Raw genomic sequence first — 72,089 nt, forward strand, 5'->3', positions numbered from 1 at the left:
ATACTGGAGGTGAGAGATGAAATAAAGGGAAATTGACACTTAAGGAAAAACTAGACTTACGAGATGCGTTCCACTTCTCGGGGAATGGCAGGAACTCGGGAGGGATCAAGTCTTCAATTTTCACCCGAACAAAATGCCCCTGCTTGCCTCGATCTCGATCCGTGTCAATGCTAAAAAAAGGGTCCTTGCTGGCTCGGCGAACGATCTTGATTAGTCCTCCTCAGAAAATTCGAGGGCGGTACAGATGGAGTAAGTGGTTGAGGGTGAACCTAAGAGATTCGGTGTTGTTCACAAAGTGGCGTAAGAGGATCAGGATCCTCTACAGAGACAGGTGGATTTTTCCAAGGCACACTTCGTACCTCTTGCAAAAGGCCAAGATTACCGGGTCAACCAGGCCCAACGTAAAGAGATAAGTGTAAACACTTAAATACCCCTCCACATGGGTAGTAATATCTTATTCAGGTCCGGGGACAACCACGTCCTTGCATTCCCATCTATAGTCCTCTTGGACTATGGGAAGGGTATCTTCATTAATAGAGAATATATATCTTTATGATCCTTCGCCTCGGCCTTGTTTGATGGAGGTCTTCTCTACCTTGAAGTCATCCCCGAGTGAACAACCCCCGGGTATGAAGCTTTTCATTGGAAGCTCGGGGAGCGCCTTGGGAGCATCTACCTCGACATCTGCGGCCGGGTGAGAAGACGAAGGGGTTGCTTGTTGTGGTATCAATTTGGAGATTTTGTCCATCGTGAATCTGGAAATATAAGAAGGTTTGAAGAAGGCGTATGAAGATTTGAAGGTTAGAAGTGAAGATATGAATGTCTAGGTAAAAATTCCAAGAAAATATATGAAAGTTTGGAGGTTGAAGATGAAGATGTGAAGGTTCAAGAAGCGAGGTATGGAGATTTGAGAAAGCATAAAGCCTTTGTAGAGTTCGAAGGTAAGAGCTAGGATCAGAAAATAAGAAGTGAAGGGGGGAAAGCTTTTATAGGGGAAATAAGCAACATTTTTCATTCGAAGGTGACCAACCGATGAACGACACGTGTCCGAAGTCAGAACAATGCGACTGATGGGAAGTTTCGGCTTATCCGTCATCTTGGTTGTAACATGCAACGGAAGGAACCGAGGTTCATCTATCAGTTTCCATTATTTCGGCAAACCTACTCTCTAAAAAATGAGGGGACTATCTGTATACGGGTGAACCTGGGGGTAACATATACCCTAGTTTCCTGGAGGGTCAAACGAAGCAAGGACATGATTATACGAGATCAGAATCGAAGCTAGGAACTTCTTGTACTAAGGGATGAACAAAATGCTAGCCATCGGACTTGATAAAACAACGCATCCCGGACCCGGGAGGGGTTTTGAGACTTCGGGAAGCGCATGAATGGTTGCACACAACTAACGAAAGACCGTGATATCTGTGTCCGACTGGATATCAAGGCGCTGATCTCGCCCGATATCGGTAATGGATCCATGAATAACGAGAAAGGAAGATTTTTACCTTTTATAGACTTGTACGAGGGGTGAAACTCTCCTACTATATAAAGGGGAAGCTTTTATTTCAATGAGACTCATTGTAACACGCATACCAAGGAAATACGAAGTTATTTCTCTGCTTTCTAGCTACTGCAAAGTCTTTACTTTACTTTTATTCTTTGTTCTTGATTGGCTTCAAACCCAAGACCCAACCGAGGGAAGAAATCATTGCCCAATCCAAGTTCAAGCTAGGCCATTACGTCACGATTGGATTGATTGTTCATTGTGTCTTTAACTCATCTATCCAACATTTTTGGTCATTTATATTGAATCAATCCACATATCTTTAAAATTGCGTATAAATTCAATTATTATCTATTTTAAGAGTAAACAGTCTCGATTTGTACGTGATCTTCTTTGTATCGTTCCAAGTTAAATTATTTTTAATAATTAAAACAATTAAACGAATTTAAATTTGCAAGTGTTTTGGCTATTAGGTAATCATTTTAATAATTTGTAAGGTATAATAAATAGAGTATTGGAGCTTATTGTCACACCTCCTATTTCCGCACCCGCGGGGCGCTTAGGGAGTTTTCTCCAATTGAAGGACAGTCAAAACGGGATTTATTTAATTGTTTCAGAGTCGCCACCTGAGAATTTTAAGGCGTCCCAAGTCACCGGTTTTAATCCCTGAATCGAGGAGAATATGATTCTGTTTGTTATTCTGCGAACCAGAAATCCTGAGTAAGGAATTCTGTAAATCCGGAAGAAGGTGTTAGGCATTTCCGAATTCCGTGGTTCTAGCACGGTCGCTCAACTGTTTTTATTCTTGGCTTAATTATCTTGATTTTACTAAATACGTTTTTATTGCATGATTTTATTACCGCTTTTATTTAGATTGTTTACAATTATATAAACGAATTACGCGTACGTATACTCATATTATATACCTTTTATAATCATAAAGAATCATGTCACGCATACGTGTACATAAAAAAGTTGATAATATTTTTTTATATTTTTTATTATAAAAATCATACGTTCGAAGTTAGAAATAAATTAAGAACATCGTCGGAGAAACCCTTTTTTTTTAAAAAAAAATGTTTGCTCGAAGTTGCGCGAAAGCATAATTCGAATTGCTTTTAGAAATATAATCAGGTTACGCGAACGCATCCCTAATTACGCAAAATATTCGTAATGGTATTATGGATTTTCCACAAATTGTTTATTATATCTACACATTTTTATGTGAAAATCCTGAGAAATTCACATTTAAGGTGCCCTTAAATTCTTTGAAAAGAATTCACAATTTATTAAATTGTGACCGCTAATTATATTTTTTCGCGTATGAATTATATTCCTCTAGACTATTCAAATTTAAAGAAAAGAATAAACATATGATTAACACTATTTTGAGTAAATACAACATATGTATACTAAAATGTGAATAGCGTATGAAACTAAAAAAAAAAAAATCAATTCTTGGAAGGAAATGATATTTTTTGAAGAATTCTTATTATTCCATTTTTGCAACGAATGTTATTTTTACATTCTTAAACTTGTTACACATTATAAATCTAATCTCTTTCTACATTGCTTGTTCCTAATCTAATAGGCCTAATTATTTTGATTAATTGCTATTGATTGAATTCGAGATATACTTAATCAAACCAATTTTTATTCTCAATCTATGTGAATTATTGCTAAACAATAACTTTCGCATTGTATAAATTCCTAGGCCATTTGTTATTAAGAAAGAGAACAAGTCTACCTGTTGACTTAATAAAATGATATTGCATACAACATTATTCGCCATATTTTGACATTGTGAACATAGCGGATTTTACTAATGCATCTTTCAACTATTGATTATAAACATAACCATTGTTATGCCAAAATATAGCAAATTGCAACCAACATCATCTAGCTTTAAACAACAACTAACTAACTAACAAAATAAACTAATAACGTATTTTTCCTTGATATTTCCATATTATGCTATACCTAACTAACAATACCATAAAGTTTGAATAATGGCCAACTTTCTGCCATGTTCCCTATTTTTGACAATTCAAATATAACTAAACTAATGAGATTTCGAAATGGATAACATTATTACAAAGCTTTTATACGAATTTCAAAATAAGACAATTAACTTATAGCCATCGTGTCGAACTCACTACTAGTTAACCAACATGAAACAAAGCTGAAATTTAAACTAATGAACTTAAACGAATAGAAGACAGAATTACAATTCAAGCTTCATTTATTTGTCATGTTGAAGTTCTTCACAACATGAGTTTTAAAGATATGTACCTGGAAATGAAGGTAGAAGGAGTAAATTTCAGCAATAATATCAGCAACAAAACACCGACAGAATATACCAATAACACAGCAAGTCTGAACAAGACCCGTTAACCCAGATGAACAGTGACAGAAACTTGAGAAAAATTTCAGATTTAAACCGAACAATATCCACAAACAAACAACGGACAGATTCTAGAAAAATAACATTTCAGATTTCAGTTTCTTTCCTCTATCTGTTTCAGATTCCTATTTCTGATTTTTCTGTTTCTGCTTTTGTATCTGTTTCAGATTGTGTGTGTGTGTGTGTGAATGTTCTCTTTTCTATTTCTTTTTCTGTTTTCTTCCTCTCTTTCCTTTTCTTTTAAAAATCTGAATTCCTTTCTTTTCTTCAAATCTCTTTCTAAAACTGATCTTTTCTCTCTTAAAATCTCTCTCAAAATCTGTCCTCTAAAATCTGTCCTGCTTCCTGTATTTATACAGGTCTGCCCCTTTCTTTTTAAGTGCTGCCTGGACCCCCCTTTTGTTATCTAAGGCAGATTTTCCCTTAAAATTTGCCACTGAACTGCTTTTTCTTATTCAAACAGCACTAAGGATACCTTTACTTTATTTTCAGCTCCTCCACTTCCTTTGGTTTCCTATTATCCTATTAGATTAATAGCCACTAACATTCCACTTCCAGCACACTAGCACTAACACTATTTTTTACTGTTTCATTCCCATAAATGCCCTGAAATCCTACTGTTATTACTGTCTTTAAACTAAAAATCAGAATCTGATACCAAACAGATTTTAAAATCTGTTCAAGCAGCTATAACCAATCCTATGATTAACCTCCTAATACAATTGTATTCACCCAACCCTTGTAAACTTGAATTCAACTCAACATCTCAACAACATTATACTGAATTTCAACATAACAAATTATACTGAACTTCAACTTTGAACTAAAATCAAACAAACACAGGAGCATTGTCAATATATTGACAATGCCCTAAACTTAATGTTCAGACAATAACATATACACAACACTTATTTTGACAGATTCATATAAACCAGAATGATTTAACTGACGAGTATTAATTAAAATGATTATCTACAACATCTGTCAACAAACAGTCCATAAAAATAGAAACAGGTTGTTTCAATCAGTATTATCATAAACGAGAATTCATAATATAACTAATCGACGAACTTAATCGAGTCGATTACTCACATTGTAAATAATCATAACCAACAGAAACAATTTCATATTTTGATCATATAGACGAGTATGAGACAGTATAACAATAAAAGATGGAAAAATTACACAGACTAATGAAACAAACATAAAATACACGTAGAATAAACAAAAGAAATAGAAAAAATACCTCTGAATCTTCAAATTTATTCAGACACAGACTCAACTTGAATTTGGACATTTTTTAGGTTGAACAGACTTTATTCGAAGTATTCTTAGTTGAGAATACCTCGATTAAAGTCTCTTAGCCCTCAATCCTTCACTCGAATCGGAAAAATTCCAAGATTGGAATTTTTTTAGGGTTTCAGATTCTTGGATCTTAAATCCAAACACTTCTGGGCAGATTCGAAGGGAACCAAAGATGACACAAGGGTGAGGGAGGCCTAGGGGTCATTTGGTGTTAGTTTGAGGTAAGTTGGGATAGGGTCAGGTTTCACTCGAATCTTCAAATGAAGATTCGAGCAGTTCCAGTAGGATTCAAGCCATGCAACTAACAGATCCGTGATGAGGGTATCTAGGGGAAGCTGAGGTGTTATTTTGGAGGCCATCGGAGAAGATAAAGTTTTCAGGCCAACCTACGATTTAAGATTCGAAGAGTTGGGGCCTGATTTGAAGGAAACCAATGCCAGATCCGTAAAGAGGAAGTTGTGAGGAGTCTGAGGTGTTAAGGTGGTGACCGGCGGCGTTGTTGCCGCCGGGTTTCAGGCGGTGGGGAATGAGGGCGGCTAGGGTTAGGGGTTTGGTTCGGGGAAGATGATGAATAGTAAGGAAGGGGGGTGCTTAGTTAGGGGGCCGGGGTAGGGGTTTGGACTTTATATAGGGGAAGGGTGGATCAATCTTGACCGTTAGATCAGGCAGAATGAATGGCCAGGATCCGTTCATTAAACCAAACGATGTCGTTTGGTTTAATGCCAGGGTCGGGCTGAGTCGGGGCAGTGGGTCGGGTAAGGATCACGGGTTAGGGTGATGAGATCTCAGCCGTTGGATGGATTCGATCCAACAACCATTGATGAAATACGACCAAACGCTGTCGTTTTGGTTCGTTTAAATTGGACCGGACATGGGAGTGTTGGGATTGGGCTGTGGAGGGGATTAGTTTGGTTGGGCCTGATTTTGTTTAGAATTTTTTGGCCCAGATCCGTTTTATCCATTTAATTTCCACTCTTTTTTTTTTTAATTTCCAATTTATTTCTTCAATTTATTAAAATCCTAATTAAAATTATAAAAACAAAAATTATCATTATAAAAAATACTGATTACTTTTAACAATTATTAACACATAGACAAAACATTAATCACACAGTGAAACATTTAAAATAGAACCAATGCATATTTTTGTGATTTTATTTTTTAATCAATTATTAAATGCATAATTAAATCCTAGATTTGCATGAAACATATATTTTTATTTTTATTTTGTTTAATTATAACAAAGCCAACATTTACGGACAACACAAATAATTAACAAACACCACACAAATTCTAAAAATTGCACACTAAAAGAGATTTATTTTATTTATTTTTGATTTATTTTGGAGTTATTTTCGAGAGGCAAAAATCACGTGCTCACACTTATTGTCGCCCAAAATAAAATGTGCGAAACTAAACTATGCCACCTAGAGGTCATTTGATAGGATGTATAAGAATAGTACTAGTAATATTGGGATTAGTAATGCTGAGATTAGTTATGCTAGGATTTGTTATGCTGATATTATTTCTTATCCACTATTTGATTAGGTGTATTAAAAATAATATTCATTGCATAAGGGTGTATACATGCTTATCCATGTATTAAAAATAATATGCATTGCATAGGGGTGTATACATGCTTATCCATGTATTAAAAACCTTAGTATTACTAAAACCATAATTTGCTATGTCTTAATAATTATACATAGGATAATACCAAATAAGGTGTATAAGTAATACATGTATTACTTATACATACATTAAAGAAACACAACCAAACAAGGTATTCGGTAATACAAAGCTAATACATGTATTATTTTTCGCTGGCCCCTTAGTGCACAATATTTTAAGAAAATGTACATCCCATATATGCTTCTTCAAATATCCGAATAATACATTCTACTAGTTTTTATTACTAAGCTCAGCAACGTCTGCAAGATTTACCGTAAACAACGATTTTTGTAGTGTGTTTCACTACTTCGTGAATATTGCAGAGAGGATTATTATCATTAGATATAGTACATTAAATCATTTCTTTCACCTTTCTTGAAATTATTTTATTTTACAAAAAGTTTTTACTTTTGTAATTTGCGAGGTAACCTACAATTTTTACACTTTAGGCATTCTTAGATCCACTTGATTTTGGTTCTCTGTTTCCAGAATCTTGATCTGGAGCTGCTGCTGGAAAATTCAAGTCCAAATGTTCTTTTCCTTCTTTCATTTGAAGCTCAATCCTTGCTGCTGCATCAGCTTGCATTTCCTGTCTTGCAATTTCTTCAGCTTCTAAATTCTCCTTTTGTTCTGCCCCTTTTGTCACCTGTTATTATAGGCCCCAATTGTGTCAAAAAGGTAATTAAGAATAAAAAATGACACTGATATTGTAAATATATATATATATATATATATATATATATATCTTTATGTTGTTAGTGCAACAGATTGTACAGACCTTAGGTGACAGAGATATTTCTTGCATATCAATCTCCGCGTTTAGTGATTCGCGGATCTGCATTTCTCTCCATAGTTTGTTAAATAACATTTTAGAATTGCCATTAATTAATTCAAGACAATAAACAGAGATTTAATAAACTCGTGCTGTCCACTTACCCTTTATCATGCAGCATATGTACAGCAGCTTCATTCTTTTCACTTCTCTTAACTACTCAAAATTCCAAGAGAAACAAGGAGGACAGAACCTCTAAAAATTAATTGTACCTTTATATATATATGTACCAAAAGAATTCAGTACTGTCCATATATAGTTATACTATAAGTTATTAAAAACTTGCCTTTACTAGTGTTAGGGGTGCTGATGATGTCTTTACTCTGTCTGTACTTCTGAAAACAGCATGAACTCAAATATTAGTTAAGTGTTGAATTACTTCATCATAACAAAAAATGCAAGAGTACTTGAAACTTGTATAAACTTGTTGTTGAAGATATCATTAAGTAAATAAAAATGTGCTCTCACTAACAGCTTAAACTTTTAGATGAGATGATTACACACTTCAACAATATGGTATCAGAACAGGCAGAAGCCCTGGGTTCGAGTCTCCGAGTACCTGGAGATGGCTTTTGATATGGTCTGAAGTGATATCTTCATCATCCATGAGTTTCATTATATTCTTCGGAGTTGCTTCTGCTCATTCAAAAATTTTAAAACATGTATGTTTATTCCTATTGTAATATACATACCAAATATATTATGTTCATCGCGTAATATATATAGTAAGACAGACCAAATGGACCTCCTAATTCATTCACTGCTTCAACAAAGTGATCATGGACCTCCACTGTCCACCTAAACCTTGGTTTTCTGTTCAGATCATGACTTGGGACGACGGCTTTTTCAGATGTTTCTTCACTCTTTTGCTCCTTGCTGCTTCCCTCCATATTCTCCCGGTTGTGCGTAGTTGCAGTCAGAGGAGGATATATACTGATTCTACGAGTTCAACTGAAACTATTGCTTATGACTCGATTGATCCTATATACATGTATAAAAAGAATATTAATAAGTATCTAGAGACATTCTGAACCCATTAAAATTTGAGTTCACCTTTAGTTGCAATGTGGATAATTATATTCTATAAACAAAATCAACTAAAACCAGAAATTGTTAAAGAAAAATAAGAGATGTTTGAGCAATACAAACTGCATGCTAACCCTAATGCAGCTCGTTATATGGAGTGCTACTCCATAGAAATATCCTAGGTCACCAACCTGATCATCTCTTTGCTCTAGTTTTTCTATATATCCAAGCACTCTTCTTAATAGCAATTCTGGAATCAGATGACTCCCCATTTGTGGTCCTGCCGCTCCGTAAGTACCTGTTCTGCTGGCAACAACATACCCAGTATAATCCTACATAGTGGGTTTGGGGAAAATAGAGTGTGTACGTAGAGAGAGGTTGTTTTCAATAGAACCTTCGACTCAGGAAATGTAAAATAGTTGTTCTGCTGCTAATACTAATTGTGTTTAACTTCTATCTAGTATGGTCACCTTAAAGATAATTACGCTAAAGTCCAAGAAAAAGAGATTAGTAGCCTGAGAAACAAGACAATTATTACCAGCTGTTACACTAATAGTGTAATTAGTCAAATTCATACTTCTTTTGTTCCCGCCTAGTGTCCGGCAACTGCATTAGGGCCAAACTAATCCGGATTCACAGTGCATAGACCAACTAAGGGAGGAAGCGCTTGAATTTCTTTTTATTCCAAGAATTCGAACCCGAGACCTCTGTTAAGAATGAAAGGATCCTATACGGCTCACCAAAACCTTGGTTGGCAAGTCAAATCATACTAATTAAGCTTTTGAGTCGAGAAAATTATGATAAGCAGTGTAGTGTAGTTACTATACTTGGCACTAAAGTTCTCAAATTTCTATCTTATCTTTGCTACAAAAAGATGCGGGACTGCAAGTGCATGCAACCTGCCATTAAAAGAGATGGATATTCCCTCATTATTTTTGCTAGGTAACACAAAACAAAAGAATTATAGTACTGTTATCTTTGGATGATCTAATCAATGTTACCTTATCATTTGCGATATTTTTTTCGACGATCAGGATGTCAAATTCAGCCTATTATAATATAACACATCCAACCCGCCTAAGTTTGAGTGGATTTGGTTGTGCATATATTCCCTGCTACATAAAGAATTAGCCGTACACCCACTCCACTCTTTAAACTAAAAATAATTGGTTGGATATATAAGATATGTATAATTCATACATAATATATGGATAACCGTGTATAATCGGTATATAATCTATATATACCGGTTACGAAAAGTAAGTGTAAATACAATCAACTATATATATAGGCGATCTATTGATTGTATTTACCCTTAGTTTTCGTAACAGTATATATAGATTATATAAATTATATATATAATTAAAAAAAAATTGCGTGAGTTAGGTTAAAACATATTATTTAGTGCAAATTGACCCGCACTTCTAAATTCAAGTATACAGGTAATATATTAAAGACAAACCTCCCATACCATCATCATGCATTGAAACTCCTTTTATTTTCAGTTTTTATTAATTTCTTCCTTTTGCTGTTATTTTGACCAATAGAGCATACTTCATATGTCTGTAAGAACACATAATTACATTAATCATGATGTTATCTTTATTTGGATTCCTATATTTCTGCAAACAAATTTGCATTAATCTGCTCACATGATCCGTTAGGACCCGACCCACCCTTATTTCAAAATTATTTGATATATTATTTTTGTTTGATTGAGAAATTGTGTGATAATCATATTTATTTATTTATTTAAGTAATTTAATAAATGATTTTTTTTGGTTATACATCATTTCGGGAAGTAATCCTACTAAAAGTCGTAATTGATATTTATTTATAATTTTAATAATATAATATTCGAATTAGTTTGTGCTTTCTTCAATCATTTTACCCTCTATTTTTATTTTTCTCACAATCTATTTGTATTTTTCACCAATTCGTTTTTATTAATTAATTATTTTATAAATAAAAATACACATATTAAATCTTCTTGGCCTTGTCATTTTTTGAAATTAAGTGCTTGCTTTTGTAGGTCTATTTTAGGGATATTCGTTGTTGTTTCAACGCAAGATCTTTTCTTTCCTTTATAGCTAATTTCAATGCTTCCTAAAATAGGCACTTCCTCTATATATGTACACATATTTATTTCAGCAGCTTATTTTCCCATGTCATAAATCAAACCATCCAATCTGGTTATGTGCTCAAATCTGACCGTCTAATTTTGTAGTGAATTTTGACAAGAATGTACTGCTACTTAATTGGTTCTTTATCCTTTTTCCCTTAGGGAATCTGATGCAGTCATAAATACTAACCAATAAACTAGCACTACGTGACATATACTTTTGTGCTTAGGATGAGATGAGATTCTTACAAAATATCTGCTCTCTTTAATCCAGGTCGATATCTTCTAGTTCTACTATACTAAAGTACTCACATATATATATAACAGTGTTAGTTATAAATTAGTATTAGTACTCGCGCACGGACACAAATCATGTTCAGTGGCGAATCCATGATTTTAAAGTCGTGGGTGCTCACTGATAAAAATTGTAAAAGAAGAGAAAAAAAGAGTTTAATTATGGGTGCTTACTCAATATTTATCTAAATATTTTTATAATTACCTATACAAATTTACTAAATCTTGTCAAAGATAATGGGTGCTTGAGCACCCAAAAACAGCATGTAGATCCACCATTGATCATGTCAGATTATGATTTGGATTATTTGAATTATGTATAAATAACTTTAAAATATAAACCTTCCAGATAAAATTTATAGATAATCATTAGATATTAATTAAGAAGCAAGACATAAAACCATTTTGCAAATCTCTTAATAGATAAATAACAACTTTCTCACCTCAAATTTAAATAAGTTTTATCATTTTTCTTTATGATGAAAGTTTTGATTAATTTCTCTCTATTTATTCCTTATTTTTGCTATTTTATTATTCAATACATAATATTATTACATTGTTATGTGGCTTTCATTAGCTTGTTTAATTTAATATCTATTTCTACCACACTCATTTTATTATTAATCATAAAAGTTAATTTTTTATTTGTTTGAACACATTATATGTAATGGTAATATTTTCACTATCATTTTATTTCTCCATGTACTATTTCTAAAAATAATAAAATAATAAAATGAAAGAAAGCAGATCAAGTGGTTAGTTAATAATTATATTTGGAAAGCTATCAAAATTTATTTAGTATAAGAATGTGAGTCAATTTTAATTGATTTCTACCATAAATTAAATTTGATCAAATCTAAGTTGTTTTAATCCTTATTAAATTTGTCTAAAAATTTATTTAGATTATGTCTTAAAAATGCAAAGTAGAAATATTTCTATTTAGATTATTTCTCCGTACTATTTCTAGGTGACATTTTCTGAATATGCCACTTGGCTTAATGTCATGCATCACTACATTCATTTTAATATATATATAATATTTAAGTTTTTTCTTATCTTATAAATAACTTTATACTTTATGTAAGATCTTATTTTACTGCTTGAATTTTTTTAATTTTTGAAGTCAATAAATCTTTAATATCTTAAGTAAGTTTTATTTTATGTTTTAACTTACTTCAAAGTATAAATAGTCATAGGTTATCTCAATTTATGTCTTTCTATATTTTTTTATTTTTTTCCCATTTTAGTTTTTAATTAAATTTTTATCTCCATATTTCTAGCTAATTTAGAAGAAAATCTATGAGTGGATCAATAGAGAAATAGATATATTTAGATTATGTATAAGATTCATTAAATTACTTCCTTTAATATGTTTCCATTTATAATTTCTAATAATTAACGTTGTCATACAATTGCCAAGTGGCTTCATTTTAGCTTGCCACTTGGCTTAACCATAATGCATACTACTCTCCTTTTAATATAATGTAGATATAGATGTTCAGTTTAGAAACGAAAGGCAGCTAATTTCTAAGAATATCTAAACAATCACGTAAAGAGCAAATAAAGGCAAGATATTTGTCTACTTTTAAACATATTCCAAGTCCTCCCTATTTGTCATGTGCATATTTGGAGGTGCTACATCTGTCCAATTTGTTAGATATGATTTTAATAATGCAAATAATATATCTGTTTTATGTGTAGGAACTCATGGATAACATTCAAAGATCGAAGGAATCAATTAGAGAAAATCAAGGAATCAATGGATAGCTACAAGATGAAAGGAATCAATTAGGGAAATCAAGGAAAGCAATTCGAAATTAGAGAAATCAATCAAAGCCAAGACGGAATCAATCAAAGCCTAGACTTAAGGAATCAAATAAATCTAGCATATCCAAATCTAGAAGGAGCAAGATTTTGGGAAGCATATATGGAAAATCATTCAAGTCTCTCGTCAAGCATAGCCGTTGTTGTATAAGCTTATTCTTGGAAAGAATTAATTTCTTTCCAAGGATCAAATCTCTCCAGAAACGAAGCCTCTCTCAAAGTATTTAAACTTGTATCTGTACCCTAGAGCCATATTCTTTGATCGAACCAAATACCTTCTCTTTGTTCTACTGCAAACAAACATTGTAGCTTTACTAAATCTGCTGTGTAACAAGTTAGAGAAGAAAGAGAGAGCAACTTTGGTGAGGCATTGTATCAAAAGAAACAAGTGATATAGAAACTAAGCTATCAATGTAGATCACACCATTCTCTGTGTACTCGAAGAAACTCATTCACTGAAAGAGAACCCCCTTGCAACCCAAAGGGACTGGACTAGGATTCACATTGAATCCGAACCAGTATAAAAACTTCGATGTCTTTAATTCCTGCGTTTAATTTCTGCATTTTAAATTCTGTCCTTATTAGTATCAAGTTCTTACATCTAGTCGACTAATTGTAAAACTAGTCAACTAATAACTATTAAGTTTAAAAATAAATAATTCACCCCCTCTAGTACTTTCAATTGGTATCAGAGTGAGACTCGTACTTTTCTTTTGCTTAACAACTTGTGAGAAAAGATCATGGCAAATCAAGTTATCATAGCATCACTCTTTCAAGAAGGAACTTCCCAAGTAAGGCCACCATACTTCAATAGACAACATTTCTCCCACTGGAAAGCACGTATGGAAATATATGCAAAGGCGTATGATGTTAAAGTGTGGAGAGTTATCAAAAAGGGAAACTATCCTCTGCCGGCTGCTGCTCAACCTCTTACTAATCCTGAAGATATAAACTCATATACAGATGAGCAAATGGCGGTTGCGCAAGTCAACAACAAGGCAAGAAATTTGCTCTATAATGCTATAAGTGGTGAAGAATATGAAAAAATCTCCAGTTGTGATACAACCAAAGAAATGTGGGAAAAGCTTGAAGTCAAAAACGAAGGAACCGACAAAGTAAAGGAAACACATATCAACATGTTGGTTAACGATTATGAACTCTTCCAGATGGAAGAAAGAGAATCTATTGAGTAAATGCTTGCCAAATTCAGTAAAATCATTAGAGATCTAAAAGCTTTCGGCAAACCATACTCAAGTGGTGATCAAGTTAGAAAGATTCATAGAAGCTTACCAACCACTTAGCAAACTAAAGTAGTCATACTTGAATCATATGATCTGAATAAATTGTCTTATGATGAACTTCATGGAGACTCATAGCTTTCAAAAAGACATATCTTAAGAAAACAAACTAAGAAGAAAAGAAGAAAACAGTTGCATTCAAGGCCACAACTGAGATAGCTGAGAATGATATCGATGATGATCCTGAAGCTCTTCAGAAGAAATTGCTATGATGTCAAAAAACATGGATGGTTTAATGAGAAGATTCAGGAATACGAGAAGAGGAATGATCCCACCTAGGGGAACCAGGCAATACAACGAACAAGATAAGAATGATGGAAAATGCTATGAGGGTGGAATATTTAGACATATTCAAGCCGAGTGTCCAGATCTAAAAAGAAAAATCTCCAGAGGTTTCAACAAAAATAAATCATTTGGAAGTTGGAGTGATGAAGACAGTTCAGAACACGAATAAATAGCAAATATTTGCTTTATGACAATTCTTGAAAACGATATGAACAAACTTTTAGGATGCTGGACAGATGAGGATACTTCAGACGAAAAATGCAAAGATAACAATGAAAACTGTTTCATGACTCGAGGTGAAACAAGCAAGGTAAGGTCTTATAATTGTGAAAGATGTAATGAATTGTAGGATATTCTTGATCTCACTTTGAAAGAGTCTCAAAAAATAATGAATGAACTAAAGAGACTCAACAAAGAAGTAAAAGACTGGAAACTCAAACATGAAGTATGTGAAATCGAAAAAGAAGTACTTCAAGAAGAGTTTGAGGAATTGCAAATGCAACTCAATGGCATGCGCAAATCCATAAGTCATAGTTCAATTAGGTCAAACCAGGCGATTTTCAAGTCAGCTGGAAAAGGACCAGCCAGAACCGAGTCCGCTAGTACTAACACTAATGAAAGACCCAAAAATGGGTCAGGAATTACGTGTCACCACTGCAATAAAAATGGACATAAATATTCTTTTTGTCGATTTTGTAAGTCAAATATTTCAGGATGGATTTGGAAACCCAAAAATAATTCTGAACCTAGTAACACTAACTAACCAGGACCCAAGCAAGCTTAGGTACCTAAAAGAAAGTAAACACTATGTTTTGCAGGAACACCACAGAATAAGTCTCAAAGGAAAATAGTACTTAGACAGTGCGTGTTCCAGTCACATGACAGGTGATAAAAACCTGTTCAAGGAAGTTACAAAAATAGATGAAGGAAGCGTTAAGTTTGGTGATGACTCGAAAGGAAAAATAATTGGTACCGGAACAATTCCCTTCAATAACAACTATGATATCATTGAGGTTTATCTAGTTGATGGGATTAATTACAATCTTCAGAGCATAAGTCAGCTATGTGACTCAGGATATGAGGTAAAGTTTAAGAAAACAGGTTGTGGTATTGAAGATGAGACAGGTAAAACAATCCTCCTAGGTAAAAGGTATGGAAACGTTTACATTCTCGATGGTTTTGAAAATATAGATGGTCATATCTGTTTAACTTCCATATCTGATGATCCCTGGTTATGGCATAGGAAACTTGGTCATGCAAACATGCATTTGATAGAAAAACTTTCCAAGCATGTGTTAGTTATTGGCTTACCCAAACTGAATTTCTCTAGAAATCATATATGTGATGCTTGTCAAATTGGAAAACAAACTAGAAACTCTTTCAAAAATAAGGATATTGTATCTACTTCTAAATATCTGCAACCGCTTCATATGGATTTATTTGGGCCTACTAAAACTGCTAACATAGGAAGAAAACGATATGCTTTTGTTATTGTTGATGATTACTCGCATTTTACATGGGCGATTTTCTTATCTCATAAAAGAGGAAGCGTTAAAAAACTTTGAAGTTTTCTGTAAGAAGGTTGAAAGAGAAAAGGGGTACCTGATTACAACAATCCAAAGTGATCATGGAGGAGAATTTGAAAGCAGAGCATTCGAAGACTTTTGTAATGATCAAGGATATACTCATAATTTCTCTGCACCAAGATCATCCCAATAGAATGGAGCCGTGGAAAGGAAAGATAGAACAATACAAGATATGGTAAGAACGATGTTACTAAACCATTCACTACCAAACCATTTCTTGGCAGAATGAGTAAGTACATCATGTTACATTCTCAACCGATGTCTCATAAGGTCTATTCTGAAGAAAACTCCTTATTAACTGTGGAAAGGTGATGAAGATCAAATTCAAGAAAGTCAGGAGACAAGCTAATCACAAAAGTCGACTGATGGATCTGACACTGTGATAGAGTCAACTAATGAAACCAGCAACAATCCACTATAACCTCCAAAAGGAGTTGTCTATACAGTTCACCCAAATAAATGGAGAAGTGAACCTGAATACCCTAAAAAATTCATCATAGGAGATCCAAATGAAGGAATAAAATGCCAGGAGAGCTCTCAAGAAGAAAGCAAACATAGCACAAATCTCTTAGATTAAGCCAAAGAAAATAGAGGAAGCTCTTAAAGACTCAAGCTGGATGCAAGCAATGCAGGAAGAGCTAGATCAATATGACAAAAATCAAGTATGGAAATTGATACCCAAACCTGAAAACGTTCCTGTAATAGGAAAAAAGTGGGTCTTCAGAAATAAGCTCAATGAGGATGGAAAAGTTGTAAGAAACAAAGCCAAATTAGTTGGTCAAGGATATTCACAACAAGAAGGAGTCGACTATGACGAAACCTTTTCCCCAGTAGCTCGACTGGAATCTATACGAATTCTTTTGGCATATGCATCCTTTAAAGGATTCAAGTTATTTTAGATGGATATTAAAAGTGTCTTTTTAAATGGTTTCATTGAAGATGAAGTATATGTGAAGCAACCCCCTGGGTTTGTAGACTCAAAGTTTCCCTATAATGTGTATAAGCTAACTAAAGCACAGTACGGACTGAAGCAAGATCCACAAGCATGGTACAGAAGATTAAACTTTTTTCTTATTGATCATGGGTTTATAAAAGGTAAAGTAGACACTACTCTGTTTATTAAAAGATCATCAGAAGGTAATCTCATTATTCAAAATTATATTGTTGATATTATATTTGGCAGTACTAATCCTCTTATGTGCAAGGAATTTTCAAATCTTATGCAAAGTGAGTTCGAAATGAGCATGACGGGAGAACTAACGTTTTTCCTTGGACTCCAAATTCAATAATCTGAAGAAGGAACATTCATATGTCAGAATAAATACACAAAGGAATTGATCCAAAAATTTGTTATGAGAAATACCAAAGCTATTAGCACACCAATGAGTCCCTCAACAAGTCTCGACAAAGATGAATAGGGAAATTCTGTTGATTAAACTAAGTATCGTAGAATGATTGTTTCTCTTCTTTATCTAACTGCTAGTCGACCGGATATTATGTTTAGTATTTGTAAATGTGCTAGGTTTTAGTAGCTCTTAAGGAATCTCACCTAACTGTAGTAAAAAGAATTATTTGATATCTTATTGGAAGTGTCTCTCATGGATTATGGTATCCTCGTTCTAATATATTTAAATTAGAAGGTTTTTCAGATACTGATCTTGCAGGTGATAAGGAAGATAGAAAAAGCACAACTGGAACATGTCAATTACTTGGCAAAGCATTGATATCTTGGAACAGTAAAAAACAAGGATCAGTTGCACTATCCACGACTGAAGCTGAATATATTGCTAAATGTTGTGCACAACTACTGTGGATGTCTCATCAACTTGGTGACTGTGAATTATTTTTAAGCTTATTCAAATTTCTGTGATAATTCTAGTGCTATATGTCTTTCAAAAAATCATGTACATCATTCTAGAGCAAAACATATAGACATCAAACATTATTTTATTAGAGATCATGTTCTTAAAGGAAACATAGAAATATCTTTTGTTGGAACAACTGATCAATTAGCAGACATTTTTACTAAGCCTTTATTAAAGATAGGTTTTGTTCTTTAAGAGAATTACTTGGCATTATTTTGCATTAATAATAAATTTTAGGACTTATGTGCAATCAGGTTGATTTGTATGCCTAATATTTTATTTCTTATTTTATCATTAATTGCGCCCCCGTTTTCCCTCTCTTTTCACATCAGTTGGGATTTTCAAAGATGGAAAGCCAATCATCGCGTCTGCACAACTGACGCCTTTTCCTTTTCTGTACTCAATCGTCAGAATTTTCAAAATCCCTCTTTTCAAGGCAGAAATCTCTTTTCAATCTCCATCGTCTCTATCACCTAGAAAACCCTTCTCAGAAGCTCTGCCCAAACCAAAATCTTTCAATGGCTAAACACCCCAAAAATCCCTCCGCCTCCACTAGAAAAAGTACCCGCTCTAGAGCAAAACCCCCTTCTATGTGTTACACCCCACAATATTACGTCAATATTACATTCCGCAGTATTATATTACGACAATGTTATGCTCTACAGTATTAAGTTACTACAGTGTTCTACCCAGTAGTATTACATTACAGAAATGTTACGCTTTGCAGTAATAAGTTACGACAGTGTTGCACTCTATACTATTTTACGTTGAATTTGTTGTAAGGTAATTGACATCAGTCCAAGGAAAAGATTATTTGGGGATTATAAGGATTATGCTATTTCACAAGTGATTAGTAAATTCATGAAAGTGAAAGGGGGAGCAAGTTTAAGAAAATGAATTTTGTCAAAGTTTGACATTTTGGGATAAAATACGGCCCGAGCTAAAATACCCGATATTTATGGACTAGCGCCATACAAGGTACTACATGGCCATGATAGTAAGGTGTACAATGTATGTTAAAAGTGAGTAATATTTTAAGTAAGTGGGAATAATTCTCAATTTTTTGGGTAATTGATTAATTACCAGGTAACGGGACATTACCCGATTAACTAATAAATGGATAAGATTAAATCCCTTTTCCCCCAAACGTTGCAGCTAGCCACATTCTAAAACTATGACTCTTAGTAAGTTTTCCTTAGGTGGCAACCTATAATAATATTTAAGAGACACTCCAATTCAAAAAAAGATTCTTCAATACAAACACAGCTAGCTAGTTTCTATATGTTCATTTTTCCTTTTTTTATTTTATTTATTAGAAAACTTTTGCATTCTGTTTAAGAGTGCCAATGTGTCATGAGTTATCCAAGTGTTACAACTTTTGCTGTTTCTATTAAAAAAATAGCAAAATATACACATAATTTCCTAGCTATTAAGAAAAGGTCATGGTTTTACTACTTTCTTCTTCTCTACCAAATTCCAAAAAAAAAAACTTCAATTTCTATAGAAGGAAAGGATTTAATTTCAGCACAGTAGATTGAATAAGGAGACATGGAAAAGCTGTATAAGGTTTTGGGTGGAGATGATTTAATGGAGTTTTATAAAAGAGAAATTGGGCTTTCTCTCGTCGAATCTCTGCTTCTGCGGCCATGGTCAAGCAGCCGGATTTATATTGCAAGTTAACCGGTCATGAAGGACAATAAACTTCAATGCCACCGGTGATGTTCTTGTCTCTGGTTCTGATGATAGAAGGGTAATGCTATGGGACTGGGCAACGAGAACCTCAAAGCTATCTTATCCATCAGGTCACATGGACAATATTTTCCAGGCAAAGTTCGTGCCCTTCACCGATGATCGTAAAATAGTAACTGCATCCGGTGATGCTTAGGTATGTTAAGGCTATCCCTTCTTTCTTTTGTCATGATCCATACGATACGAACAAAATGTGCAAATGCACAAATTTTATAAATGACTCTATTCATAGAAGTATTAGAGATATCTATGTTCTTGAATTTTCATGTGTCATAATATTTTATCATCTGTTCATGGGTCTTAGAAAAACATGAATGTTGAAAAGAGTTTACTTTATGATATTACTCAAAAGCAAAATGGTCTTATGAAGCTCCGAAAGATTTTATTAACGTACCTTTCATGCATTGCATTCATGTGCATTGACCTATGACCTGATGACATTATATACGCGTATATATGTATATATATATATATATGTATATGGTATATGGGAAAGGTTACGGTATTATATATGCACCACCACCTGATCAGTTGGTATATGATGATGATGTTGCCAAACAGTGGCTAAAATATGGTTAAAATGGCATTATATACACGTATATATGTATGTATATATATGTATATGGGATATGAGAAAGGGTATGACGTTATATACGCACCACCACCTGATCAGCTAGTATACAATGATAATTTTGCCCACAGTGGCCGATATGATATGATGGGATGCACTCAGAGGCTGATGATGTTATGAAACATGTACCTATGCATGACATGATATTCATACGCATATGCATGACGCTAAAAGTAATTTATGATTTACAAAGTTATTCAGACTTACAGGTTGAGTCATGTACTATATATGTCTTCCATGTCTCATATGTATTTATGTATGTGCCTTACATACTCGGTACATTATTCGTACTGACGTCCCTTTTATTGGGGATGCTGCATTTCATGCTCGCAGGTCCCGATAGACAGGTCGAGATCACTCCAAGTAGGCTATCAGCTCAGCGGAAGATGTTGGTGTGCACCATTTGCTTCGGAGTTGCTTGTTTGGTTAGTATGATTTAGACGTGTATTGTTTGGTATGACAGGACTCTATCTTGACCTTTATGACATTTGTTTACTCTCAGAGGCTTATAGACATATGTCGTGAACATGAAAGATTTGTCGGCCTATGTTTTGAGTTTATAAATGATTATGTTAGCCTATTAGGCCCGTATGTCACATGTATATGATGATGTAATAAGAAAGATACATTACGTTGGTACTCGGTCGAGTAAGGTACCGGGTTTCCATCGCGGCGCATTAGTTTGGGTCATGACAAAAGTGGTATCAGAGCAGTTCTGTCCTAGAGGGTCTACAAGCTGTGTCTAGTAGAGTCTTGTTTATGGGTGTGTCATGCACCACACTTATAAGTAGGAGGCTACAGGGCATTTAGGATTGTCACTCTTTCTTCTTACGCTAGATTGTGTGGTAGAACTCACTTATAAGTATTCAAATTTTGAAATTCTATTTTATTCATAATAAGGTGATGCCTATATTCAGAAAGATGGTCGATAAGGGATATAACCGTGGAAGTATTGAGTTAGAGGAACTCGATTTTGCATCTTGCTTATGATCAATAAATGTGAGGTCTTCAGCAGATCATGCGTGTACTAAAAGGTGTAAGGTTCTTGATAAGGAGCTTTAAGGAAAGAGTACTTATCCGCTTTTACGGTAAAAAGCAAAAAGGAATAATGAAATTGGAAGTTAGACACAAGTTTCAGTAAGTAAAAGAAATAAGGTGAAAAAGGGTACGAGGTACCTAGTTAATAAAGATTATCATTATTTATCATTCAGGAAGCAAGATATATGCATTTTAAGTTACTTTCAATAGTAATAGATGTACGTACAATCAGTCACACCTATCTCAGTCATGCCCTATGGCAGCTAACAGATATGGTTTAAGAGAAGGATAGAATAGCATGATCCGGCTGGGGTTAGAGTAACCCAAAATGGTGGATGGATAGTTTGCACTAATTTACATTTCGGAAGGATATTAAAAAGGTGATAATAGATCTCCTTATGAGATACCTAGGTGGTGTACTCTAAAATAGTACAACTAGACATGGGTACTACAAAGACAGGCACTAGAAGCCTAAAAAGGATAAATATTATCTTAGTATGGCTCCCATCCCTAGTAGAGAATTAATGCTAGGCAACCCAATGAGCCAGTGGATGGTGCAAAGGGGAGCTAAAAGCAAAAGAATATTTTGTTGAAGTTTTCAGAATAAAGTGATAGACAGAAATGTTCGCAGGAAATAAGAAGAGAGCTAATGAAGCATTAAGAGTAAGATGTGATACATGGATGACAACGATATGCCAAAAAGATGACAGTATTCTAGAGTCTATAGTCAAGTGAAGGAAAAGACTAGAAGTGACCGCCCTTGAGGTAACAAAAGAGTATAGGACATAAAGTTATATCCTCACTTCAAGAAACAAGTTCGTGACGCTAACGTGATTCAGAAGAAACTGTTAGACCCCAAAGTAATAGAAGTTAGCATGGACTGGTGGAAAAAGATAAACTAAACATGAATTAGGGACTGGGTGATTTGTTGGTGGTTGGAATCATGAGAACTTCATATTGAATTCCGGCGATAATAGAATGGACCATAGAGGAAGATTCATGAGAAACTCAGAGAATGGTTATTCTGGAAGACGCTTCCCTAAAGCAAGCAATGTGAGCAAAGTTAAGCTTAAGGGATTGTATGTGCCACTTACACTAAGTATCACCCTCGTGAGTGAGGAATTTTGTTATACTTGGTACAGAAAGGATTGTCGCAAGGCGAGTAAGGATCATTGATTTTGAGAAACAATGCCAAAGATGAAGAGGGAAAACATCTATAGGTAGATCCTCGTGGCTTCAGCTTTTAGTAGACCCCTAAAAGGGGGAATATGGAGTGATGTGGCATTAAGTCAGAATTAAATGGTTCTAGTGACTATGAAATGGTAAAGTAAGAATGCGATAAATGAAAGAGGAATGATATGACACTTATCCAAATCTTATATATAAGCTACAATTCAAGAATATTGTGCAAGCACGACGTTAATGAGAGGAAGTAAATGTTCCTACCCGAGCTGTTATTAATAAATAAGGAGCCAGTGCAAGATGTAAGTTAAAACAAAGTAAATAACCCAAGAAAAATTACGAGGAATATTGATATGAGAATGAGCCAACGAGTAGTTAGTAATTGGTCAGGAAAATCTCAGTTATGGCTAAACAGGAGGTTACAGACGAGTCATTAGATCGTGTAAGATAAACATAGTAGAACCCAACATGGAGAATTCAGCCTCGGAGAATATCATTTTAAGATATATTCAAACAAGAGTTGGGGTAGTTAAAGGTACCGTATGAGTGTTACGGGGATAAAAGAAAGTGCCACTGGGAAGGCAGTCAAAATATCAGTTTAGAAGCAACCATACAAGTACAAGGGCATGGAAGTAAGCAACTACAAATGATTATAGGCAAGTAAGGACATCAAAAAGGTCCGTAATAAGCTCACAACTTTATGAGAGTCAAGGGTTCTCCCTAAGTACTACAACGAAAGACTAGCTGAGGAGATAAGAAGGAAGGCTTCAACCTAAGCACAACGACCTAAAGAGGAAAGGGCCTTATAACAACAATCTCACAACAACATTATAAGCACTCCAAAGGAAAGTGGAACCTACCATGACTAATGAATGAGAAGTAAAATTAAAAGTAATATTCGAGATCATATGAGTTTCACGAAAACTCTAGCATATATAGGCACTAAGATGATCTAAGTATGGACGTAACAAGGGGGCAGAAGGACCAAAAAAAGTAATAGCTTACGTTGAAAGAAAGCTAAAATGGAACGAAAGAAATTATTCGATCAATGATCTAGAGTTGGTTCGTTACGAACTCACTTAAGGGTTCAAAGTTTTATACATACATCATATACAACCATAGAAGATTCTGGCATACGTTAAAAGAAAGAATTGAGCCCAAGTCATAGATGAATGATTGAATTGTTAAAGGATTAATCATGAATATCCCTCAGCGCCTATAAAAGGCTAAAGTAATAACTAGTACCAGGAGCCGCAAGTCGGAAGATATCTTAAGCCTTCATAGAGGCTGATCAGAAAGAAGATGAGACTAAAGAGTTACATCGACTAAGCAAAATAGGAGGGACCAAGAGAATTATAGAACTCAGGATCACTCTTAAGTAGCAGAGGTATAAGAAAGATAGTACAGTAGCCATATTTTATAATAGCTCTATGATGAAGCCAACTGAAGAGTACCAGCCTCATAAGAAGTCAGTACGAAGCTCCCACCAGATTGTATATGCACCAGAGATGTAAGAATTATAATAGAGCTTCAAGTTATGGACGTGAATTATACCTATGTGAAAGGGAGGTCATGAAAAAGATAGAAGATACAATGCGAGATTTTAAGGTAAGAAAGGTAAAGGTGAACAACGTACGAGATACTCAAGGCAGAATATGTGAATAGTCCATACTTTGGATAGAAGGCTAGAAGTGCTGGGATTCATTATCTAGGAATAATAACATCATCGTCAGTAGCATACCTTACAACCTATGGTCTAGGTATCGAAGAGCTTGACTAAAAGAGTAAAGAAGAGTTAGAGAGGATGTGATGTCTCGCTTGATGTTCCAAATGACAAAAGAAAATCTATGATGCAAGCAAGTTGAAAGGTTACAAGTAATATAAATAGAGATGTGTAGGTCACAAGTTATTGTATGGTGAAGCGACAAGGTTTTAGAAGACAGGAGCAAGGATAAGAATATGCGAATGGGAAAGTAACAAATGGATAAGTCCTCAGGATTAAACCCATGAAAACAAGAAGAGCAGATGGTTTCTCTAAATTATACAAAGCTCACTATAGCCTGAATGAACTCAAAGGAGTCTAAGACTAATAACATTTAGAATGCCACCCTGGTAATAGAATGAGGGTGTAATTGTGATAGATAAAAGATAACGTTTGGGCCTTCGATTAAGTAATGATTCAACGAAGAAAAGAAACGGATCTTATGAATTGGACAGGATTAAAGTACCCATGCAAGGTGAATCGCATTGAGATGCTGTGAGGTACAGTTATGAAAATAGGGTATCGCCCCAGGTGGATCAATCTAATCATTTCATACGTTCCCCAATAAAACGTGAATTCTAGTAGCAATATTACATAAAAGGTTAAGTTATTAGTAGTATATTGTAGATCAATATTGAGGTGAATCAATAATGGATGGACAAAAGTTACAAAGTATGAGATAAGATTAGGCCGACATTCTAAAGATGAACAATAATGAGGAAGCATTAAAGGACTTAAATTTATACATATGGAACTGAGCAACGAGAGTGAGCTGGGACTTTGTAGCAGACCTTAGCAATGATAAATTAAAGTAAGAGTTATGGTAGTAAATTCATACGGATAGTTAAACGGACCTATGCGATGAGATATAGCAATATTCGTAAATCCAACAAAGTATCGAGCAAAGGACTTCAATATACCTATAGAAGCCTAGAGAGGCATCCTATTAAGCCTTGTATATACAAAGTAAGGCCTACAGATCGACTAAAAGGAAAAAGGAAAAAGGAAAGATGAATCGCATAAGTGCACCTACAAAGCCAGGGTCATACATGCCACATGACAAGAGGTAACATAAGTTGCAAGATTAGGAAGATTTCGACCACAGGTCATGATATGAGCAACAAGACTAAAGGGGGGAATACCCTAGACTTTGGATTTATTCACATAGCAACTTCTTGAATGACAAGAAGAGTATTCATGTATTCACAAGAGCTATAAGTTACGAAAATTAAAAGAGCATCAGTCAACATTCGAGGACGAATGTTTCAAACGGGGGAATGATGTTACACCCTGCAGTATTACGTCAATATTACGTTCCGCAGTATTATATTATGACAATGTTATGCTCTGCAGTATTAATTTATGACAGTGTTCTACCCAGCAGTATTATATTACGGAGATATTAGGCTTCGCAGTAATAAGTTACGACAGTATTGCACCCTGCAATATTTTACGTTGAATTATCGTAAGGTAATTGACATCAATCCAAGGAAAAGATTATTTGGGGATTATAAGGATTATTCTATTTCACAAGTGATTAGTAAATTCATGAAGGTGAAAGGGGGAGGAAGTCTAAGAAAATGAATTTTGTAAAAGTTTGGCATTTTGGGATAAAATACGGCCCGAGCTAAAATACCCGATATTTATGGACTAGCGCCATACAAGGTACTACATGGACATGATAGTAAAGTGTACAAGGTATGTTAAAAGTGAGTAATATTTTAAGTAAGTGGGAATAATTCTTAATTTTTTGGGTAATTGATTAATTATTGGGTAACGGGACATTACCCGATCAACTAATAAGTGGATAAGATTAAATCCCCTTTCCCTCCAAATGTGGCAGCTAGCCACATTCTAAAACTATTACTCTTAGTAAGTTTTCCTTAGGTGACAACCTATAATAATAATTAAGAGACACTCCAATTCAAAAAAAGATTCTTCAATACAAACGCATGTTCATTTTTCATTTTTTTATTTATTAGAAAACTTGCATTCTGTTTAAGTGTGCCAATGTGTCAGTTACCGAAGTGTTACAACTTTTGCTGTTTCTCCTAAAAAATAGCAAAATATACACATAATTTCCTAGCTATTAAGAAAATGTCATGGTTTTAGTACTTTCTTCTTCTCTACCAAATCCCAAAAAAAACTTCAATTTCTATAGTAGGAAAGGATTTTAAGGATTTTATTTCGGCACAGTAGATTGAATAAGGAGACATGGAAAATCTGTATAAGATTTTTGGTGGAGATGATTTAATTGAGTTTTATAAAAGAGAAATTGGGCTTTCTTTTGTCGAATCTCTGCTTCTGCGGCCATGGTCAAGCGGTCGGATTTATATGGCAAGTTAACCGGTCATGAAGGACAATAAACTTCAATGCCACTGGTGATGTTCTTGTCTCTGGTTCTGATGATAGATGGATAATGCTATGGGCGGGCAACGAAAACCTCAAAGCTATCTTATCCATCAGGTCACATGGACAATATTTTTCGAGCAAAGTTCTTGCCCTTCACCGATGATCGTAAAATAGTAATTACATCTGGTGATGCTTAGGTATGTTAATGCTATTCCTTCTTTATTTTGGCATGATCCTACAATACGAACAAAATGTACAAATGCACAAAATTTATAAATGACTCTATTCATAGAAGTATTAGAGATATCTATGTTCTTGACTTTTCATGTGCCATAATATTTTATCAGCTGTTCATGGGTCTCAGAAAAATATGAAAGTTAAAAAGAGTTTACTTTATGATATTACTCAAAGGCAAAATGGTCTTATAAAGCTCCGAAAGATTTTATTAACGTACTTTTCATGCATTGCATTCATGTGCAATGACCCATGACCAGATGACGTTATATATGCATATATATGTATGTATATATATGTATATGGGATATGGGAAAAGTTACAACATTATATACGCACCACCACCTGATCAGCTGGTATATGATGATGATGTTGCCCACAATGACTGAAATATGATTCAAACGACATTATATATGCGTATATATATATATATATATATATATATATATATTTATATGGGATATGGGAAATGTTATGGCGTTATATATGCACCACCACCTGATCAGCTGATATACGATGATGATTTTGCCCACAATGGCTGATATGATATGATGGGATGCCCTCAGAGGCTGATGATGTTATGAAACATGTACCTATGCACGACATGATATTCATACGCATATGCATAATACTAAAAGTAATTTATGATTTACAAATTTATTCAAACTTACAGGTTGAGTCATGTACTCTATATGTCTTCCATGTCTCATATGTATTTATGTATGTGCCTTACATACTCAGTACATTATTTGCACTGTCGTCCCTTTTGCCTGGGGATACTGTGTTTCATGCTCGTAGGTCCCGATAGACAGGTCGAGAGCCCTCCAAGTAGGCTATCAGCTTAGTGGAAGATGTTGGTGTGCTCCATTTGCTTCGGAGTTGCTTGTTTGGTTAGTATGATTTAGACGTGTATTGTTTGGTATGGCGGGACTCTATTTCGACCTTTATGACATTTATGTACTCTCAGAGGCTTGTAGACATATGTCGTGTACATGAATGATTGTACGACCTTGTCGGCCTATGTTTTAAGTTTATAAATGATTATGTTGGCATGTTAGGCACGTATGTCACATGTGTATGATGATGTAATAAGAAAGATACATTACGTTGGTACTCGGTCGAGTAAGGTACCGGGTGCCCGTCGCGGCCTATCGGTTTGGATCATGACACTATGCCCCCAAAACAAGTAGACCTAGGGTCTGATAATTCTGAAGGTTTTGCTTCCTCGTAAGGCGATTTGTCTGACCATTCTCGGATCTCAGGAGAAAAATCTTTAGGAAAACTACCTATGGAATACCCCCTTGTTTCCTCCACTCCAAAGAAATCCAAGATAGATCTTTCTAGTTCTTTAGAGTCTGACTTGAATTTCTAGGATTCTCCAAATAGGGATTTTTTTATTGCCTTGAAAGACAAGCCCATTGCTCATGGAAGGGTAGTCGACCTTAACAAAAGGAAGCCCTTAATTGTAAGGTAAAAGATCTTTTCGTTTATCAAGGGTGGTCAAAGTTCCTCTCTGCTCCTCTACCTAAATTTTATGAACCCCTAGTAAAGATGTTTTATGCTAATCTTCTCTCTAGTAAACCTGATAAGCTGGAGTCCTTAGTGTTAGGTAAGCGCATTGATCTTGACTCTGCCATGTTTGATTCAATCTTTTAGTGTAAGTGTTCTGGTTTCCCTATGCTTTTCAAAAATACCTGGCCCGATGATTTTGAAATTTCCTTTAATCAATATAAATGGTGTATTACTGAGTGTTCTTCTGAATCCCTCCCCAGCTAGTTAGGCCCCAGTGATGTTAGTTTCGAAACTCGAGTCTTGGCTCATATTGTAGCAACTACTCTACTTCCTCGCACTGGTTCCTTCTCCACCTTCTCTCAAAGAGACACCTTTCTGGTCTATTGTCTTATGACCAAACTCAAAGTCAAGCTATCCTCGTGGGTGATCAACTTTATGATTGAAAGTGCAGAAGATCCCACCAGTCTACCCTATGGTATGGCCATTACTCACATCCTAAAAGCTCACAATATTTCCCTATCTGCAAAAACAAAATCTCTATTTCGAAGTCTTACAATTCCAGAGCCTTTGCAAGTATGGGGTATGTGAGTGTGAAAGGCTCATGGGTAAGAAACAAGAAGGTAAAGTCAAGCATGCTCCAATGGATTCCAAACCCAAACCTTCTGCTTCTCCTCCCAACCCTAGTGATCCTGAACTTGCTGAAAAGCTTCATGCCATTGATAATCAACTCTCTGCAATTAAAGATCTCCTCACAGTCACCCAGTCTACTATTGGTGACATTCATGACATCTCCAAAGAAACAAGCTCTGATGTATCCAAGATAAGATTTGATGTTCGCAGAATACGAAAGAATGCTGTCAAGGCATTCAAGGAGGTTCATGACAGGTTTGATGGAATGAGTGTTTCAGCCAATGCCAGCTTTGACCAACTGAAGGAGGCAATCTGCAATACTCTCACCTACTTTCTGCGTCGTTAATGTGGATGTTTAAGACATTTTTTTACTATGCTATTTTTGGACTGTTAAATTAATCGTTGGATGAACTTTTTTGTTTTTTTTTGTTTTTGTTCTGGTTGTTTTGCTATAACTCTGCTGCATATAATGCTATAAATCCTGATTTTGTTCATAGTCTGCTCTACCTATTCCTCTTTGCTGATGCAGAGGGCCCTGAAGGTAATGAGAGCATACAGAAACAAAGCAAAGTTCGAAAGCAAAAATCAACGGGGTATATTCTTATTCATAAAAGTTTGTGTACAAGCAACCCTCGAGGGGTCGTTACATACAACTTACAAAAGCCTACAGTAGTCTACGCCGAAAGCGGAGGAACAAAAGGATGTGCATGCGATGAAACCCGGTGGGCGGTCCGCCCTCGAGAGTCCATCTCCAGTATCAGCATCCTCGGGCGCTGCACCCTCGAGCACGTATCCTCAAGGATGACTCCTTCGATCTACACCTCCCATAGGTTCCCAGCTCAATCCCTCGAGGGATCCCCACCGGAGAAGATGAAGAAGAGGAAAAGGAGGGGATGCAGAGGAGGTAGAGAAAAGAGACATGGCATGCCGAAGCCAAAGGTTGAAGATTAGGTGGGCCCCAGCCTCAGCCGCCGGTAGTGCCACTTTATCCGTTGGGAAAGAAAAAGCCCTAGGGATAAAGTGCCACACTAGGCCCGAGTAGGAGAGTGAGAAGCTGTGCATAATTCCAACATCTATCTACATAAGGGAGAGACCGACTCCCCTTCCATCATCACCTTGGCCTAGCAGCAACATCAAGAGCCAGCATACCGATGACCACAACAATAGCTGAACGACACGTTTATGTTTGACGAAGGGAAGCCCCGACAGAAGGCCACAACATAGTCTAAGGAAACTCCTCCAAACGGCTTTAAGGTTAAGAGCCCCTAGCATGATGTTCAGGGGTGAAAGAAGATGATAAGAAGGGAAAGGCAAGCGAGCCAACAGAAGCACTGGGATAGGAAACGCAAAGCCAAGGCACCCCTATTTATAGGAGATTACGACACGGTCATCTAGGATTTGGAAGTCTGACCGATGGATGCAGCTAATCCATCCATGGAAAATCGAGTTGACGACGGTACCTTTACCTTGAAAAACAAGAATCAGGAGTGCAATGAATGAAGTTGAAAAGCACGAGCCCATGGATGTCCAATCACCACGAAGCTCAGGCCAGGAGTTGCATCATTGGTACGTCATCGTCGAAAGAAGCTCGAGGAGTCAAGTGTCAGAATCATTTCCCATCTCTTCATTATAGGAAATACGGAGACTATATGTATACGGCAAAATCAGAAGACTTGATTTCTCGCTGTCAGGACATTTCGGAAGCATGCTTCGGGACCCCGAGGGAAAGAGGCCGCGACCAAGTTCCCAACCTCGGGACTCGTCAGAGCCCGACTTAGAGGAAACGAACACCGAAGCCAGGATGGAGGGGGAAGCCCCCAAGGCATATGGCTACATCTGACAGGCCCGGCCTATCCAGAGCCTATACTGAGGCATCACGTCAAACCATCCCATCTCCATACTTTGTGTTTAATCTCCACATATTTGTACCATACCGTGTTCCCTCGCCTATATAAGGGGAACCCATACCACTTTGTTAAGGGCTGATGTTGCTCCATTTCCACTAAAGAAATAATATCTCTTTCTCTTTCTCCTATTTTGTTCGTTCTCACTGGCTCGAGGCCGCTTTAACATCTATTGTCTTCTTACTTATTTCATGCTATATTACACAACTTTGGTTGTAAAGAGACTTTCTTGATCATATCCTTAATTGTTATCCTATTCCCGGTTGCCCCGATAGCTCGAGCTCAATTCGAGTCCTGACCCCGAGGTCCTTATTGACCGGCTTTGCATCCGAGAAACATGCCCCTTTGGTTTGATTACTGTCTTGTTTTAGCTCTCATTTCATTGTTAAGCTTCACGCTCTTAGCATCAACTGCTCTAACAACTAGCTCGGGAATAGATCACGTATTTTTAGAATCCCATTTACAAATTTAATTGTTGTTATCATTTTCACGGTAAACATGAGTGAATGGGCTTTCAAGTTTTGTGACATTTGTTGGATTTCAAAATGTGGGCTCAAGGGTCGGGTTTAGTAGTTTTCTTGTGGAATTGATCCCTTTAGCCTTAATTGATTGCGTTGTATTGCTTGTGGCTAGATTCGGGGCGTTTAGAGGTCGATTTGAGAGGCAAAGGCATTGTGGAGTAGGATTTTGCTCGGTTTGAGGTAAGTAACACTTTCAAACTTGGTTCTGAGGGTTACAAACCCTGAATTATTTGTTATGTGTATGGTATTGAGGTGACGCACATGCAACGTGATAGCGTGTGGGCATGCACTATGAGGATTGTGACCTAGTTGATTCCATGGCACTGTATAGTGAATCTATCTTGTTTATATACGTGTTTCATTATGTGATAAAATAATTAAGTTGTAAATCATGCTAGATATCATGTTTAGGCATAATGTTGGTTCTGTTGGGACTCCTTAGAGGTCGTTTCTTGCTATCATCTTACTGATATTTTTTTTATTCTGTACTCAGTCATATTCATACATTTTTATATCATATCTCATTCTCAGTTATTTATTGATACATCATATCCTTTTTTCGAGTTAGTTTCATGCCATTGTGAGAACGTGGTGAGACTGGAGAGATTGATGACTGAGTGAGGCCGAGAGTCTGACTTTAATTGACAGTTATGGGATCAAGATGCAACAATTATATTGATTTGTGATAGCGCTTGGGATATAGGAGCCCATTCGGAGTCTGTAACACGCCCCTAGTGAGCGTAGTTGATATCATTAAGGAATGGATCTTCACTGGACATGGATCATGTTCGAAGCATTTGATACCTGGAGATGGATCTTCGCCACAAGGCTGCATTGGCCTTCCTCGGGTACTGGGTTACTGTTGGAGAAGGATATATGTATTGTCACACCCCAACACTACCTCCGTTTGGGTATCGTGATGGAACCTAATCTTAAGAACTAGGTAAGCCTAACAATTGCGGAATAACAACAATACATAATAACATCTAAAATTCTTCTGAAATAAATCCTTTATACAATGAACATCTTCCCAAAACCCGGTAGTACAAGTCATAAGCTCTATAGAGTTTTCGCTACAACTTCTAAACACAACCGTATGGAAATAGGTATAACAGTGTGAAAATAACATAGGAACACTTCGAAGCCTACGAACGCAGCAACAGGTTTACCTTGAGTCTCCTCAGCAAGAAACCGCACAACTACTAGCGAACAATACCGGTATCTGCATAAAAAAATGTGCAAAAGTGTAGTATGAGCACATGATAACTAGGGATTATAATACATTTAACACTCCTTATTACTTGAATTTTTATTAGAAATGTGTACAAAATAGTCCCAAAGGCTTACATGTTGTACTTGATTGCAGGGTTTGGTCAATAAGGTGACAATTCATTAAAACCAGCTCAAAAAGGAGTGAAACATGCACAAGTACCAAGAACAAGTCCAAGCACAATGTAAAAGGACCAATACGTCCGTACTCCACTCTGTGCGGTAAGAGAGGTGGTATTTCAGAGACTCAAGCATTACGGCCACAAAGTAATTTGTGCGAACCGCAATGGACTCAATGTGGCCGGGCTCGATATTGTGTTGTCCGCAAAGGAAGAGTTCAGAGTGTTGAAGATTTGGAGCCAATTACCAATGCGGTCCGCGGTCCTTTTTATGCGGACCACAACAAAAGCCACTGCGGCTGCTGTGCATTTTGTGCGTCCCACGGTGGCCACGTTCAGAGAGTAGAAGTTTAAAGCCAAGATCCTCAGTGCGGCTGCACTTGATTTTGTGCGGTCCGGACTATCCCCACATGGGTATTTTTGTCCAGAAAATTCTGCCTAGTATAAATAGTTTATCTTCCCATTTTTAGGTCATGAGTTGTAATTTTAAGCAGAGTTGCGCTCGTGAACAGTGTTCTTTTACTATTTTGAGTAATTTTACGATAGTTTTATCATTGAATCTTCAAGTTTTAGCTAGTAATTAAATATTATGGATTTTTCTTCATCTATTTCTTTATTTTCTTCTATTATCATGAGTCGCTAGACCCATTAGCTAGAGTTGTGGCTCAACCCTAGTGTGGGTATTTGATGGGTCTTGTGTTTTAAGGCTTGAATGTCTATGAGTGTTTGATATTTGGACTAATTATGGTTTTAATGTTGAATTAGAGGTTGTAAACACTAATTTGTGCCTATTTGACTTGGGCTCTTCTTGAGAAAGAGAATCTAAGTCTAGGAAAATTATTCTAATAAGGAATTGGGGTGTATTCAAGAGATTGATAGACCCAATTAAAGGGTTAAACCTAGAGATAGTAATACCCGACTTGAACCTCATTTGCTTGCACAAAGTATCATACCCAATTGGTCTTGAGAAAGTCAATTAGGGCAAAATCACTCAAACTACCGAGAGGTATAGAGTGAGTAGTATTGTGCAATGGTTATATCGTAATCCCCAACATGACAACCTAGCCTTAGACTCAAGAACCTGTCAAGTATCCACCTAGGAGAAAGTCACTTCCCTAGTGCTTTTAATTATTTAGACCACCTTCAATAGTTTACTCTTAGCTTAACTTATCTTAATTTTGCATCTTAGTAGTATAAATTTAGAAGTAATATCAAAATCAACTATTATTAGAAGTGCAATTAGGAACATTACGGATCTCTAATTTAGATAGAAACTCAATTCCCATTTCTACCTCCTTGTGGAAATCGATCCCGACCTTCTCGGATAAAAGCTGCTTCGACCACTCTTGCTACTTTGTTGTGGTGCAGGGTTGGCCTCGATCACTTTTTGGAGCCGTTGCCGGGGAGCTAACAGTTTTGGCTATATATCTAAATAATTTTGTTTATTGTTCTTCTTTCCTTATGTGTTACTAATTTGTGCGTGTCACAACTTCAAGTACTAAATGGCAGCAAACAACGCACCTCTTCGAGATATTCTGTTGGGGGAGGAGGTAGATGACAATATTGATGATGAGGTTCCTATAGTACCTCAATCTTAGAGGAGAGGCTAACAGGCCAATGAAAATATTACAAACCCTCCCCCGCCACCTCCAAGAGTGGCTCCTTGAGTGCTTCCAAACCAAGGCTATGCAAGTGCAATTGTCCCATCTCGGATCCGGGCAAGCAATTTTCAAATTACCAATGTGATGCTAACACTGCTGGAGCAGCGTGGGTATTTCACGGGCGCTGCCAATCAAATGCTTACAAACATCTCAAAGGTTTCGTGGATACCTGTTGGGGGAGTAAACAAACTAATGTGTCCGTCGATGCACTTCGGTTGAGACTCTTTCCATTTTCACTTAGAGGGAAAACATTGGATTGGATTAAGCGATACCTAACTATTCCATCATTATTTGGGATGAGTTGGTGGATAAGTTCATTGCAAAGTTTTTCTCACTGGGGCATATGGTAGCATTGGGAGATGAGATCTTAGCTTTCAAGAAGGAGCCTACCGAAATGTTACATGAGATTTGGGAGAGATATAGGACCATGGTAAAGGAATACCCCAAAAATGATATGACTGAGGCAATGATCCAACAGACTTTCTACCAGGGTATTAACACAACAAATTAGTGCATAGTGAACCAACTTGTTGGGGGCAACTTTATGAAGCTGTCTTATGATAACGCTTGTGACATTCTTGACGAGATGGCTGACACTTCCTCCGCTTGGCAAAGTAGAGCCAATGTTCCCCAAGGTGACCCCACGGTCACTCATTTACACAAAGCATTATATGACTATGGGCAGGCTATAGCAGAGCTGATAACTACAATGAACCAGCTAGCAAAGGTACAATTACAACAGGTTCAAAATCCATGCCAAGTGAATGCCATGAAGGATGTCAACATGCTAGTGAACAAAATAAGATAAAGAGGTCAACAGAACCAAGGGAGTTCGGAGCAATATGACAATGATTGTGGTGGATTCCAAGATGATGGTTATGATGGGCAGAATGAAGAGGTGCAATACGTGAACAACTATCAAGTCCAAATAGGCAATTCTTCCAAGCAACAACAATGGAGACCCCAAGGCAATTGTGGAAATCAACAACAACAAAGCAATGGTAATTGGGGGAACAACAACCAAAATTCCAATTGGGGCAATAGGAACAATAATCAGAACAATTAGGGTAATTGGAATGGCAACAACAACAACTGGGGTGGTAACAACAATCAGGGTGGTTGGAACAATGGAAATTAAAGAAACCGGGGGCAAGGCTTTCAATGGCCCCCAATGTATCAACAACCAAACAATACACCCCCATTTCCATCCCAAGATCCTAGTTCTTCCAACAATGATATGGGGATAATTGAAATGTTGTTTGAACAGATGATGAAAAAGAATGCAGACTCTGATGCTCAATTGTCTTCCCACAATACTTCAATTAGAAATTTGGAGGTTCAATTAGGCCAAATCTCACAGTCCTTGAATACTCACCCTAAGAGGATCTAGCAAGTGAAATGGTAGTTAACCCGAAGGGTGGGCACAATCATGTTATGGCGGTAACTACAAGGAGTAGACGAGGCAGTGATGTGAATGCCTCCAAACAAAAGCAATTTGAGTGATGAAGTTGAGCTGCAAGAAGATGAAGTTCCTTTGGTGGTTGAAAATGTGATTGCTGAGAATGTGAATAAAGAAGTGAGGATTGATATTCAAGATGCCGAGGTGGAAACTCAGAATGATGTGAACCCGTCTAGGGAATACGTAATAGACATGCCGTAGCCGGTTGTGCCTAAAGACAAGGCTCATTTTTCAAGGCCACCTCCACCTTATCCTCAAAGGCTCGCGAAGAAAAAAATTGAGAATTAGTTTAAGAAGTTTATTGACATGATGAAGAGCTTATCCATTAATGTGCCTTTGGTGGAGGATCTTGAACAAATGCCGGGCTATGCTAAATTCATGAAGGACTTGGTGACAAAGAAAATATCCATGGATTGTGAAACTATAAAGATGACCCACCAAGTTAGCACAATAGTGCATTCAATAGCCCCGAAGCTAGAAGATCCCGGTGCTTTCACCATTCCTTTCACCATTGGGAGTGCGGAATTTGCTAACACTCTATGTGATTTGGGGGCAAGTATCAACTTGATGCCCTACTCAGTTTTCAAGACATTGGGTATTGGGCAACCAAGGCCGACTTTCATGTGATTGCAAATGGCGGATAGAACTATGAAGAGACCATTGGGTATTATTGATGATGTCCTTGTTCGGGTGGACAAATTTATCTTGCCAGCTGATTTTGTGATCTTGGACTGTGAGGTAGATTATGAAGTTCCAATCATATTGGGAAGACCTTTACTTGCTACTGGAAAGGCCTTAGTTGATGTAGAAGCAGGGGAACTCACCTTCTGGGTGGGTGATGAGAAAGTGGTCTTTCATATGTGCAAGTCAATGAAGCAGCCCAACAGTTTTGAGGTGTGCTCTTTTGTGGACCGTGTCACGGCAGTGATAGTTGATGATACAAGTGCAATGATCAATGTGGAGGACCCTTTAGAGGTCGTATTGTTAAATCTTGATGTCAATGATGATGAAGGCTGAGTGAAGTGTGTGAATGCTTTACATGGGATGAAATCTTACTCTTATGAGCCTAGGAAACTATCTTTGGACCTTGAGAATAGGAAGACTCCACCAACAAAACCTTCAATTGAGGAACCTCCAGTGTTGGAGTTGAATCTGCTACCTCCACACCTTAGGTATGAGTTCTTAGGTCCTAGTTCTACTTTGCTAGTTATTCTTTCCTCTTGTCTTACTAACATGCAGGTTGATGCTATATTGGCGGTGCTTCAAAAGCGAAAGAAGGCAATTGGATGGACCTTAGCTGATATTCGAGGAATAAGCCTCGCATTTTGTATGCACAAGATTATTCTGGAAGATGATGCAAAACCCTCCTTGGAACATCAAAGGATGTTGAACGAGGCAATGCAAGAAGTTGTGAAAAAGGAGGTGATCAAGTGGTTGGATGCCCGGGTTGTGTACCCTATCTCTGATAGCTCTTAGACTTTGCCGGTGCAATGTGTACCGAAGAAGGGTGGCATGACTATAGTTGCAAATTCACAAAATGAGTTGATTCCTACTAGGACCGTCACCGGTTGGAGGGTATGCATGGACTACCGCAAGTTGAATAAAGTGACCCGCAAGAATCACTTTCCATTGCCTTTTCTTGATCAGATGTTAGATCGATTTTCTGGGCGCGCCTTCTACTTTTTCTTGGATGAGTATTCTAGATACAACCAAATCTTGATTGCTTCGGAAGATCATGAGAAAACCACATTCACTTGTCCATATGGCACTTTTGCCTTTTCGAGGATACCTTTTGGGTTCTGTAATGCACCAACTATATTTCAGTGGTATATGATGGCCATTTTCACTGATATGGTGGAAGATATTTTGGAGGTGTTCATGGACGACATTAGTATTGTGGGTTATTCATTTGATGAATATTTGAAAAATCTTGAGAGGGTGTTGGCCCGGTGTCGACGCCCCCTTTTTCCCTCCTAAAAGAAGGCAAAATCGGGTTTACGACATTATGGGCAAAACAACTCTTATTCCCTTTTGAGGAATTGGGTTATGGCGCCACCTAATGATTATAGTGCATTATGACACTTTTAGAGAGAAGAAGAAGATTTTTTGGAAGAAAACCAGAGTTCGGGTAAGGGCTTGAGATTATCTCGAGGGGAAGGTGTTAGGCACCCCTCAAGATCCACTAGTGTGGTTCCCGACCGTATTTGGTTGTGACTTTAAGAAGAGTAGAAGTAACAGACAATGTTTGCACATAAGGAATACAAATAAGTTGAAAGTTTTGAAAGAAAAGAGAGAAAAAGACATAAGTGGTTTTGGAAAGAAAAGATTGATTGAAGAAAACATTACTTCTAAGAATATATCACATCGTATAAATAAAGAAAAAAGATCCTAGGTTTAAATACAATATGGATCACCTTGGTGCAATACCCAACAATCATTCTCACACGAGATATTAGCGCACCGGTCATCATATCCATATTCTGCCCTTCCCACCCCATTAAGGGGTTAAAGCGCGTTTAGTCTCGTTTACTTATTGCATGCTAATACCCGCCCCGACCTATCAGTCCCGGGGTATTAGGACTTCTAATCCTAAGAGGGAATAAAAGTATTGGGCCTTTATGGAGTTTAAAGGATAAAATTCTAGTTTCGACATTCAAAACAAATATCAAATAAAGGGATGAGTAAACAAGCAAACAAGGCTCAAATAAACTCCTAAAATCAGACAACACTTAGTTTAGCATGTCTTAGCATATACTGATTTGGTCTTAAGTTAAAAATTAAGCGGCGAGCGGACTGGTTCAACACATATATTTAACAGAAAGTCTGCATTAGGCAGCCCAGATCCAATTGTCAGAAATTGAAGTATTTTAAGCGAGTCAAAAAGCATTGTTTTCAGAAAGGACCTAACGCAGAATAGTTTAAGACAGAAGGTTGAAAATTTACAGAGGTTCAGGGATGACTTGAAAATCAGCAGAATTGTTTAAGTGAAACTACAATAGAGTGATGAAGAAAAGTTTACGAAAGTGAAAAGACCTTAAAGGAATAGTGAGTTAAAGGCTGTTTTGAAATAGTAGCTTCATGAGATGAATAAATTCAGGCAGAGGGTTAAAGGAACCGTTTCAGAAATAAAAAGATGCAAGTTTATAAAATTTAAAACCATTGCAGATTTGTAAGAGTTTCAAAAGCAAACAGATTTGGAAGAGTTTTTGTTGACAAAGTTGAAGCCAATTGACAGATTATTCCTACTTAAACACATTAGGCGAGTTTGAGCTTCTATAGGCATGGTATCTACGTGACTGATTTTTTAAGGCTTGTTACTGTTATTAAACCGGTAAAGGAATGAGTATTTGATTACCCTACAGTTTGCCTAGCGTTTATGCATTTCCTATAGTCATGATTTCTATATGCAATTAGTTACATGAATATTAGGGCCTATAGGCAGGATTTCTAATGATTTGCAATACGACTGAACATGAAATCTTATAGACATGATCTCTAAATGATTGAATGAAAGGAATGCAAAAGCCTATAGACATGATCTCTAGGTGATTGAATGAAATGAATGCAAAAACTATAGACATAATTTCTAGGTGATTTATACGTTTAACCTATACGCATGATATCTAAGTGATTAAACAACAATATTGATCCTATAGGCATGGTATCTATCCTTTAACATATGCAAGTAAATATAAACCCCCTCCCATACCCTTTTACTAATACTCCCCAAGTTCTTTTTTTACAAAAATATTACAGAACCAGAAGAAAGAAAGGAAAATAATTATAATACATCACAACCTACAGCTAGCTCCGAGCAGCCTAATTCAATCTTAATATCCAATAACATGTGTTCCACCAAATCTGGATTCCAGAATCCAAGGCCTTCTCTTATTCAGAGTGTTTCAAAGTTCCAAGGAGCTTCAAGAGCCCAAGCAATGCTTACACTCTGAAGAGTAAATATTGTAACAGAATAGTGCAATGTGTGGAATTACCAGCCCTTAGGCATCCAAGTTCAGAGGGAACTCTAGGGTCCCTAAGCATGGCTTACCATAGGTAGGCAGAACTTAAAGAACTAAGAATGAGTATAGAATGAGGTGATTAGAGGAAATCAAAGCAAAGGATGGTCATACCCAGCCATGGGTAAGACTCGCACACCCCTAATCCTTTACTTGATTCAAGCAAATAAAAGAACAGACTTTCAGAAGTCAGACAGGGGTCTGGGTGGTGATTAGGACACTACCAGACCCTAGTCAAGGCTCAACTCATAAAAGGGGTTAAGGGAAAAGGACTGGTTTGAGTGAAAGGTTCAAGAGAACCTGGTCCTAAGTCAAGGGTAGCAATAGGCTGCTACCTTAACTTAAAACATACTCACATACAAGGGATTAAAGGGAAGGGGATTACATGAAAGCATTCATATAAACATCAAGAAAATCATAACAAAACTTAAAGATGCAGAAGCATGCGGTATGACAGACTAATGTATAGCCATTTAGTACCAGAAAACATGTAGTTGAGAGGTCATGTAGAAAGGAGAAATAAATGCATAGTTTTAGCTAACAATATTTAAATTGTGGAGACCTACCAGTTGCATGTTCCAAACAACAGAATAAATAGAGCAATGAAACAACCTGAAATCCTTTAGCAAACACTTGAGGAAAGCAAAGAGATTCCAAAGTCTAGCCTTGGCTTTCAGCCGGCTAGTCAGAACAATAGCACAAGTAATAGTAAAGAAGAGAGAGCTTTGAGTGTGTGTGTGTGTTTTTGAACTCAGTTGTTAATGAGCTTGAAGAGAAGGAGTAGGGTATTTATAGTTTGAAAACAGGTGGTAAGTAAGGCAAAAATGTAATTCAATACCAATCAGATTCAATTAAAAGAGGGGAATTCCTTTAATTAAGGAATTCAAATTTGAATAGGAGAGGGCAAAGTTGTATTTAAGGAAAGAAAATCAGTAACACATGGTGCAATAAAGGGTAAATACATAGGAGAAGCCTTTTAAAAATACACGGTTAGATAAATAAGGTAAGGGTAAAATCAATCAATCACATAGTAAATCAGGAATCAAAGATTCGAAAATAATGAATTAAGTCAGAAAACAGGTCCAAATCAAACAGGGAGAGAATCAAATAAACTCATATAGAAATCAATCCCAAAAATTAGGGTTGTTTAGAGAGGAAAATGTCTGATTATAAAGAGTGTATAAATTTAAACATGCGAGGCTAGAACTAAACGAACAGTGCAGTCATGTGATCAAATAGAAAAACATAGACATGCGAAAATCAAGAGGTCTTGCAAAGCTTAGCAAGAATTAAAAACATGAGACGAGTTTAGGGTTTTGGAATCAGACAAGAAGCAGCACAAGAATCAAACAATCGTGCAGAGATAGTTGGAAAACCCCCCAAAATTTAGGGTTTCTCCCCACAGCTCACATGCAAAGACGAAGCATAGAAGATCAGTCAAAATAAACTCAGGAAAACCCAAAGAACACAGACAATTCATGGAAGCAAACACAGTAAAAGAAATCCTTAGAAACCCTAGGAAAATACAGTAAATAAAATACACAGAAAACCATAGTAAAAACACTTAGTAAAGTAAAAATATAAAAAATAGCAGTAAAACAAGTAAAAGATCACGGAAACCCTAAGTTTTAAGAAGATGAACAGTTTTGAAAGCCAAAAAATCGAAAAGATGTGGAAAATACTTTAAAATCTTAGAAAATAACACGGATCTGAAGTAGATCTTAGAGAGAAACAAAGAAAACCTCAAGGGCTTAGGGTTTCAGAGAAAACCCTAGAAAGTGAGAAAGGCCTGGAACGGACTGGTCCTGAGTCGGAGATGGACTCACAGGGCTAGGACTCGCCGGAGATGAGCCGGAAAAGGCCATAGAAGTTGAATCAGAAAGATTCTGAGCTGGGGTCTTCAAAGTCGGATTCTGAAACCTCGAGAAAAAGGAGCATAGGGGTATGTGGGGGTAGATACACACTGCTCAGGGTCTGAGAGGCCATGATTTCCGGTGGAATAAGGTCGGAGACCGGTGAAATAGGCTAAGGTTTTGGAGGGGCTTGGGAGCGTTTGAGAGACGAAGGGGATACAAGGGAGGCTGCTGAAGAGAAATGATTAGGGTTAGGGGGGCTTGTGGGTTTAATTAAGGCAAGGCGGATGAGAGCAGTTGATTAGAATAATCAACGGCCACGATTAAAGAAAGGATCTGGGCGGGTTTATTTAATAGGATCTGGGTCGGGTAATTATTGAAATTGGGTCGTATATTTGGGTTCAATTTGGGTTGGGATTTGGGTTTAATTTAGGCTATAATTGAAAGTGAAGAGGCTATAATTTAAATAGCCAATTTCCCCATTTTGAATTTATAAAAATAGTAAATGGTGTTCAAAAATCAAATTAAAAATACTGAGTTAATAAACAATGCATAAGTATTAATTTAAAAATATTATAAATGATTTTGCGATTAAAAATGATATTAAATCGAGAAATAGGCTAAAATTACAATTTTATGCAATTTTAGCTTAAAATACCAAATGGACTTGTAAAATTATGTAAAAATCATGTAAATTATTGTTTTGTGTAAATCTGAGAATAAAATAAATTATTCACCAAAATGACAAGTTTTGGGAATAATTATTGGATTTTATAGTGCAAAATAGGCCATAAATTGGTTTTAAAAATCTTTAAAAATTTGGAAAAAATACCAAAGCCTTTGGGGATGCTTGTATATATATATACATGCTATTTTGAAAGTATTTTGAGCAAAAATATTCATAGGGAAAAATTGGTTGTCAACAGCTGCCCCTCTTTACCCGGAGAGGATGAAAGAGTTGTCAGGTAAAGATAAGATGGCAAATTTTGACCGGAGACGACAATTGTAAACGGATTTGGACCACGCTTTGGCTTCCGAGCTGCCTAAATATCCCTGGTTTTACAGGAATCAGGCCATATGTAGTTCAGGTACCATCGACGGAATATGCCGATGGAAATTTGAAAAACGGACGTGATGGTTAGATTTGAGAGGGTGTCTGGAATCGAATAGATTACGGAGAACCGGAGCGGGATCGCTTCTGCTGAGATGGCTGTTCGCTAACCGATGTACCTGTAGATGAGCAGATGCACATATTGTGCGTAATTTAAACATGATGCAAATTCCCGTTGGACCATGAATGCTGTTTTTGGACGGTTTGGATGACGTCCTCAGACTATGATGTCCTGGGCCATGAAGAGCATAAAATAAAGATTCGCAGGCCATGAAATGGTGTTCTCGAGCTATGCAGATGGTGCCTCCGAACTATGAAGCCTTCGAATAATTTGGCGATTTTTCAGCCCATGAGAAGGTGGCAATCTTTCAGCCGAATGAATGCAAAGAGTGGTAATTTTTCAGCCAAGGCATGAATTTGAATGCAGGTGGCGATATTTCAGCTGAAGCGAGAAATTAAATAAAGTGGCGATATTTCAGCCATGCGGGATGGAGACAGATCTTAGTCTCGAAAGACAGATAGATAGCCTTATGCAATATGGAGGTAGAGCTTAACCTCGAAAGGCAGAGAATAGCCTTATGCAAAATATAGATGGAGACAACGCTTAGTCTCGGAAGGCAGATAGATAGCCTTATGGAGGTAGAGCTTAACCTCGGAAGGCAGAGAGTAGCCTTATGCAATATGGACGGAGACAGAGCTTAGTCTCGAAAGGAAGATAGATAGCCTTATGCAATATGGAGGTAGAACTTAACCTCGAAAGGCAAGGAGTAACCTTATGCAAAATGCAGATGGAGACAGAGCTTAGTCTCGGAAGGCAGATAGATAGCCTTATGCAATATGGAGGTAGAGCTTAACCTCGGAAGGGGAAAAAAATAGCCTTATGCAGGTGATGATGGAGGTAGAGCTTAACCTCGGAAGGCAGATAGATAGCCTTATGCAATATGGAGGTAGAGCTTAACCTCGAAAGGCAGGGAGTAGCCTTATGCAAAATGCAGATAGAGACAGAGCTTAGTCTCGGAAGGCAGATAGATAGCCTTATGCAATATGGAGGTAGAGCTTAACCTCGGAAGGAAAAAAAGTAGCCATATACAGGTGATAATGGAGGTAGAGCTTAACCTCAGAAGGCAGAAAAGTAGCCTTATGCAAGAATGCAGATAGAGACAGAACTTAGTCTCGAAAGGCAGAAAGTAGCCTTATGCAGTGCAGGAATGTAAAGGAGCAAATAGTAGTAATTTTCTTAGCTGATAGGCGGTTGCGATATCATGACTGCTGGGGAATGTTGGGTGTAAATAGTAGACCTTTGTGAGTTGAGTGATTGTTTCGAGGGTTTCGACTTTGAAGAGTGAATGCGTTTTGCATTGCGATCTGAGTTCCTTCATCCAAAGAAAAATTGTGAGTTCTGTAGAGGGGAAAGGTTCGTTCGTATCCCTTGCTCCCTGACATTACGTATCATTGGGGTAGCATTGCTAAACGATGGTGATGCAAATGATGTTTATGCATGATTCAGTAAATGTAATGTAAGTATATATATTTTGAAAAAAATGATTTTATTTTGGATGAACCAACAACTGCAACGTGGTTCAAGACACGACAACCTTTCTTGCTCTGAAATTTTGAGGGTCCTCCTCAAAATCCTTCCCCAGTTCACTGGGCTGGCGCTGCTGACGGCTGTGCTGAATAACTGAAAGCGGATCGATTCCAGAATTTTGAGGGTCCTCCTCAAAATTCTGCCCTAGTTTACTGGGTTGATGTTGATGCGAAAGCCGACAAACTGACTTTGGAATTTTGAGGATCCTCCTCAAAATTCTGCCCCAGTTCCAATAGCGGGGAAAATGGAATTAAAATATGATCGAACCCATAGGGCTGCCTACGTATCCCCTCTTAAACGAGAATCAGGTCAGTCGTAGTTCAAATTACATCATAAAGAAAAGCATACGATCAAATGTAGTATCTCTTTACTGCGTCTGAGTTGATCGGCTTCGGCCAGACGTCTCCGTCCATTTCTGCAAGAATAAGGGCTCCTCCGGTTAGAACTCGGTGAACCATGTATGGACCCTGCAAATTGGTAGAGAATTTCCCTTTGTCTTCGTCTTGATGTGGAAATATCTTCTTCAACACCAGCTGTCCTGGTGTAAACTTCCTTGGTTTAACTCTCTTGTTGAAGGCTTTGGACATTCTATTCTAGTATAGCTAACCGTGACAGACTGCATTCATCCTCTTTCCATCTATGAGGGCTAACTGCTCGTAGCGACCTTTTACTCATTCTGCGTCATCTAACTCGGCTTCTTGTATGATCCTTAATAAGGGAATTGCTACCTCAGCGAGACTGACCACCTCTTTACCATAAACTAGCATGTAGGGAGTTGCCCCGGTTGATGTGCGGACTGTGGTACGATAACCCAATAAGGTGAATAGCAACTTCTCATGCCATTGTTTGTGCCTCTCGATCATCTTCCTTAGTATCTTCTTGATGTTTTTGTTGGCCGCTTCTACGACTCCATTCATCTGTGGTCTATAAGCCGTAGAGTTTTTGTGTCTGATCTTGAAAGTCTCACACATTGTTTTCATCAGGTCGTTGTTAAGATTGGAACCATTGTCGGTGATGATTGACTCTGGAATTCCGAACCGACAATCAATACGGTCGTGGACGAAATCTGCTACCACCTTCTTGGTAACTGCTTTGTATGATGCTGCTTCAACCCATTTAGTAAAATAGTCAATTGCTACCAAGATGAACCTGTGCCCGTTTGACGCGGCAGGCTCGATTGGACCGCTAACATCCATTCCCCAAGCGGCGAACGACCATGGTGAGCTTGTTGCATTAAGCTCGTTTGGAGGCACTTTTATCATATCTGCATGTATCTGACAACGATGGCACTTTCGAACATACTGGATGCAGTCTATTTCCATAGTCATCCAGAAATATCCTGCTCGGAGTATCTTCTTTGCTAAAACAAAACCATTCATGTATGGTCTGCAGGTCCTTGAATGTACTTCCTCCAATAACTTGGTTGCTTCCCTTGCATCGACACACCTTAGCAAACCCAAATCAGGAGTCTTCCTGTACAGGATTCCTCCGTTGTGAAAGAAATTATTGGATAGTCTCCGAAGCGTGCGTTTCTTGATAGCATTGGCAAGCTCTGGATATTCTCCTTTGGTCAAATACTCTTTGATGTCGTGGAACCATGGTTTCCCGTCGGCTTCTTCCTCAACCTGAGCACAATAAGCTGGTTGGTCATGAATATTGACCTGGATGGGGTCAATGAAATTTGTATCTGGATGCTGAATCATAGATGACAAAGTGGCAAGTGCATCGACGAACTCATTCTGTACCCTAGGAATATGCTGGAATTCCGTCTTTCTGAACCTCTTTCTCAATTCCTGTATGTGATGCAGATAAGGGAGTATCTTAGGATTCTTGGTTGCCCATTCTTCTCGAACCTGATGTATGAGTAGGTCAGAGTCTCCGATTACTAGTAACTCCTGAATGTTCATATCAATGGCCAGTTTAATCCCTAGAATGCAGGCTTCATATTCGGCCATATTATTGGTACATGGGAACCTGAGCTTGGCGGATACTGGGTAATGCTGACCTGTTTCTGATACCAGGACTGCTCCTATGCCAACTCCTTTGAAATTTGCAGCTCCGTCGAAAAACAACCTCCAACCATCATAGGTTTCTGCAATATCTTCTCCTATGAAAGATACATCTTCATCGGGAAAATACATTTTTAGGGCTCATATTCTCTGTCTATGGGATTCTCGGTGAGATGGCCGCCAAGTCTTGCCCTTTGATTGCTTTCTGGGTTACGTAAATAATGTCGAATTCACTTATCAGGATCTGCCACTTGGCGAGCTTGCCATTGGGCATGGGCTACTAGAAGATATACTTCAGAGGGTTCATTCTGGATATGAGATAAGTAGTGTAAGCACATAAGTAATGCCTCAACTTCTGCGCGACCCAAGTCAGAGCACAGCAAGCGCATTCTAAAAGAGAATACCGGGCCTCGTACGATGTGAACTTCTTACTGAGATAGTAGATGGCTTGCTCCTTTCTCCCTGTTCTAGCTTGTTGCCCCAAAACACAACCAAATGCTCCATCCAACACTGCGAGATAGAGCAAGAGGGGTCTCCCTGGTTCAGGAGGAACCAAGATTGGTAGCGTAGACAAGTATTCCTTGATTCTGTCAAAAGTCTTTTGACATTCATCGGTCCATTTAGTGGCGGCATCCTTCTTCAGCATTTTGAAGATGGGTTCACAAATGACAGTGGACTGAGCTATGAATCGACTGATATAGTTGAGCCTTCCCAGGAAACTCATCACGTCCTTCTTGTTCTTTGGCGGCGGCAATTCTTGGATAGCTTTGACCTTTGATGGATCCAATTCTATTCCTCGACGACTCATGATGAAACCCAATAATTTTGCAGCAGGAACCCCGAATGCACACTTGGCGGGATTCAGTTTCAAATTGTACCTTCTCAACCTGTTGAAGAACTTTCGCAAGTCTTCCATATGATCTGCAGCTTTCCTGGATTTGATGATGACGTCATCCACATACACCTCGATCTCTTTGTGTATCATGTCGTGAAAGATGGTAGTCATGGCTCTCATGTAGGTAGCACTAGCATTTTTCAATCCAAACAACATCCTTCTATAACAGTACATCCCCTATGGCATGATAAATGCCGTTTTCTCTGCATCTTCTTCATCCATCCATATCTGATGGTACCCAGCGAAACAATTAACGAATGACTGCAGCTCATGCTTGGCGCAGTTGTCAATCAATATGTGTATATTCGGCAAAGGAAAGTTGTCTTTGGGACTGGCCCGGTTGAGATCCCGGTAGTCGACACAGACTCTAACCTTCCCATCCTTCTTTGGTACCGGCACGATGTTGGCTAACCATGTCGGATATTCTACCACCCTAAGAACCCTGGCTTTGACTTGCTTTGTAACCTCTTCTTTAATCTTCAAACACATGTCTGGCTTGAACTTTCTGAGCTTCTGCTTTACCGGCGGACATGTACGATCTATTGGCAACTTATGAGCCACAATGGATGTGCTGAGGCCAGTCATATCGTCATAAGACCATGCAAAGCTATCCTCATACTCTTTTAGGAACTCCGTGTACTCTTTCTTTTCTGATGGAGACAAATGTGCACTGATACGTGTTTCCTTGACATTCTCAGTATCACCCAAATTAACGACTTCGGTCTCATCTTGATTAGACTTAGGCCTATTCTCAAAGTTTTCGACCTCTCTGACAACCTCTTCTAGTATATCATCCTCTTCTGAATCTATATCTGTTTGTTGCATTGCCTCGTTGCAAGTCACAGTTGTTAGTTCATCATCAAGATATGTAAGAGCAACGCTGTGTAAAACGAAGTAAATGATAGAGAAAAGTAATAAGAGTGCAATTTATAATGAATTTGAAATGCTTTGATTGAAATTCATAATTGTTCGTGACATCAGAGCTCTTTTGGAAAGTAAAGACAATGCAGAAAGGAAAAACGACTAAGAAAATAAAGATGCGATGCATGATGCTCGTTCACCCTTGCTACCCCGAAGATGTCCGGGCACTGGTGGTCCTGAATGACCAATTGGTGAGGTGTTCCCCTCGGTTCACGGCTTGAATGGAAGGGCCTTCCTCCCCTTCCTCCTCGAAGATAACACAACAATCCATATCATCTTCCAGAAACAGGTTCTTTATTGCTGCTAGTGCCTCGTCTTCCTCTGATCCGTACAAAGTGTCGGCTGGCTGAAATGTCTGCTCCAACTGAGGTATAGGGTGCTCCAACGGATAGTATGGTCCGCGCCATAGAGGTGACCAGTGGTTGAACTCCTCCCAAGTGTACTCATACCCTAGGCCAAAAGTGGTACCGTGCTTCTTCAGCTTGATAGGTTTGGTGATACCCTACAGGTTCTTGCCAAGTCCTTTTCCGGGTTCATACCTGCTCAAATTCAAGATGCTTTTGATCTTGCTATCCCACCACTTGTCTTTGTCTACAGCATTGACCTGCTTGATGTGGTGGTACGTTTCTCCTCCTATCCTTCTTCTGCCTCCGATCATCAGAATGGTTTGGCGACTGTATATAGGGTTGCTACCATCACCATGAATGATTACTTCCTGATGATTCCATTCAAATTTTACAGCTTGATGCAAAGTTGATGCTACAGCCCCAACGGTGTGGATCCAGGGTCGTCCCATCAACAAATTGTAGGATGCTGGTACGTCAATGACTTGGAACTCGACATCAAACCACGTGGGTCCCATCTGTAGGCATAGACTAATTTCTCCAATGGTGGACCTCTGAGATCCATCAAAAGTTTTGACACTGATAGCCCCGTCTTTGACCTCGTGCAAGCCCTTACCCATTGTCTTGAGAGTTATCAATGGACAAATATTGAGGCTGGATCCCCCGTCGACCAAGATTCTGGTGATTAAATGATCTTTACATTGCACAGTGATATGCAACGCCTTGTTGTGACTAAGCCCTTCTGGTGGTAACTCATCCTCGTGGAAGGTGATCTTGTGGCTTTCCAACACCTGTCCCACCATATTCGCCATTTCGCCTCCTGTTATGTTGCTGGGAACATAAGCTTCACTTAGTATCTTCATTAAGGCATTTTTATGTGTCTCAAAGCTTTGCAGAAGGGCCAAGATAGAAATTTTTGCCGGTGTTTTGTTCAGTTGTTCAACGATTGAGTACTCCTTGGCCTGTATCTTTCTCCAAAGGTCATTGGGCCTAGTTTCGACAGGACGTCCAGAGGCTTGTTTGCTGGACTCAGCTAAATGTTCTGGGGTGTATACCCTACCTGTTCTAGTCATGCCCTGTGCGGCGACCGCTTCTCTGGTATGTGTCTTCCCTTTCCTTCTAGCCTCAGCTGTGCAATCCCAAGGTATGGCTTTCGACTTGAATGGGGTCATATCTGTAATGGAAACCGGAATGGACACCCTTGGAGGTAACATAACAACTTCAAACGGTGCGGGTGCCTTTGGAATCCCAAACTCAACCTCAATCGGATTTGGCACCTTTGCAGGCGATGCTTCAAACTCGAGTGGCACAGACACATTTACCACATGCTCCTTAGAAGGCTGAATCTGAACAACAATGGGATTGAGGGTAACCGCCGGCTTCTAAGGTTCATCACCTTCAGCTATCAACCCGATTGACCCTTTGAGGTCCCAATCGTCTTCAATCTCAATCATATGGATGCTCATACCCTTCTATTCAGGCAGCGGGTTGTTACGGACATTAGGAGCGGGCTCCTTTTCTATAATGATCTTGTTGTCAATCATGTTCTGAATCTTGTCTTTCAACGAGTGACACTCGCCGATGGTATGGCCCTTCATCCTAGAATGGTATGCGCAAGTCTTGTTTGGGTTGATCCATTGGGAAAGATTTTCTGGAGTTACGGCTGGAATAAGGGTAATGTAACCGGCTGCTTTGAGTTTTTCATATAATTGGTCAATTGGCTCGGCTATGGCGGTATATTGTCTGGGAGGTTTACGGTCGAAGTTTAATCTAGGTCGGGGAAAGTTTTGGCGGGTAGGAGTTGATGGGTAGTGAGAAGGTTGGGAGTTGTATGCTTGGTATACAAGTGCGAGTTGAGAATATCTGGGTGAAGTGGGTTGATACGTAGGTGGTGGAGGTGATTGGTAAGCAGGTGGTGGAATTTGGTAAGTGGGTGATGGTGCTCGGTAGTTTAGGGTAGGTTGATATGTGAGTGGAGTTGAGGGATAGGTTTGGTAGTTCATAGGGGAATCGTTTCTTTGCGCAGCCATCATGGAATTCTCGTCCTTTTTCTTTGACGTGCCACCAGACTGTAAAGCCTTGTTGGTGGCCTGCAACGCTTCGAGATTAGTGACCATACCATTTTTGATGTCTTCTTCAATCCTTTCTCCCAACTTGATGATGTCGGAGAACTTTTGGCCCTCTATTAGCATCAGCCTCTCGTAGTATTGCGGATCCTGAGCACGGACGAAAAACTTGTTCATTTGTTCTTCCTCCAAGGCCGGTCTGACCTTAGCAGCTTCTGACCTCCAACGAGTAGCATATTCGCGAAAGGTCTCTGTGGGCTTCTTCTTGAGATTCTGGATATAGAACACATCTAGTGCGTTCTCAATGTTGAACCTAAACCGGTCCATAAAGTCAAACGCCATGTTCACCCAACTAGTCCATTTCTTTGCATCCTGGCTAATATACCATGATAAAGCATCACCCTTCAAACTCCTTATGAACAGCTTCATGCGGATTTTCTCGTCCCTTCCAATTCCTACCAGCTTATCATAATACATTCTGAGAAGGACCTTGGGATTACCTGTACCGTCGAACATTTCGAACTTGGGAGGTTTGTACCCCTCCGGGAGTTCGACATCTGGCTGAACACAAAGATCTTCATAGTTCAAACCTTCCACACCTTTGCTATCTTCGACACCCTGGACCCGGATGGTTAACCTCTTGAGCTCAGCAGCTAAATTATGAATGAGAGAGTCTTTGCTGTCTGATTCAGGTGTATCTGAGATAGGCTGGGCATAGTGGGGTACAGTGTCCACAAAGATGGGAGTGTTCTGGTTGTTTGTGGTGTTTTGGGGTTCGGGAATGAGCAGTGGAGTGTTGTTGCAGGTGTTGCAGGCTTGGGTATGAGCGGGTTGTGCTGGTGGTAGTGTAGTATGGTTCTGGTTGTTGGCATCAGCAGCGGCAAGAGTGATTGACAGACTTGCCAGGTTTCGAACTTGTTCCAATTCTTCTCAAAATCTCAGCAAAGTTTGCTCAAGATGAGCAACAGTTTCCTTAGTGATTGAAGTCTTCTGAGAGGTTTCCTCGATTTCCTTTCTAGCATTGGTATCTCCCATTTTGCCTTTGTTCCTGTTTCTGGTAGGACGCGGAGGAGGAGGAGGTGGAGGGCCCTTGGATATTGTTGAGTATGCTGATGGTGCCAGAATGCATGAACTAACCTTTAGGGAGGGGAATAAAAATAAAGAAAAACAAAAAAGGTAACAAGTTAGTGCGGGTTGTGAGAAGAAAATGTTGCAATATTTAAATACATTGTGCAAGAATATAAATCGCGTCCTAATTTGGGTGCCTCGTTGTGCCTGAGGTAGGCCTAGCGACAAATTAACTTGGAGAACTTATAATTCTAAATGCCTCATTTTATTGATAAAAAATAAGATGACTTCAAAGCGACACTAAATAATGGAAAATAAAATGTCAGTAGTGGCCATCAGCCTTATTACATCATTAGAAGCAAAATAAAAGACTCCTAACTACTTGGTCCCAGACGGACCTTCCCCAAATCCGGTATTCTTGCCTCTCTCGTACAGCTGCACCAGCTTGCGCAGTCCCAACAGCAAGTAAGCTCGGGCCAGGTGCCCACCTTCATTACCCTCAGCGTTCTGACAATCGTCGATCCTCTTCAAAAATTTACCTTCCAATTCCACTAAGCCTCGTTCCAGATACCCCAGCTAGTTGTTGGCGTTGACAACCATATCCTTCCACTCATTGATCAGCTTCTCGCGGGCTTCCTGTATTTCCCGGTGCTCGTTCTTGCATTCTCGTATCCTTTTGCGCTGTTGATTGTATTTAACCTTTGCTGCAGTCCTTTCATCAATAAGCCTATGACCATGGAGAAACCCTGGGTGACCCAAACCAATGTGATCATCCTCCAACCAACCCAAATAGTGCGGCACACATCCGGCATGATACCTGTCTGGTTCTAGGGATTCCCTTCTCAAAACAAGCTTGCAGTGCCACATGTGCTGAACTTGACACCTGTGTGGGCTATCATCATCCTGAAAGTCGGCTCTAAAGTAACTTATCTTGTCGACCCTTGGTATGATTTGTTTCCTCCCTGCTTGTCTCATAGCTCGGAGAGGGACATAAGGGTAAGTTCCTCTCAAGCCAACGAGTATAAGGAACGGTGCATCCCGAGATCGAACAATAAATTCCCCGGTTGGGAACCACTCATACATCCATTGTACATGCTCTTCTTTCAGATTCTCAAGCAGCTCTACCCATCCACTGGCGTCTTCTGGCTGAGCAAACATATTGGGCATAAAGTTCATTCGCTTTGGGTGATGAAAAGCTATATGGTCATCCCAATCCCTGCGTATGATTTCCTATCTGTAGTCGCATTTCTGAAGGTGTTCTATGAGCCAAAGTTGAAGTAACAAGTTGCACCCTTCAAAGTACGGGGCTCCTTGTTGACACTTTTCCAAAACCCGGTATATTTCAGCAACGATCATGGGTACTATGCTGAAAGTTTACCCATCCATACCCTCCATTAAAGTCTTGGTCACCATGGCTAGTCTGGTGTGGATCCTAGCCTTCTTCATAGGGAAAATTATCATGCCCAAGAAGCAAAACATGAACACAAAGACCCTTCTATGTATGTGTCCCAAAGAAGTGAGGGCAAACTCGTCCATGTAGGTGCGATAGGACTTGCTGTGGTCATATCTCTCGTACAAGAAGTCAAATGGTTTGTAGGAGTCCTTCAAGCAAGAGAGGTCGGGATTTTTCTTGAGTCCCATCATCTTAAGAAAGCCTCTACTTTTGCGGTTTTCCGGCATAAGCAAACCCGGAGTCTCCCAGGGGATACCAGCTAGGCCCCTATCTCTTCTAGCAAAAGGGTCATTTCCAAGTCTCCGAATTGGAACACTAATCGATCACTATCCCAAAACAAAGTGGCAGCCTCAATGATCTTGTTGTTGGGCTGGATTTCCAGAAGTGAGGGCAAATTCCCTAAGTATTTGCGTACGAGTGTCTGCTCACTGGAGTGAAGATCTTCCCACCAATTCAGCAGCCTTGGATGAATGTTGGATACCATACCGAATCTGGGGACCTCGTGCCTCATTTTTTGCAAAACAAAATGTTAGGCCCTTAACCCCACCAGACTCAACTATTTGAATCAATAATTATCAAAAGGCATTTAGTTCTCCAAATAAATGCACATAACGTGGAGGTGTCCGTTTGGGCTTCAGGAAACCCGATAGACTTTGGTTTAGGCTATCTTAAGGAGTCATTATGTGGACAACATAACTGACTCGGCTAGGGTTGACCATGATGCATGAACAGTTTCAAGGGAATATGGTTTCTACTTTTGAAGTGCTAGACAAGGTACCCTTGAGCGGACAACTCAAGACGGAAAGGCGCGGAACCGTCGACTACACCATTGATTGACTGGTTTTACCGCAAATATGCCTTTGCCACATTTAGGGGGTTTATAATATCGGAAGGGCGCAACCACTCATTATAAGCGTTGTTATAGGATTTGTTTTGGCACGAGTGAAAAATGATGTTGAGGAATGCAGTTATAACAATGAGACAAATTGCATGTATTTTCACGTTCATAAAGTAAAGATTAAAATAAATGCTCAGTAATTACAACAGAATTGAAATAATAAGGCAGTAAAAGAAAAATTAAAAGGAAAGAAAAACATGAAGAGCCAAGTTAGTAATTTGATGAAATAATTAAAGACAGAAGGTAAATGCAATTAAGGAAGTAATAAAGTCACAAAGCACGTAATGGTAAAAGCCTTAAAGGTTTCCCCAGCAGAGTCGCCATGCTGTCGACGCCCTCTTTTCCCTCCTAAAAGAAGGCGAAATCGGGTTTACGACATTATGGTCAAAACAACTCTTATTCCCTTTTGAGGAATCGGGTTATGGAATTTGAAGAGTCGCCACCTAATGATTATAGTGCATTAGGACACTTTTAGAGAGAAGAAGAAGATTTTTGGAAGAAAACCAGAGTTCGGGTAAGGGCTTGAGATTATCTCGAGGGGAAGGTGTTAGGCACCCCTCAAGATCCACTAGTGTGGTTTCCGACCGTACTTAGTTGTGACTTTAAGAAGAGTAGATGTAACAGACAATGTTTGCACATAAGGAATACAAATAAGTTGAAAGTTTTGAAAGAAAAGAGAGAAAAAAGACATAAGTGGTTTTGGAAAGAAAAGATTGATTGAAGAAAACATTACTTCTAAGAATACATCACATCGTATAAATAAAGAAAAAAAGATCCTAGGTTTAAATACAATATGGATCACCTTGGTGCAATACCGAGCAATCATTCTCACACGATATATTAGCGCACTGATCATCATATCCATATTCTGTCCTTCCCACCCCGTTAAGGTGTTAAAGCGCGTTTAGTCTCGTTTACTTATTGCTTGCTAATACCCATCCCGACCTATCAGTCCCGGGGTATTAGGACTTATAATCCTAAGAGGGAATAAAAGGATGGGGCCTTTATGGAGTTTAAAGGATAAAATTCTAGTTTCGACATTCAAAACAAATATCAAATAAAGGGATGAGTAAACAAGCAAACAATGGTCAAATAAACCCCAAAAATCAGACAACACTTAGTTTAGCATGTCTTAGCACATACTGATTTGGTCTTAAGTTAAAAATTAAGCGGCAAGCGGACTGGTTCAACACATATATTTGGACAGAAAGTCTGCATTTGGCAGCCCAGATCCAATTGTCAGAAATTGAAGTATTTTAAGCGAGTCAAAAAAGTACTGTTTTCAGAAAGGACCTAACACAGAATAGTTTAAGACAGAAGGTTGAAAATTTGCAGAGGTTCAGAGATGACTTGAAAATCAGTAGAATTGTTTAAGTGAAACTACAGTAGAGTGATGAAGAAAAGTTACGAAAGTGAAAAGACCTTAAAGGAATAGTGAGTTAAAGGCTGTTTTGAAATAGTAGCTTCATGAGATGAATAAATTCAGGCGGAGGGTTAAAGGAACCGTTTCAGAAAAAAAAAGAAGATGCAAGTTTATAAAATTTAAGAGCATTGCAGATTTGTAAGAGTTTCAAAACCAAATAGATTTGGAAGAGTTTTTGTTGACAAAGTTGAAGCCAATTGACAGATTATTCCTACTTAAACACATTAGGCGAGTTTGAGCTCCTATAGGCATGGTATCTACGTGACTGAATTTTTAAGGCTTGTTACTGTTATTAAACCGGTAAAGGAATGAGTATTTGATTACCCTATAGTTTGCCTAGCGTTTATGTATTTCCTATAGTCATGATTTCTATATGCAATTGGTTACATGAATATTAGGGCCTATAGGTAGGATTTCTAATGATTTGCAATACAACTGAACATGAAATCTTATAGACATGATCTCTAAATGATTGAATGAAAGGAATGCAAAAGCCTATAGACATGATCTCTAGGTGATTGAATGAAAGGAATGCAAAAACTATAGACATAATTTCTAGGTGATTTATACGTTTAACCTATAGGCATGATATCTAAAAGATTAAACAACAATATTGATCCTATAGGCATGGTATATACCCTTTAACATATGCAAGTAAATATAAACCCCCTCCCATACCCTTTTACTAATACTCCCCAAGTTCTTTTTTTACAAAAATATTACAGAACCAGAAGAAAGAAAGGAAAATAATTAAAATACATCACAACCTACAGCTAGCTCCGAGCAGCCTAATTCAATCTTAATATCCAATAACATGTGTTCCACCAAATCCGGATTCCAGAATCCAAGGCCTTCTCTTATTCAGAGTGTTTCAAAGTTCCAAGGAGCTTCAAGAGCCCAGACAATGCTTACACTCTGAAGAGTAAATATTGTAACAGAATAGTGCAATGTGTGGAATTACCAGCCCTTAGGCATCCAAGTTCAGAGGGAACTCTAGGGTCCCTAATCATGGCTTACCATAGGGGGGCAAAACTTAAAAAACTAAGAATGAGTGTAGAATGAGGTGATTAGAGGAAATCAAAGCAAAGGATGGTCATACCCAGCCATGGGTAAGACTGGCACACCCCTAATCCTTTACTTGATTCAAGCAAATAAAAGAGCAGACTTTCAGAAGTCAGACAGGGGTCTGGGTGGTGATTAGGACACTACCAGACCCTAGTCAAGGCTCAACACATAAAAGGGATTAAGGGAATGGGACTGGTTTGGGTGAAAGGTTCAAGAGAACCTGGTCCTAAGTCAAGGGTAGCAATAGGCTGCTACCTTAACTTAAAACATACTCACATACAGGGGATTAAAGGGAAGGGGATTACATGAAAGCATTCATATAAACATCAAGAAAAGCATAACAAAACTTAAAGATGCAGGAGCATGAACAGACTAATGTATAGCCATTTAGTACCACAAAACATGTAGTTGAGAGGTCATGTAGAAGGGAGAAGTAAATGCATAGTTTTAGAGAACAATATTTAAATTGTGGAGACCTACCAGTTGCAAGTTCCAAACAACAGAATAAATAGAGCGGTGAAACAGCTAGAAATTCTTTAGCAAACACTTGAGGAAAGCAAAGAGATTCCAAAGTCTAGCCTTGGCTTTCAGCCGGCTAGTCAGAATAATAGCACAAGTAATAGTAAAGAAGAGAGAGCTTTGAGTGTGTGTATGTTTTTGAACTCAATTGTTCGTGAGTTTGAAGAGAAGGAGTAGGGTATTTATAGTTTGAAAACAGGTGGTAAGTAAGGCAAAACTATAATTCAATACCAATCAGAATCAATTAGAAGAGGGGAATTCCTTTAATTAAGGAATTCAAATTTGAATAGGAGAGGGCAGAGTTTTATTTAAGGAAAGAAAATCAGTAACACATGGTGCAATAAAGGGTAAATACATAGGAGAAGCCTTTTAAAAATACACGGTTAGATAAATAAGGTAAGGGTAAAATCAATCAATCACATAGTAAATCAGGAATCAAAGATTCGAAAATAATGAATTAAGTCAGAAAACAGGTCCAAATCAAACAGGGAGAGAATCAAATAAACTCATATAGAAATCAATCCCAAAATTTAGGTTTGTTTAGAGAGGAAAAGGTCTGATTATAAAGAGTGTATAAATTTAAACATGCGAGGCTAGAATTAAACGAACGGTGTAGTCATGTGATCAAATAGAAAAACATAGACATGCGAAAATCAAGAGGTCTTGCAAAGCTTAGCAAGAATCAGAAACATGAGACGAGTTTATGGTTTTGGAATCAGACAAGAAGCAGCACAAGAATCAAACAATCGTGCACAGATGGTTGGAAAACCCCCCAAAATTTAGGGTTTCTCCCTACAGCTCACATGCAAAGACGAAGCATAGAAGATCAGTGAAAATAAACTCAGGAAAACCCAAAGAACAAAGACAGTTCATGGAAGCAAACATAGTAAAAGAAATCCTTAGAAACCCTAGGAAAATACAGTAAAGAAAATACACAGAAAACCATAGTAAAAATACTTAGCAAAGTAAAAATATAAAAAATAGCAATAAAATAATTAAAAGATCACAGAAACCCTAAGTTTTAAGAAGATGAACAGTTTTGAAAGCTAAAATTCGAAAAGATGTGGAAAATACTTTAATATCTTAGAAAATAACACGGATCTGAAGTAGATCTTAGAGAGAAACAAAGAAAACCTCGAGGGCTTAGGGTTTCAGAGAAAACCCTAGAAAGTGAGAAAGGCTTGGAATGGACTGGTCCTGAGTCGGAGATGGACCACAGGGCTAGGACTCGCCGGAGATGAGCCGGAAAGGGCCATAGAACTTGAATCGGAAAGATTCTGAGCCGGGGTCTTCAAAGTCAAATTCTGAAACCTCGAGCAAAAGGAGCATAGGGGTATGTGGGGGTAGGTACAGGCTGCTCAGGGTCTGAGATGCCATGATTTCCGGTGGAATAAGGTCGGAGACCGGTGAAATAGGCTAGGGTTTCGGAGGGGCTTGGGAGATTTTGAGAGACGAAGGGGATACAAGGGCAGCTGCTGAAGAGAAATGATTAGGGTTTGGGGGCTTGTGGGTTTAATTAAGGCAAGGCGAATGAGGGCCGTTGATTAGAATAATCAACGGCCACATTAAAGAAAGGATTTGGGCGAGTTTATTTAATAGGGTCTAGGTAGGGTAATTGTTGAAATTGGGTCGTATAATTGGGTTCAATTTGGGCTGGGATTTGAGTTTAATTTAGGCTATAATTGAAAGTAAAGAGGCTACAATTTAAATAGCCAATTTTCCCCATTTTGAATTTATAAAAATAGTAAATGGTGTTCAAAAATCAAATTAAAAATACTGAGTTAATAAACAATACATAAGTATTAATTTAAAAATATTAGAAATGATTTTGTGATTAACAATACTATTAAATCGAGAAATAGGATAAAATTACAATTTTATGCAATTTTAGCTTAAAATACCAAATGGACTTGTAAAATTATGTAAAAATCATGTAAATTATTTTTTGTGTAAATGTGAGAATAAAATAAATTATTCACCAAAATGATAAGTTTTGAGAATAATTATTGGATTTTATAGTGCAAAATAGGCCATAAATTGGTTTTAAAAATCTTTAAAAATTTGGGAAAAATACCAAAGCCTTTGGGGATGCTTGTATATGTATATACATGATATTTTGAAAGTATTTTGAGCATAAAAATTCATAGGGAAAAATTGGGTATCAACACCCGGTATGAAAAAACCAATCTTGTTCTAAATTGGGAGAAATGCCACTTCATGGTGGAGGAAGGCGTAGTTCTTGGGCATAAAATTTCAAAGCATGGTATAGAGGTGGACAAAGCAAAAATTGATGTGATTTCTTGGGTATGCAGGGTTCTACCGGAGATTTATCAAAGACTTTTCTAAGGTAGTGAATCCCTTATGCAAGTTATTGGAAAAAGATGCCAAGTTCATGTTCGATGAGAGATGTATGCAAGCCTTTGAACTTCTCAAGCACTAGTTGACCACCACTCCTATTATTACCACACTTAATTGGAGCTTTCCTTTCGAGCTCATGTGTGATGCGAGCGATGTTGCAGTTGGGGCAGTTTTGGGTCAAAGAGTTAACAAAATGTTTTCTCCGGTGTATTATGTGAGCAAGACAATAAATGATGCTCAAGTGAACTACACGGTGACCGAGAAAGAACTTTTGAATATTGTGTTTTCAATGGAGAAATTTTGGCCGTATCTTATGGGTGCCAAGGTCATAGTCAATACCGATCATGTCGTACTCCGGTACTTGATGACGAAGAAGGATTCCAAAGCTAGGCTGATGCGATGGGTCTTGTTACTTCAAGAGTTTAATTTGGAGATTGTGGACTGAAAGGGTAGTGAAAACCAAATGGCGGACCACTTGTCCCGCTTGGATGAGGAGGGGAGGATTCGTTATGGACTAGAGATCAATGATACATTTCCCGACGAATAACTCCTTTCGGTGTTGGTGAATGTTACGCCATGGTTTGCGGACGTTGCTAATTTCCTTATGACTGGCATAATCCCATGTGAGCTCTCTTCTAACCAAAGGAAGAAGCTCAAATGGGATAGTTTGGATTTCTATTGGGATGAGCCACACTTGTTCAAGATTTTCACAGATGGTGTGATCCGAAGGTGTGTACCGGAGGATGAGCAATTGAGAATCTTAGAGGCTTTTCATTCCTCTACCCATGGTGGCCATCATGGCAGGGCGAGGACGGCTTCTAAAGTTCTTAGTTGTGGGTTTTATTGGCAAACTTTGTAAAAAGATGCAAGTGAACTTGTGAAGAGGTGTGATGAATGTCAAAGAACGGGTGGAATTTTGAAGAAAGATGAGATGCCTCTCAATACCGTTCTTGAAGTTGATATTTTTGATGTATGAGGCATTGATTTTATGGGCCCGTTTGTTAGCTCGTGTGGGAACACATATATTCTTGTGGCGGTTGACTATGTATCAAAGTGGGTTGAATCCGTAGCTCTACCCAACAATGAGGACGGAGTGTTGTTGCATTTCTCAAGAAGAGCATTTTTACAAGGTTTGGCACTCCTCGTGCAATCATAAGTGATGGGGGGTCTCATTTTTGTAATAGAGCTTTTGACATTTTCCTTGCAAAGTATGGTGTCAACCACAAAGTTACTACTCCTTATCATACTCAAGCGAGTGGCCAAGTTGAAGTCTCAAACAGGGAAATCAAGAGTATATTGTCAAAGACGGTCAATGCAAATAGGACCGATTGGTCAAAGACGTTGGATGATGCTCTATGGGCTTATAGGACTGCTTACAAGACTTCGATTTGTATGTCTCCGTATCAGTTGGTGTTTGGGGAAGCCTGCAATCTACCGGTTGAGTTAGAGCACAAAGCCATGTGGGCTTTGAGGAAGCTGAATCTTGAATGGGATATTGCAGCAAATCTTCGTGTGGAGCAGCTTAATGAACTTGATGAATTCTGATTCCATGCCTACTCCAGTTCATCCTTGTACAAGGATAAGATGAAGTACTTTTATGATAAATATGCTCGTGGAAAGGAGTTCAAAGTGGGTGATTTGGTTCTCTTGTTCAACTCTCGGTTACGTCTATTTCCGGGAAAGCTTAAGTCAAAATGGAGTAGACCTTTTGAAGTGGTGTTTGTGAATTCGTTTGGTGCACTTAACTTGAAGAACAAAAATGGTGAGGTTTTCAGAGTGAATGGGCATAGGGTGAAGCACTACTTGGGCAAGATTGATGAAAGCCATGTGGTGGCACTTCTTCATCTGAAGTGATTTGATGGTAATCTCTGTCGTGCCGCGACGTTAAATCAGACACTTCTTGGGAGGCAACACATGTGTCTTTCTTTTTGTTTTTATTTGATTTTCTTTGTAGTGTAGGATTTAATTTTGGACTGACTGGTTGTGAGATGCTGTAGGATTGTGTTGATACAGTGCAGGACCAAGTTTTGGGAAAATAATCACTCCTTGAAGTTTGCAATGCGGACCACACTTCATTTTTTGTGGCCGCAAAGGCCTTTGTGCGGGGGAAAGAAATAAATGTGGACCGCAGAGTGAATTGTCAAAAAGTAGGTGTCGCACCTCCTTTTTCCGCGCCCGCGGGGCGCGTAGGGAGTTTTCTCCAATTGAAGGACAGTCGAAACGGGATTTATTTATTTTTTTTTGTTTCAGAGTCGCCACCTGGGACTTTTAAGGCGTCCCAAGTCACCAATTTTTAATCCCTGAATTGAGGAGAATATGACTCTGTTTGTTATTCTGCGAACCAGAAATCCTGAGTAAGGAATTCTGTTAATCCGGAAGAAGGTGTTAGGCATTTCCGAATTCCGTGATTCTAGCACGGTCGCTTAACTGTTTTTATTCTTAGCTTATCTTGATTTTTACATTTTTTATTGCAGGATTTTGTCACCGTTTCTGTTTATTGTGTACAATTATATAACGAATTACGCGCACGTATATTCGTATTATATACCTTTTATAATTACAGAGGATTCGTGCCACGCATACGTGTACACAATAAAATTGACCATATTATAGTTTTTTATTAAAAACATATGTTCAAAATTGATAATAAAATCAAGAACATCATCACCCTTGTATTTAGACAATGAACTGCACATCTCGGGTTATATGAAATTATTTTAACATCTTTAGAGAAATCTTTTTTATTAAATATTCGCTCGAAATTGCGCGTACGCATAATCTGAATTTGCTTTTAAAGATATAATCAGGGTACGCGAACGCATCCCTAATTGCGCAAAATCTTTGTAATAATATTATGGATTTTCCACAAATTGTTTATTATAACTACACATTTTATATGAAAATCTTGAGAAATTCACATTTAAGGGATGCTTTTAAATTCTTTTAAAAGAATTCACAATTTATTAAATGTTGACCGTCTATTATAATTTCCGCGTATAATTTATGTTCATCCAGACTATTCAAATTCAAAGTAAAGAATAAAAATATGATTAATACTATTTTTCACAAATACAACATATATACATATACCAAAGGATGAATTGCATATGAAACTAAAAAAATAATTTATGAAGGGAAGAAATTTTTTTTTTGAAGAATTTTCATTATTTAGTGCAAATTCTATTTCTAATTACCATTGATATAAAGTGTTGCAATTTGTGCCTGTACATCTCATCTTATTCTCATATACTTGCTTTTAATCTAATAGGCCTAATTATTTTGTTAATTCTGCTTATGGTTGAACGTAAGATATATATATAATCTAACCGATTTGATTCTCAATTTATGTGAACCCTTGCTAAACACTAACATTCGCATTGTAAAATTCCTAGGCCATTTTTGATTAAGAGAGAACAAATCTACATAATTGACTTAATAAGATGATATTGCATACAACATTATTCCTCATATTTTGTCATTTGCAAACATAGCAGAAGATACTAATGCAACTTTCGACTATTGTTTATAATCATAATCACTATTACGCCATATATGGACAACATGCAACCAACATCATCTAGCCTTAATCCACAACCAAACAATCGAAATACACTAACCATGCATTTTCTTGATATTTCAGAATACTCTATACCTGACTAACAATGTCATAGGACTTAATTAATAGCCAACTTCATGCCATGTTCCCTATCTTAACAATTCAATCATAACTATACTTTAATGAAATTCTGGAATAGATAATACTATTACAACACTTATATGAATTTCAAAAGAGAATGATCAACTGATAATTATCATGTCAAGCATAATACTATATTAACCAACATGAAACAAAACTGAAATTTACAATAATGAACTTAGATAAATGAAAAATAGAATTGCAATTCAAGCTTCATTGATTTGTCATGAAGAGTCTCTTTCCAACATAGAATTTAAAAGATATGTACCTGGAAATGAAGGAGTAAATTTCAGCAGTTGCAGCAGTAATAAAAATCAGCAGAATAACAGTATTTCCACAGATTTGAGCAATAATAAGACCCGAGGAACCCAGATGCATAGTAGCAGTGTTTTTTAAGAAACTTCAGATTTTAACTAAACAATGGGATCAAATAAATCCGAACAGATTCAATGAAAGACTAATACTTCAGATTTCAATTCCTTTCTTTTTTCAGATTCCTATTTCTGATTTTTTTCTCTCTTTCCTCTTCTTACAAAATAATCTGATTTCTTTTCTTTTTCTTCCAAATCTGAATTTCAAAATCAGTTTCCTAAAAATCTGCCCCTCTCTTAAAAACTCTCTCTCAAACTCTTCTTGAATCTTAAAATCTGATCCCTTAAAAAACTCTCTGAAAACTCTTATCTTCAGTTTTAAAATCTATCCTTCAAATCAGATTTTTTCCTCTAATATCTCCTCATTTTTTTTCTCCCCTTTTTTCTCTGTCCAGCTCCCTGTATTTATACAGGCCTGCCCCTTTCTTTTTAAGTGCTGCCTGGACCCCTTTCCTCTTTAAAAATCAGAAAGTCCCATTAAAATCTGCTTTTAAATACTTTAAGTGATCTTATCCTGATTTTAAGCAGCCCCATTACCATTTGTTTCCCATTATCATATTAAACTATAGCCATTAACATTCCACTTTCAGCCCACTATACTATCACATTACCCTTACTGTTCTGTCACAGAAATGCCCCCCAGAAATCCTATTGTAATTACTGTTATTACTGCTTTCAAACTTAAAATCAGAATCTAACAATACAGATTTTAAAATCTGTTCAAACCTGATTTTTAATCTGATTTAAGACAGCTACAACTAATTCTCTTAAGTTCTGAATTGAATCTTAACTGAGAATATACTCTTTCTAATACAATGGTATCTAATCAATACTTGTGAAATGGAGTTTAAACCTAGCATCACAATAACATTACACTGAACTCAGTACAATAATTCAAACTGAACTTCAGCTTTTGAACTAAGATCAAACAAACAGGAGCATTGTCAATATACTGACAATGCCCTGAAACTTAATGTTCAGGAAACAATATACATACAACAATTATTCTGACAGACTTATTGATTTACAAACAAGGGTGATTTCACTGATGAGTATTAACTTAAGCTGATTATCTACAACAATTGTCAACAAACAGTCTATAGAAACAGATTATTTCAATCAGTGTTATCACAAATGGGAATTCATAATGTAACTAATCGACGAATTTAACCGAGCCGATTACACACATTGTGAACAAACATAACCAACAGAAACAATTCATTTATTTGATTAAGTAGACTGGTAAGAGACAGAATCCATAGAACAAATAAACAAAAATATGAAAAATTACACAGGTTATTAAAACAAACAAAAATACACGTAGAATACACAAAAGAAATAGAAAAATACCTCTGAACCTTCAAATTTATTCAGACTAGAACTCCACTTGGATTCGGACTTTTTGAAATCAAACAGACCTTAGTCGAAGTATTTTACACTGAAAATACTTCGACTAAGGTCGAATAAACCTCAATCTTCTATTTAATTTGGGCAGAATCCAAAAGTTTGGTATTTCTAGGGTTCCTGAAGGTTCGATTTGGGGCTTAACCATTTCTGGTTAGATTCGAGGGGAACCAAAGATGACACAAGGGTGAGGGAAGCCTAGAAGTGATTTGGTGTTAGTTTAGAACAGATCTGGGTGAGTTCTTGTTTGGCTCGAACCTTCAAATGAAGATTCGAGAAGCTCTGAAGTGATTCGAGTCAAACAAACACCGGATCCATAATGAGGCATGCTAGGGGTGCTATGGTGTTAACTAGGGGTTGTTTGGTTTAGATCTGAGTTTGGCTCGAATCTTCAAATGAAGATTCGAGAACCTTCAGGAAGATTCGAGCCAAGCGGCTAACATATTCGGATAGAGGGTGTTCAGGGGGTTCTGGGGTGTTAAGGTGGTGACCGGCGGCGTTGATGCCGCCGGGTTTCAGGTGGTGGGGAATAAGGGCGGCTAGGGTTAGGGGTTTGGTTCGGAGGGGATGATGAATAGTAGAGAGGAGGGGGGTGTTTAGTTAGGGGCCGGGGTAGGGGTTTGGGCCTTATATAGGGGTGGGGTGGATTGATCTCATCCGTTGGATCAATTAAGATGCACAATTGAGATCAATTCACTTAACTAAACGACATCGTTTGGTTTAAGTTGGGGGAAAAGGTTGAACCGGGTATTGGATCGGGTAAGGATTATGGGTTAGGGTGATGAGATCTCAGCCGTTGAATTGATCTAATCTAACGGCCCTTGATGAATGATCACCAAACGACGTCGTTTGGCGTAGCTGAATTGGACCGGACATGGGCATTTGGATTGGGGTGTGGGACAATTGTTTTATTTGGGCCTGGATTTCAATCCAGGTCCGATTAATTTATAATTGAAGCCTATTTTCTATTTCTCAATTTTATTCTTAATTAATAAAATCCTAATCAAAATTATAAAAACAAAATTATCATTACAAAAATACTAATTACCTTTTAATAACCATTAACACATAGATAAAACATTAATTATACAGTGAAACATTTGAAATAGAACCAGTGCATATTTTTGTGATTTTATTTTGAATCAATTATTAAATGCATAATTAAATCCTAGATATGCATGGAACATATATTTTTATTTTTATTTTCATTTTATTATGACAAAGTAAACATTTACGGACATAACACAAATATTTAACACCACGCAAATTCAAAAATTGCACACAAAAAGAAATTTATTTTATTTTTGATTTATTTTGGAGTAGTTTTCGTGAGGCAAAAATCACGTGCTCACAGCTGCCCCTCTTTGTGCGGAAACTCGAAGAGTTTTCGTGCAAAGATAAAGTGAGCGGATACGAGCGATTTTTGCCCGTTCAAATACTCCGTGGGAAGCATTTTTTGAAAGATTTGACCGAACCTCTGCTTCAAAGGTTTCCTACATATCCTTGGCTATAAAGGAATCAGGTCAATGTAGTTCGGGAAGTTTTGGGTAGCTGGGACTACCATGGGACTGTGATGTTACTGCTGCTTCGTGTTGTTTTTACTGCTTGCTGACCTCCTTATTACACCTTGCTTCAAAGTTAATACAAAAAGCTAAACTATACTATGGTACATGAATTATAAAATCTTATCTAGATCATGCCCTTGCTTTTCTTGTTGTCTCGATATCTTGGTGACTCTTGGGCATTTGGCTTATTCCGCATTCCCTTTCATTGTGTCCCGTATTTTCTTTCTCTGTTTGGGACTCTTGTTGTTTCCTGCTGGGGACTTTGTTGGACTCCTTTGCTTTATTGACTCTAAGTGTGCTCCTTTCTCATATGAGCGGGCTTTTGACTTCAACACTTCAATTGTATTCCCTTGTTCTCCAGGTGGGTGCCTGACTTCTTCAATTTCTCATCCTCATTCTCCAGGTGGACGCCTGATTTTTCAATTCTTCATCCTCATTCTCCAGGTGGACGCCTGACTTCTTTAATTCTCATTCTCATTCTCCAGGTGGACGCCTGACTTCTTTAATTCTCATCCTCATTCTCCAGGTGGACGCCTAACTTCTTTAATTCTCATCCTCATTCTCCAAGTGGACGCCTGATTTCTTCAATTCTTCATCCTCGTTCTCCAGGTGGACGCCTGACTTCTTTAATTCTCATCCTCATTCTCCAGGTGGACGCCTGATTTCTTCAATTCTCATCCTCATTCTCCAGGTGGACGCCTGATTTCTTCTTCATCCTCATTCTCCAGGTGGACGCCTGACTTCTTCAATTCTTATCCTCATTCTCCAGGTGGAAGCCTGATTTCTTTAATTCCCATCCTCATTCTCCAGGTGGATGCCTGATTTCTTCAATTCTTCATCCTCGTTCTCCAGGTGGACGCCTGATTTCTTCTTTTCATTGTCCACATTCTCCAGGTGGACGCCTGACTCCTTCTTAACTTCTTTATCCTCATTGTCCAGGTGGACGCCTGATTTCTTCAATTCTTATCCTCATTCTCCAGGTGGGCGCCTGATTTCTTTAATTCTCATCCTCATTCTCCAGGTGGATGCCTGATTTCTTCAATTCTTCATCTTTCGTTCTCCAGGTGAACGCCTGATTTCTTCTTTTCATTATCCTCATTCTCCAGGTGGACGCCTGACTCCTTCTTAACTTCTTTATCCTCATTCTCCAGGTGGACGCCTGATTTCTTCTTTTCATCCTCATTCTCCAGGTGGACGCCTGACTTCTTTTTCTCATCCTCATTCTCCAGGTGGACGCCTGATTTCTTTAATTCTCATCCTCATTATCCAGGTGGACGCCTGACTTCTTTAATTCTCATCCTCATTCTCCATGTGGACGCCTGACTTCTTTAATTCTCATCCTCATTCTCCAGGTGGACGCCTGACTTCTTCAATTCTCATCCTCATTCTCCAGGTGGACGCCTGATTTCTTCAATTCTCATCCTCATTCTCTAGGTGGACGCCTGACTTGTTTAATTCTCATCCGCATTCTCCAGGTGGACGCCTGATTTCTTCAATTCTCATCCTCATTCTCCAGGTGGACGCCTGATTTCTTCTTTTCATTGTCCTCATTCTCCAGGTGGACGCCTGACTTCTTTAATTCTCATCCTCATTCTCCAAGTGGACGCCTGATTTCTTTAATTCTCATCCTCATTCTCCAGGTGGACGCCTGACTTCTTTAATTCTCATCCTTTACCAGGTGTTTCCTGCCACAAATGTTGTTTTTGCCCCTGTTTTAAATCAAAGAAAACTTCGTTAGTTTAAAGCAGGGTGGTTAACTGGGTATTCTTGCCGATGGTGGGGCTTCTCTTCGTCTTGTTTTATTGCCTTAGAATGGTTGAAAAGACTGTTTTGTCCTTGTAATTAATCCTTGACTATAGGATCACCAACTGTTGTTTTTTACTTCTAACCCTTTTAATCGTAATCATATGTCTCTCCTGACATTGCTGATCCACTTTTGATTTCACTTTTCTTCCTCCCATATCTTATTATTTTTATCTCCCGCCTTTCATGGCCGTATTTTGCATCATGTAACCTTGAATCTTGGTAGTATACCTTGACATTCCTTCTTATTTGTTTGGAATAAAACTTATCTCAAAGCTTTAGAAAAGTAAGATTATTAGTGACGAAACACGCTGATTTCGACAATTATAGAATGAAAAGAAAAATCCAAATTTGGATGATCGTTGACGAAGGAATAAAGGACTTATCTGATTGGAGTCACTGGCGCCAATGATCATGGTATGCAATTTGGATTAATCAACCCAGTCTTTTAATCAATCTCCTTTTAATTGTTTCATTTTTGTTTTCCCCAAAATTTCCGTAATCCAACTTCATTTATCATTATACAGACCTGTTGGACTTGCAATATCTCATAGAGTTTTCACCGATAAACCTTCCTCATTTGTTCATTTCTTACTTCCTTTTCGCCTTATGGTGCCTACGAAGGTTTTCACCAATAAGACTCTCTCATTTTTCTTTCTCTCAACTTCCGTCGCCTTATGGTGCCTGTGCGGGTTTTCACCTATAAGACTCTCTCATTTTTACTTTCTTTTCTTGTTTGTACCAGAGTGTTATGAACCATCTTCATTTGCTTGACTTAGCATTTTTCTAAGATTGGTCGAAAGGTCTTTTTGGTATGTGGTGGGAAATGGAAAAGTATCAAAAACTAAACAGTTTTGGTATGGGTTTAAAATTACAACTCTTGGAATCTTTTTCTTATTTCCAATACAACTCCTGCCCCAGTTTTCTTGATTGGGGTCTCTTGATGTTTCTTTTGTGGACATTATGCATATTGTGCACCCTATGACCGAGCCGTGAGGCGCCTACGTATCCTTCTTTGAGGAATCAGGTCAAACGTAGTTCACTAAATAATAGTGATTTTCTTTTCTTTTCTTTTTTTTTATTATTTCATATTTGATTTTCATTGATTCCAAGAGAGGGTAAGAAAGAAACAAATATGGCTCGAGGGGAAGCAAATGGTATAGTGTTTGGATAGCAGAATAAATTGCCTTTGTCATTCCAATCTTCGAAATAATGCTAAATACAAACATTTAAAAAAATTATGCATAATATCTCTTTACCGCGTCAGAATTGATCGCCATGTCTATGCACTTGCCTTCAATTTATGTTAAGCATAGTGCACCATTCGATAATACTCTGGTCATAATTAATGGTCCTTGCCAATTCGGGGCAAATTTGCCTTTTGCCTCAACCTGATGTGGAAGAATACGTTTCAGCACATGTTGACCCACTTCGAACTTCCGTGGATGCACTTTTTTGTTGTATGCTCTTGCTATTCTTCTTTGATATAATTGACCATGACATACTGCGGCCAATCGTTTTTCATCAATCAAGTTTAACTATTCCAGACGGGTTTTGACCCACTCATCATCATCAATCTTTGCTTCGGCGATGATCCGAAGGGAAGGAATCTCAACTTCTGCAGGAATTACTGCTTCAGTGCCATATACCAACAAATAAGGAGTTGCTCCTACTGAAGTGCGAACAGTAGTGCGGTATCCCAATAATGAAAATGGTAATTTTTCATGCCATTGTCTTGAACCTTCTACCATTTTCCGAAGTATCTTCTTTATGTTTTTGTTGGCTGCCTCGACTGCTCCATTCGCCTTGGGCCGATATGGGGTAGAGTTGCGATGTGTAATCTTAAACTGTTGACATACTTCCTTCATTAAGTTGCTGTTAAGATTAGCACCGTTATCTGTGATGATCACCTTTGGGATTCCGAATCGACATATGATATTTGAGTGGACAAAATCGACCACAGCTTTCTTGGTCACCGATTTGAATGTCTTGGCCTCAACCCATTTGGTAAAATAATCAATGGCTACCAGAATGAACCTGTGCCCATTGGATGCTGCCGGCTCAATTGGTCCAATCACATCCATGCCCCAGGCAACGAAGGGCCATGGTGCCGACATTGTGTGCAACTCGGATGGTGGAGAATGAATCAAATCTCCGTGTATCTGGCATTGATGACACTTGCGCACAAAACTGATACAATCTCGCTCCATGGTAAGCCAATAGTAACCAGCTCGGAGGATTTTCTTTGCCAACACATATCCACTCATGTGGGGTCCGCAAACTCCAGAATGTACTTCAGACATGACAGCTGTAGCTTGTCTGGCATCTATGCATCTTAATAATCCAAGATCTGGTGTTCTTTTATACAAAACTCCTCCGCTTAAGAAGAATCCATTTGCCAATCGCCTAATGGTCCTCTTTTGATCTCCTGTGGCTTGTGCGGGATATATCCCCATCCTGATATACTCCTTGATGTCGTGGAACCATGGTTCACCATCAAATTCTTCTTCAACCATATTGCAATAAGCGTGCTGATCGTGGACTCGAATATGTAGTGGATCCACATAAGCTTTGTCTGGATGGTGCAACATTGATGCCAAAGTAGCCAATGCATCGGCAACCTCATTATGAATCCTTGGAATATGCCGGAATTCCACTGATTGAAACCGCTGACAAAGATCATGTAGACATTGTCGGTATGGTATGAGCTTTAAGTCTCGGGTTTCCCATTCTCCTTGAATTTGATGTACCAGAAGATCCGAATCTCCCATGACTAAGATTTCTTGGATACCCATGTCTGCGGCTAGCCTTAACCCCATAATACAAGCTTCATATTCAGCCATATTATTGGTGCAATAAAATCGCAGTTGAGCCGTAACAGGATAGTGATGCCCTGTTTCAGAAATGATTACAGCTCCTATTCCGACTCCTTTCATGTTGGCGGCTCCATCAAAGAAAAGTTTCCAGCCAGGTTTTTCAATTTGTTCCACCTCGTCGATATGCATTGTTTCTTCATCAGGAAAATAAGTCTTCAACGGCTCATATTCCTCATCGACCGGGTTTTCGGCTAAATGATCGGCCAGTGCTTGAGCCTTCATTGCAGTTCGAGTCACATAGATGATGTCGAATTCTGTGAGCAATATCTGCCACTTTGCAAGTCTTCCCGTTGGCATAGGCTTTTGAAAAATGTATTTCAATGGATCCAACCGAGAAATGAGGTAAGTAGTGTAGGATGACAAATAGTGTTTCAATTTTTGAGCTACCCATGTTAGGGCGCAACATGTCTTTTCCAGATGAGTATACTTAACCTCATAAACTGTGAACTTCTTGCTAAGGTAGTAGATGGCCTGTTCTTTTCTGCCAGTGAGGTCATGTTTCCCCAATACACAACCAAATGAATTTTCCAAGACCGTCAAGTAAAGAATCAGAGGTCTTCCTGGCTCTGGCGGGACCAACACGGGTGGGTTTGACAGGTATCCTTTTATCTTGTCAAACACCTCCTGACACTCGTCGGTCCATTCGACCGCAGCATCTTTTTTCAACAATTTGAAAATAGGCTCACAGGTTGTTGTAAGCTGAGCAATAAACCTGCTGATGTAATTCAACCTTCCCAACAAACTCAT

General features: G+C 38.0%; 3 protein-coding genes across 3 annotated transcripts; 1 reads left to right on the forward strand and 2 right to left on the reverse strand.

Annotated features, from left to right (window-relative positions):
• Positions 1-7,955: 7,955 nt before the first annotated feature.
• On the reverse strand, positions 7,956-8,694 carry LOC104216761 (myb family transcription factor PHL12-like). Its single transcript, XM_009766879.2, has 3 exons — positions 8,453-8,694; positions 8,276-8,352; positions 7,956-8,051 (listed from the first exon to the last, which is right to left on the reverse strand). Exons 1-3 carry the CDS (start codon positions 8,604-8,606, stop codon positions 7,956-7,958), a joined length of 327 nt encoding a protein of 108 aa, XP_009765181.2. The 5' UTR covers positions 8,607-8,694.
• Positions 8,695-13,722: 5,028 nt separating this feature from the next.
• On the forward strand, positions 13,723-14,175 carry LOC104212415 (uncharacterized). Its single transcript, XM_009761659.1, has one exon. It carries the CDS (start codon positions 13,723-13,725, stop codon positions 14,173-14,175), a length of 453 nt encoding a protein of 150 aa, XP_009759961.1.
• Positions 14,176-47,688: 33,513 nt separating this feature from the next.
• LOC138872843 (uncharacterized) lies at positions 47,689-53,086 on the reverse strand. Its single transcript, XM_070151263.1, has 6 exons — positions 52,508-53,086; positions 51,883-51,979; positions 50,621-51,768; positions 48,972-50,122; positions 47,884-48,391; positions 47,689-47,739 (listed from the first exon to the last, which is right to left on the reverse strand). The coding sequence occupies exons 1-6, from the start codon at positions 53,084-53,086 to the stop codon at positions 47,689-47,691; spliced, it is 3,534 nt and encodes a 1,177-aa protein (XP_070007364.1).
• Between the last annotated feature and the right edge of the window lie 19,003 nt (positions 53,087-72,089).

The sequence above is a fragment of the Nicotiana sylvestris genome, chromosome 7 (genome assembly GCF_000393655.2).
Source record: "Nicotiana sylvestris chromosome 7, ASM39365v2, whole genome shotgun sequence".
Lineage (NCBI taxonomy): Eukaryota > Viridiplantae > Streptophyta > Magnoliopsida > Solanales > Solanaceae > Nicotiana > Nicotiana sylvestris.

Coding starts and splice junctions, on each gene's coding strand:
- LOC104216761 (XM_009766879.2), bottom strand. CDS start 8,606: ATGGAGGGAAGCAGCAAGGAGCAAAAGAGTGAAGAAACATCTGAAAAA. Junction 8,353..8,452: donor TGAATTAGGAGGTCCATTTG/GTCTGTCTTACT, acceptor TTGAATGAGCAG/AAGCAACTCCGAAGAATATA. Junction 8,052..8,275: donor ATATCAAAAGCCATCTCCAG/GTACTCGGAGAC, acceptor TGCTGTTTTCAG/AAGTACAGACAGAGTAAAGA.
- LOC104212415 (XM_009761659.1), top strand. CDS start 13,723: ATGGCAAATCAAGTTATCATAGCATCACTCTTTCAAGAAGGAACTTCC.
- LOC138872843 (XM_070151263.1), bottom strand. CDS start 53,086: ATGAACTTTATGCCCAATATGTTTGCTCAGCCAGAAGACGCCAGTGGA. Junction 50,123..50,620: donor GATATTCTCAACTCGCACTT/GTATACCAAGCA, acceptor ATTGTTGTTCAG/ATTCAGCCTTCTAAGGAGCA. Junction 48,392..48,971: donor AGCATCTTGAATTTGAGCAG/GTATGAACCCGG, acceptor CGTTTTACACAG/CGTTGCTCTTACATATCTTG.